Here is a 72,089-nt window from a genome sequence, read left to right as displayed (position 1 = left end):
TGAAAATAGAACTGTTCTATGACCCAGCAATTGCACTACTGGGTATTTACCCTAAAGATACAAACGTAGTGATCCGAAGGGGCATGTGCACCCGAATGTTTATAGCAGCAATGTCCACAATAGCCATACTATGGAAAGAACCTAGACGTCCATCAACAGATGAATGGATAAAGAAGATGTGGTATATATACACAATGGAATACTATGCAGCCATCAAAAGAAAGGAAATCTTGCCATTTGCGATGACGTGGATGGATCTAGAGGGTATCATGCTTAGCAATCGGAGAAAGTCAATCGGAGAAAGACAATCGGAGAAAGACAACTATCATGTGATGTCCCTGATATGAGGAAGTGGTGATGCAACATGTGGGCTTAAGGGGGTAGAAGAATAAATGAAACAAGATGGGATTGGGAGGGAGACAAAACATAAGTGACTCTTAGTCTCACAAAACAAACTGAGGGTTGCTGGGGGGAGGGGGGGTTGGGAGAAGGGGGTGGGTTTATGGACACTGGGGAGGGTATGTGCTTTGGTGAGTGCTGTGAAGTGTGTAAACCTGGCGATTCACAGACCTGTACCCCTGGGGATAAAAATATATGTTTATAAAAAATAAAAAATTAAAAAAAAAGAATTCTCACAAGTTAAGCTTACACAGATGAACCCAGTACACATTTACTACCTTATGCAAACATACTAACACATGCATATGCTTACAAATTTTATGTATGTGCTTGAATACACAAATATTTACTTCAACATTCACATATTTTCACATTGACACACTTTCACATGTATGGGTTCACATATTCATTTTCATGAAGGTTCATGTTCACAAACACACACATTTGCTCACATGAACTCTTTTAAAATTCATTCACTCAAAATACACAGTGACCAGATTACTCCCACACACAGACATACTCACATTTCCATTGCACACTCACACATTCAACATAAAACAAACAAGCAGTGAAACAAACTTCCTCTTCCCTTACTTTTATGAGCATTATCATACATACAGTCATGCATATGAACAGGATTACAAAATCATTGTCACAAACAGGAATATGCTTATGCATTCATTTGCATATGAAGATGATCATACTCTCCAAGAAGATCACAGGTTTACTCAAGACATAAAAGCACATTTGTTTATAGACATGCTTATAGATTACCTTACTCAAACATATTACCCTATTAGCAAGATCACACAAACATGCATACACATTACACATGAGCATGATAGCATGTATGCATATAGTTACAGAAGCTCTCATTGTCACACACAGATACTCACTTTAAACACATGTATTTATACAATAAAACTCAATCTGACCCTCACTGGCTGAGACATACATTGTGAAACACACAAATGCTCACATATTTACATACACTGCCATATTTAGTAAAAAAGAATACACATGTCCACTCTCAAATATGCTCCTAAATTCACTCTTATACACAGACATAGATATATGGACATGCACACATTGACTTAGTTATTCTTTCACCAAAATATGCTCAATAAATTCAGTCATATGAACACACAAATTCACTGACATGGGGACATGAATATGTACACTCAGATGTTCCTGTTCATCCATGAACTTTTACCACCACATCAACAAAATCTCAAACTGAAACATTCTCACATAGACACACACACACACACACACACACACATTCCCACACTTATCAAGAAGTTTAAGCATTCATTCATACTGAGATACACTCAAATATACATGAACATGGTCACCAATCACTCAAGTAATATACTCACACATCAATAAGCTCAAACAAATGAACATGTACATATTTACTCACATGAATATGCTATCATTCACGCACATGGTCACAGATTTATACCTACAAAATAACACACACATTTACTTCAACATTCAAATATTGTCACACTACCACACAGTCATGTCTTGTTCAATATTCACTCTCATGTATAAATATGTTCACATGTATGCACACATTCATATGTTCACTCATGGTAACACAGTTTAATCACTAAAAACACCCATATTGACAAATTTAATAATTCTCAGAGACATACATACATTCACAACCTCATGTATACACTTTCACCCACACAAGCATGCCTATACCTCATTCACTCACAGCATTATGACCCACTCACATATACAATCATGGTCACAAAGTAACTCCTACACAAAACAAGTTTGTTACTGATACACAAATACATTCACTTACCCATGAAAATTGTCACTAAAAGTAACATGTTTCACATATTCATTGGCATGTGAACATGCTCTCACTCACAAAAAGCTCACACCTTCACTTCCATATATAAAATGCATCCACCCACATACATACACACATGCTCATATATTACCTCACTCAAATCTACTCACAGGTTAAAAAGATCACATAAAAACACACACTCAAGTATATATGAGCCTGCTAACATAACACAAATGCTCACATACTCATACAGATGAGCACACAAAAATACCTACTTTAAACATATAAACTTACATACTATATAACATTCTTGCCATGAACCAATTCACACATAAATCTTCACACATATTCTCACATGCACATATGTGATGAAACATTCAAACACTCATTAAATAATGCATTCACCCACAAAAACACACTTACAAGTTTATGCATATGTAGATGCAGTCACTATGTGCACACTGACACATTCACTCAATCGCATCACACGCTCACGGATTCACTCACAGGGACTCAAATATGTCCATCCAGATGCCCCACTCAGTCCTTCACTTAAACATGCATATTAACATGCTCACAATCAGGAGGATAACCCCATATTCACTCACATATACACTAATCACAAAGCTCAAACTTCAATTCACAACACATATACATACTCACATATATTTATACTCAAATGTTCACATTTTACTCACATGATATACTCCCACATTTAACAAGGTGAAGCAAACATGGTACATATTTATGTACCCAACCCAAGATGGTAGCATGTAAACATGCTCAGAAATTCATGCACATGCATGAATGCACAAATATTTACTTTAATACTCGGCTATTATCACATTCACACTCATGTATAAGTTGACATGAACACTCAAATAGACATGGTAAAATATGTGTGTGTGTGTACATATGAATATATATATGCACATCCTCATACATCTACTCACATTAGCACACTAACAATTCACTCACTCAAATGACAGACAAGTTTCCTATCACACATACATTCATACACTCCAATGCTCCCAATTACCCAATCTCTTCACTTATATTAACATGCTCACAATCAGGAACATGTTCACATATACTCTTACAGATATGTTCATCACAGACCTAAAGCATTAATACATTTGTAAACTCACATGCACTCAGTCATATGCTCACATTGCATCCACACAGTATATACAAACATTAATATGCTCACAAAATGAACATAATACACATTCATATACTCATATGAACATGGTATCATCCATACACATGCTTACAAATTAATGCATACACATGAATACAAACATTTCCTTCACCACTCAAATGTTCTTCCACTAGCGCACTCTAAGACGTATACAAGTTCATATATTCATTTTCAAAAGTATATATGCTTACATATATACACAGCATCACACATTGACCTATATTAACATGATTATAATTTATTCACTCTAATGAACATATGAGAAATTACATATGTAGACATACATATATTTACACTCACACATCCCTTCACACAAACATGCCACAACTCATTGACTCATGGAATTATTATATATTCACACACATAAATATAATAAAAAATCAAGTTGGTACAGCCACTTTGGAAAACAGGGTGGAGATTCCTTCAGAAATTAATAATAGAGCTACTTTATGACCCTGCAATAACACTACTTGGGTATTTACCCCAAATATACAGATGTAATGAGAAGAAGGGCCATATGTACCCAATGTTCATAGCAGCAATGGCCACAATCACCAAACTGTGGAAAGAGCCAAGATGCCCTTCAACAGATGAATGACTAAAGAAGATATGGCCCATATATACAATGGAATATTATGCCTCCATCAGAAAGGATGAATACCCAACTTTTGTATCAACATGGACAGGACTGGAGGATATTATGCTGAGTGAAATAAGTCAAGCAGAGAGAGTCAATTATATGGTTTCACTTACTTGTGGAGCATAAGGAGTAACACAGAGGACAATAGGAGAAGGAGAGAAGTGAATTGGGGGACACTGAAGGGGGATATGAAGCATGAGAGACTGTGGACTCTGAGAAACAAAATGAGAGCTTTGGAGGGGAGGGGGCAGAGGGATAGGTGAGCCTGGTGGTGGGTATTAAGGAAGGCACATATTGCATGAAGTGTGGTCCATAAACAATGAATCTTGGAACACTGAAAAAATAAAATTAAAAAATAATTTGTATACCATCACCATACATATTGTTTATATATCCACAATCACACATTCACTTACACATACAAATTATCATTGTCTCAAGTGGAAACATGCTTACATATTCACTTGCACCCAAATATGCTCACAGTTACTGAGAAGTTTAAAAATTCACAAAACCATAAAATACTTAGATTCCTTTACACATACACTCTCGCACATTACCTTACTCAAATATATTCACATATAAACAATATAACAAGAATCCATTATACACTTGTTATACACAAACGTGCTGGCATGTTTCACATGCTCATAATTTATACATACAATGAATATACCAAAATACTCATTTACACACAAAATTTTGATCACAGTACATGAAAAGGCTCACACATTTTTACATAGACATACATACATACACTCACACATTAATCACTCACAAACAAGTTTAAGCATTCATGCTTTGAAATGTGTCCACAAAAATCACTCAAATTCAGACAGATACATGTTCAGACACACCCATGGACACATTCTTCCTTTCACACAAACATGGTGATATTCATTCCATCACATGATCATGTTCACAAATTCATTCACGCAGGGACTCAAATATATGAACTCAGATGTTCCCATTTACACATTCACTTATACGTGCATATTATTGTTGTGAAAATTAGGAACATGCTTACATGGACACTTGCACAAAAACATGCTCACATCCACTATGAAACATATACTTTAAACACAAATGCTTATGTTAACATTCAAATGTTGACATAACATTTTTTATGAATGTATAGTGTTCAAGTATATTCACACACTCATTCTCTTACTCATATTAGCATGCTTATAATTTACTTATTCAAATGCATATATTGACAAATTCTCATGAATTCATGTATCGACATATATTCACATTCAGATGCTCATTCACATGTACAAAATTGTTCATATCTCACTCTCATGAGCATAATCATGCATTTACTCATACACTTGAAAGTGATTACAAATTCACTAATACTTCAGACACATTCATTGCATTTATAACACACACTCTCCCACATTCACTTTCCCACATAAATCACCTTTGTCACAAACACAACATTCTTATACTCACTTGCACAAGAACACACTCACACTCAGTAAGAATCTTACCAATTCACTCAGTTACATAAAAACACTTATATTCACTCACACACATGCTCACAAATTACCTTATTCAAATATAATCACACATTATCAGGATTACACAAAAGACGTAATCATCTGCTCACTTCTCACTGATCTGCCAACAGGATTTCACATGCTAACACATGAATTTATAGAGATGAGAACACATAGTCACTTTATAAACATAAATTTACACTGAGTAACATACTTATGAATAGCCTCCCACTTAAACTGTCACAGAAAGCTTTGCTCATGTGTATACACATGCTCACACATTCACTTATAAAATGCTCAGCTATTCACTCATTCAAATATGCCTGGAAAGTCACATTTAAAGTTGTATATACATTCACACACACACACTGATACGTTCACTCCTTCACACAGATGTGCTCAAGTATTCACTCAATCACATGATCATGTCCACAAATTCATTCACACAGGTACTTCACTATAGAATAGACTCAGGTGCTCCCACTCACACATTTACTTACACATACTACATTAATGTGCTGAAAATCAGGAACTTGTTCACATGTACACTCAGATCTATCAAGCTCAAATCAGAAGAAAATACACTTAGATGCACTTATACTCATATGTTCATTCATATTTCACTCACGCAGATATACTCACCTGTTAACTAGCTCACAGAAGTGAAACTGATACATGTTCACTTATTCACATAAACATACTAACACCATGCACATGGCCACAAATTTAAGAATACACTGGAATGCAAATATTAGCAGCAATATTCAAATATTGAAATACTAACATTCTCAGAGGTGTAAGTTCACAAGTTTACTCTCACAAATGGACAAGCTCACCTATATGCATATGCTCATTCCCTCACATTAACATGCTTATAAATCACACATACTGACAGATTTACTCACACATATACACATACTAACATACATTCATATTTTGTGGCTTACAGTTCAGATACTCACACAAAATGGCCCCCATCTCACTCACTCACTTGATCATAATCACGGATTCACTTAAAAACATAAACTTAACTACAAAATCACTCACATCCAGATATACTCACTTCATTTATACATGCACACTCACATCCAGTTACACTTACAAAATATCATTGTCACAAACAGTAACATGCTTATGTGTTGAATTGCACACGAACATGGTCATACATCTCAAGAAGCTCATAATTTCATTTACTTACTTAAAAACTATCATATTCAGTTGCACACACATGGTCACAAATTACCTTATTCAAATATATTCACACATAAACAAGGTCACAGAAAAAACACATTTATTCCATCACTACTTGCAAATATGCTAACATGCTTACACATACTTATAAATTCATTCATAGAGATGATTGCAGTTATTCACTTCAATCACACAGATTTATACCTAAAACACCCACGAACATGCTCACACATACAGTGTTACACAGACATACCCATTCTCACATACTCACTCCCTAAACACACTCAAGTTTGCCCACAGACTCACTTATATTCAAATACATATATATTCACATGCATGTACTAGCACCTTCACTGCTTCATAGAAGCATGCTGAAATATTCCCTGAGTCTAACAAGCATATGCACAAGTTCACTGACACAGGGACTCAAATATATACACTCAGATGATTCTTGATGCTCTTACACTTTCACTTACACTTACACATGCATGTTCTTAGAATCAGGAACATGCTCGCATAGAAACTTCTATACAAACATATTGACATCCACCATGAAGTTCAAACATTGCTCACAGAAGAAAATATAAGCACTTAGACTCACATGCTTGCATTATCTCACAGAAATATGAACACATATTAACTAATTTACAGCAACGAACTTGATACACATTATGTCACTCACATGAACATGTTAATACCTTTATTGTCAATAGATAATTGTACCATGTGGAGTTTAAGAGGCAAGGAAGGCTTTATTCAAGACCATTGAAATAGGGAAGAGAGACTATTGCAATAGGGGAAAGAATTAAACCCAACTCTATATACAACAGAGAAAGATGAGGATTTATGGCCAATAGGGAGGGCGATGGAATTAGTGATTAGAAAATTACTAAGAGGAACTTGGTTATGTATTGTATTAGTTTATCTTATGTGTCCACTTGATTGGACTAAGGTATGCCAATATTGATGGTAAACAGTCTTGATGTATCTGTGAGGATAAGTCCAGACAAAATTAGCATTTTAATTGGTAGACTAAAGAAAATTGCCTTCACTGATGTAAGTGGGCATCATCCAATAATTCATTTAGGGTTTGAATAGGACAAAAATGTGGAGGAAGAACAAATTTGCTCTCTCCTTCAGGTGGGACATCCATTTTGTCCTGTTCTCAGTCACTGGTACTCCTAGTTCTTGGGCCAGACTTCAATGAGGAATTACACTGTAGTTCTCTGATTCTTAGGCCTCTGGACTCAAACTAGGACATACTCCCCTGGTTCTCAGGCCTTCATATTCAGGCTGAATTATACCACTGGCTTTCTTGGCTTTGAAGCTTGCGGACAGCAGATTACAGGACATTTCAACCTCTGTAATTGCGCTAGCTAACTCCTATAATAAAATTTACAGCTAAAGAAAAACAAACAATAAAATATCTATAAAGATAGATTATATAAAGATATATATAAAATATATAGATATCTAGATATCTATTTCTAGATTGTATATTAATATAGATATATAGATGTCTATCCTAATATAAGTACAAAGAATATCTATGTATAGATATGGATATATAAGATATCTATATATTTTTCCTTCTATATATTTATTGGTTCTTTTTTTTTTTTTTTTTTTTTATATTTTATTTATTTATTTATTTGACAGGTAGAGATCACAAGTAGGCAGAGAGGCAGGCAGAGAGAGAGAGAGAGGGAAGCAGGCTCCCCACTGAGCAGAGAGCCCGATGTGGGGCTCGATCCCAGGACCCCAAGATCATGACCTGAGCCGAAGGCAGCGGCCTAACCCACTGAGCCACCCAGGCGCCCCATATTTATTGGTTCTATTTCTCTGGATAATCCTAACAAAGGTATCCAGAGGGACTGGGTGGGGGGGTGGAGCTTGGTTAGATATCAAGGGGAAGGATGGAAAACTTGATTTCAATATGAAGAATCTGGCATTCTCACTCAGATGGCTTAGCAGGATTCACTTCCATACATAGACATACTCAGATACACTTATTCACACACAGAAACATTCTCCCCACATAGATATGCTCAAACATTCATTCAGTCACATGAGTATGCTCACAGATCATCTCACACAATGACACAAATAAATGAACCTAGTAAACATTCATGCACACAAACATGCTAACTTTCATGCATATGCTCACAAATTCACATGTACACATAAACACAGAGCAACATTTACCTGAACAAACAAGTATTGTCACACACACTCTGACAAGTTCACATACTCACTTTCACAAATGTGCATGCTTATATTCATATACATGATCACATTCACTGTCTCACCTTAACCTAGTAACAATTAACATAGTGACAAATTATATATATAGACATACATGCATTCACATCTACATACTCACACATTCACACAAATATGCTCACACCTTCATTCATTTAAGTGAATATGATCATACATACACTCAAATGAACATGCTCACAAATTCACATACATATACAAAGATATATACACACTGACACACTCTTTCACAGAGATATGCTCAAATGTTTACTGAATCACATGAACATACTCACTAATTCACTTACATATGGACACAAATATGTATACTTAGATACTCCCATTCACACATTCACTTGAGCATATTATAATGCTTAAGCATGAACATGCTCACATATATACTCACACAGAAAGATGCTCATATCATCAAGAAGTTTTAACATTTGTATGTAGATAGACTCAAATATACTTACACTCACTGAGCCCTCAATATACTCACTCATTAACAAGTTCACACAAATGAACATGATCCTCACATTCAGATACACTAACATCTGTGCATACGCTCACAAATTCGTACATACAAACAGATACATAAAACGTTTACTTGATACTCCAGTATTGTCACCCTAATATTCTCTCAACTATGTAAATTACCATATTTCTTTTCATGAATGTACATGCTCACAAATATCCAAATGCTCTCACATTCACTCATTCATGTTAATATGTTTAAAATTTACTCAAATATACTAACAAGTTTATCACACATAGATATACATACATTAATATTTGCATACTCACACATTTACTCTTTGAAAAAGTATGTTCACACATTAATGTATTTACATTGGCATGATCACACATTCCAGTCAGTCACTCACATGAACATGCTCACAGATTTATTCCAAAACATAGATACATTGGTTATACTCAGATGCTCACACTGATAAGTTCACTATATTACACAAACTGCTCAAATATTCACCCAGTCACATGAACATGCTCACTGTTTCACGTACACAGGGACACAGACATATACACTCTGTTTCAATCTTGTATTCACTTATGCACACACTTGGTTGACAAACAGGAACATGCTCATATATATATATTTTTTAAAGATTTTATTTATTTATTTGAAGGAGAGAGAGAGATCACAGGTAGGCAGGGCAGCAGGCAGACAGAAAAGGGGAAGCAGGCTCCCCGCTGAGCAGAGAGCCCCATGTGGAGCTGGATCCCAGGACCCTGAGATCACGACCTGAGCCGAAGGCAGAGGCTTAACCCACTGAGCCACCCAGGTGCCCCGCTCATATATTTACACACAAATCCTCTCAAGCTCACCAAGAAGACAACCATTGATTCACATAAGATACACTCATATGCCCACATTTCATTCACACAAATATAATTACATGTTAACCATCTCACTCACACAAATGTATTACACATCACCCACTCAAATGAACATGCTAACATCTGTGCACATGGTTACAAATTTAGGCATAGTCCCAAACATATACAAATACTTACTTCAATAGTCAAATATTGTCACTCTAGTATACTCAGACATATACAGGCTCTAATGATTCTTATGGATGTACATACTTGTGTATATACACACAGCCATTCAGTTCCTTTGAAACAGATGTATACCTTCATTCACTGACATGAGCTTTAACACATTCAGTTACATGCATGTAATCACAAATTTGTTCACACAACAGACATATTCATTGAATTTATATGCACACACCTACATTCAGTAAAGTGTGCAAATTATACTCACAATGTAAATATACTCATTCAAATATGTACAAACATCCTCACACTTGCCAAGAAGCTCACATCATAAATATACTCATATTCACTCATACACATACTTATGCCATCACACAAAATGAACACACACACACATAACACACACACACACACACACCCCTACATGCTGTTATACATCCACACATTCCAAAATTTACTCATACAGATGAACACATACAAAAATTCACTTCAGCACATAAATAAACTTGCAGTAAAACACTCTCAGCCTTGCATAGGGTGTAACATATTCTCTCCCACACATGTACATGCTCTCATACACAGGTTTACTCATTAACCCATCCTTATGAACTTGATAACTTATTTACTCACACTCATAGACATATTCACACAGGTACTCATACATTTTTAAAGTGACATATATTTATTTTAGAGAGAGAGTGTAGGTATGCACATGAATGGAGGGAGGGGCAGAAGGAGATAGAGAAGGAGAGAATCTCAAGCAGATGGCCCACTGAGTGTGGAGCCCGATATAGAGCTTGATCTCACAACCCTGAGATGATGACTTGAGCCAAAATTAAGAGTCAGATGCTTAACCTACTGAGCCATCTAAGCACCCCTGTACTCACATATTTAACAATCACACAATATAATCTAACATTCTCACACACATGAAAATACTCTCATTTATTCACCTCAATACACTCACCTACAAAGTCATCCACACATTTACTCACATGTATCTCTACTCTGACACATTCACTCATACATGTAAAAATGTTTTAATATCCTGCAGATGTATTGATATCCCCAGATATAATATTTACATGTGCTGATGCATCAAGTCACAGTCACATAGTTGTATGCTTTTATGTAAAATATGCTCATTGATCATCAGTGCATATACACGCTAAAAAATAATTCATGAAATTTTAGAAAAAAATTGTGTACATGCTCTCATTCACTGAATCCTTTATATAGCACACATTGAGTCATGCATACATGTTCACAGATTTTTCTCATGCACAAACACATTCATGGGTATGTGCTATCATTTTCATTCACACAAATATACCTACATATTAACAATCTTATAGAAAAATATGATGCATATTTACTAATACACATAAACCTAACATCCATGTATGTGTTCACAAATTCATGCATACATATATGCCCGTGTTTACATAAGCACTCAAAAACAATAAGACCTATCAAACATTAACAAGTACACATATATACTCATGACTATACTCATGCTCACATACATGTTCATGCTTACACTTTCACCATTATCATACACAGTTCACACAAACATACTTACAAATTTACTCATATATAGATATCTTTGCATACATTAGTACCCACATGCTCCCACATTCATTCATTCACATGCTTACACCTTTACTTACAGTACTATGATTATATATTCACTCGCTCACATGAACATAATCACAAAAGTTAATCACATTAGTGGAAATATACATTCACATGTACACACTGACACATTCATTCCTTCACACATACGTGCTTATTCACACATGTTCACAAATTCTCTCATGCAGGGTCATAAATCTATGGGTTCAGATGCTCCCATTTACCTTTTTATTTGCAAACACATTAATATACTCACGTAAGGAACATGCTTATATATGGACTTATGCATGTAAATGCTTATACAAAGAAGCTCACACACTCACCCATATGTGTAAATAAACTCACATTCACTCACACAAGCATGGTTACACATTTTCTCATATAAACATGTTCAAACATTGATAAGCTCACACAAAAGAACACACAGTTTCACCTATCTACACGCTAACATACGTGCAGATGCTCACAAACTCATGTACAGCTGAACATATACAAATATTCACCTAAATCCATAAATTTACACAGAAAACACCCATCAACAGGTTCAAACATACTCCACTACACACATGTGTGCCCACATGCATGTGCAGAATCACACATTCCCTCATTCATAAAACAGGATCACATAGTCACTCACACAAACATGCTCAAAGTTTATTCACGTACATGGATATAGGTACACACATATGCACACATTGACACATTGACTACTTGGCACAGAAATGCTCAAGCATTTCCTCAGTTACATGTGTATGCTCACAAATTGACACATAGGATACACAATTATACACACTTAGATGGTCACAACCATATTCCTTTACACATATACACCAGCATGCTCACAACAGCAACACACTTACATGTTCACTCACACACAAACGTGCTTACACTCACCATAAAGGTCAAACACTTCAACAAATAGGTATACTCACTTATGCTCACATGCTCACAATGCCCTCACAAAAATATACTGACACATGAACAATCTCACAGATTAACATGATACAAATTAACTCACAGAAACATGCTCATATCTATACACAATTACAATCATGTGTATATTTTTCACACACAAAAAGTTTTTTTCACACACAAAAAAAGTTACTTCCACATGCAAATATTATACATTAACCTACTATCAGATATGAACAAATTTAGGTATGTGATCTCAAAATGGGCTTTCCCACTAATACTTTATTCAGTGAAACTAACTGCCTCAAATTTTGTCTCCTTCCCATGAATATACTTACACTCACACATACATAAGACACATTTACATATGCTTTTCCACACCATATGTTGCTTCATGCACATACATTAACATACCTCCCAAATAAGGACAAGCTCAGACATTCAAAATAATATGTCCACACTATCCACGACCTCATAAAGTTGCTCAGATACATATATACAGTCACCTACCTATATATGTCCTACATAAATACACTCAAACATGAACAAGCTCATACTGATATGCATGTTTACAAATCCATTCTTATAAGGGACATGCTCACATGCATTCGCATACTCATGTAATCTCTCACTCACATGACCATGCTCAGAGATTACTCATATTTATAGACACACTTGTATATGCTCAATCACAGAAACACACACTCACTTAAATACATAAATGTACTCAAATAGTATGCTCTTTACATGAAAAAAAATACTCACACATTAACCCACATGTGTTAACATACCCACTGTTTGAGACATGAGCTTACTTAACATTAATATGTTCACATATTTGCATGCTTATCCATTCACCAACACACAGACATACCCACAAATTCATTCATCCAGAGATACCTTCCCACAAAATCATTTGCATACATTCATATCCACTCACACTCCCATTAACATGTATACATGTACAAACATGCTCACCATGTACTGACATACATGCTAACACATTTCTCTTACAATCAAATACAAAACATCCTCACATACATGAAAACACACACACATTCCATGACTCACATTAAACTGATCACACTATCAAAGTACAGCATCCATTCTTGCTAAAAAAAAAATCTCAACAAAGTAAGGATAGAGAGAACATACATCAACATCAGAAAGACCCTATGTGAAAAAGCCACAGGTAATATCATCCGCAATGGGGAAAAACTGAGAGCTTTTCCCCTAACATCAAGAACACTACAGGGATGCCCACTCTCACCAGTGTTATATAACATAGTACCACAAGTCCTAGCCTCACCAATCAGAAAACAAGAAGGAATAAAAGGCATTCAAATCATCAAGGAATAAGTCAAACTTTCACTATTTGCAGACTATATGATATTTCATGTAGAAAACCCCATAGACTCCACCAAAAAAATTGCAAAACTATACAGGAATTCAGTAAAGTCAAAGAACATGAAATAAGCATACATAAATCTATCACATTTCTATACACTAATAATGAAGCAGCTGAAAGAGAAATCAAGGAATCAATCCCATTTACAACTGCACCCAAAACTTTAAGATACCTAGGAATAAACATAATCTAAGAGGTAAAAGATCTGTACTCTGAAAACTTTATAACACTGATGGAAGAAATTGAGAATGACACAAAGAAGTGGAAAGACATCCATGCTTATAAATTGGAAGAACAGATATTGTTAAAATGTCTATACTACCCAAAGCAATCTACACATCTTTTAAAATTTATTTATTTATTTATTAAAATAAACGTATAATGTATTTTTATCCCCAGGGGTAGAGGTCTGTGAATCGCCAGGTTTACACACTTCACAGCACTCACCATAGCACATACCCTCCCCAATGTCCATAACCCCACCCACCTTCCCCAACCCCCCACCCCCAGCAACACTCAGTTTGTTTTGTGAGATTAAGAGTCACTTATGGTTTGTCTCTCTCCCAATCCCATCTTGTTTCATCTGTTCTTCTCCTATATACACAATGGAATACTATGCAGCCATCAAAAGATATGAAATCTTGCCATTTGTGATGACGTGGATGGAACTAGAGGGTATTAAGCTTAGTGAAATAAGTCAATCGGAGAAAGACAACTATCATATGATCTCCCTGATATGAGGAAGTGGAGATGCAGCAATCTACACATTTAATGCAACCCCTGTCAAAATGCCACCAATAGTTTCCACATAGCTCTAACAAACAAACCAAATTTTATATGGAAACCATATGATAATTGACTTTCTCTGCTTATTTCATTCAGCATAATTTCCTCCAGTCCCATCCATGTTGATACAAATGTTGGGTAACATGAATGGCATTAGAAAAAGTGAATTGAGGGAAATTGGAGGGGGAGATGAAACATGAGACACTGTGGACTCTGAAAAACAAACTGAGGGTTTTGGAAGGGAAGGGGGTGAGGGGATGGGTGAGCTTGGTGGTCGGTATTAAGGAGGGCACATATTGCATAGAGCACTGGGTGTGGTGCATAAACAATGAATCTTGGAACCCTGAAAAAATAAATTAAAAAAAAAGATGTGGATCATATACACAATGGAATATAACTCAGCTATCAAAATGGATGAACACCCATTATTTGCATCAACATGGGTAGAACTGGAAAGGATTATACTAAGTGAAATAAGTCAAGCAGAGAAAGATTATTATATGATTTCACCCATATGTGGACATGAGCAATTGCATGTAGGACATTATGGGAAGAAAGGGAAAACCGAAGTGGGGGGAGATTCAGAGGGAGAGATGTACCATGAAAGACTGTGGACTCTGGGAAACAATCTGAGGGTTTCAGAGGGGGGATGGGGTAACCAGAAGATGGGTATTAAGGAGGGCACATGTTGTAATAAGCACTGGATGCTTAGGCAAATAATGAATCTTTGAACACTACATCAAAAAGTAATGATGTACTATACAGTGGCTAAGTAAACATAATAACAAATACAAAATGAAATGAAATGAAATGAAATTTATATGGAACCACAAAGGATCCTGAATAGCCAAAGCAGTCTTGAAAAGCAAAGCTGGAGGCATCACAATGTCAGACTTCAAGTTCTATTACAAAGCTGTAGTGATCAAGACAGTATGGTACTGGCACAAAACCAGACACATAGGTCAGTGGAGCAGAACAGAAACCCAGAAATGGACCTATAACAGTATGGTCAACTGATCTTTGACAAAGCAGGAAAGAATATCCAAGGGGAAAAAGTCTATTCAACAAGTGGTGTTGGGAGAACTGGACAGCAACATGCAGAATGAAACTAGACCACTTTCTTACACCATACAAAAAATCAAAATAGAAAAAAGACCTAAATTGAGACAGGAAACTCAAAATCCTAGAGGAAAACACAGGCAAGAACTTCTTTGACATCGACTATAGCAAATTCTTACTAGACGTGTCTCCTGAGGCAAGGGAAACAAAAGCAAAAATGAACTATTGGACTTCATCAAGATAAAAGGCTTCTGTACTGCAAAAGAAACAATCAATGAAACTAAAAGGCAAATAACAAAATGAAAGAAGATATGCAAATGACATACCTGTAAAAAGTATCCAAAAGCAATAAAAACTCATCAAACTCAACTCCCCAAAACCAAATAATCCAGTTAAGAAATGGGCAGAAGACATGAATAGGCATTTTTCAAAAGAAGATATCCAGATCTGGCTAACAAACACATGAAAAGATGTTCAACATCACCCATGATCAGGGAAATACAAATCAAAACTACAATGAGCTATCACCTCACACTTGTCATAATGGGCAAAATTAACAACACAGGAAACAACAGGTGTTGGTGAGGAGGTAGAGAAAGGGAAACACCCTTACACTATGTGGGAATGTAGACTGGTACAGCCACTCTGGAAAACAGTATGGAGTTTCCTCAAAAAGATAAAAATAGAAATATCCTAAAACCCAGCAATTGCACTACTGTGTATTTACCCAAAGGATACAAAAATACAGATTTGAAGGGACACATACACCCTGATGTTTATAGCAGCATTATCTACAATTGCCAAATTATGGAAAGAACCCAAATGTCAATCAACTGATGAAGGGATAAAGAAGATGTGGTATGTATGTATGTATGCATGCATGCATGCATACACACATACATATACAATAGAATATTACTCAGCCATCAGAAAGAATGAAATTTTGCCATTTGTAAAGATATGGGTAGACCTAGAGTGTATTATGCTAAGGGAAATAAAGAAAATCAAGTACCATATGATATCACTCATGTGAAATTTAAGAAACCAAACATATGTACATAGAGGAAGAGGGGAAAAAGAGAGGCAGGCAAGCCATAAGAGCCTCTTAACTAGAGAGAACAAACAGACTTGATGGAGGAGAGGTGGACAGGAGATGGGCTAAATTGGTGATGAGTATTAAGGAGGGCACTTGTGATGAGCACTGGGTGTTATATGTAAGTGATGAATCATTAAATTCTACTCCCGAAACCAATATTACATTTTATGTTAACTGACTAGAATTTAAGTAAAAACTTGAAACATAAAAATCCCACCAAACTACAATGAGATATCACCTCACACCTATCAGAAGGGCCAAAATTAACAACACCGGAAACAACAGATGTTGGTGAGGATGTGGAGAAAGGGGAACCCTCTTATGACTGTTGGTGGGAATGCAAACTAAGGCAGCCATTCTGGAAAACAATATGGAAGTTCCTCAAAAGGTTAAAAATAGATCTACCCTATGACCCAGCAATTGCACTACTAGGTATTTACCTGAAGGTCACAAAAATACTGACTGGAAGGGATACATGCACCCTGGTATTTATAGCAGCATTATCAACAATAGCCAAACTATTGGAAGAGCCCAAATGCCCATTGACTGATGAATGGATAAGGAAGAGGTAAAACACACACACACACACACACACACACACACACACACACACACGCAATGGGATACTACTCAGCCACTAAAAAAATGAAATCTTGCCATTTGCAATGACATAAATGAAGCTAGAGTGTATTATGTTAAGTGCAGTAAGTCAGAGAAAAGTGTGATATAAGTGTGAGAAGTCAGTTAGAAAGACAAATACTGTATGATCTCACTTATATGTAGAATTTAAGAAATGAAGCATATGAACATACTCTTATTTCTAAATTATTTCTAAAAGTATTTCTAAAACTAATATTTTGCTATATGTTAACTAACTGGAAATTAAATAAAAACTTGAAGCTACAAAAAAAGAATAAAAAAGAAAAATTTATCACTCTTACACATATACACAAATTTGCTCACAAATTATTCATACACACAGATGTATATACACTCACACCTACATGTTTAGATATTCAGTCCCTTACAACAACATGCTCATGCATCATTCACTCATACAAACATGCTCTCATATTCACTTACTCATCCACGTGAAATGCTCACAAATTCATTCACATAAACTGTCACATCTACATACACTCACACTTTCACACATAATTACTTACATGGGCATGCACAAAAATTCACACACAGAGACATATATTCCTCCTATGCATGCATTCATACATTCCCTCACACACATTAACTCTCAGAGACTATTTGCTTAGATTTACTAACAAACATCTACATGCTCACACACATGAAAATGCCCACAATTTCACAAATTTTAGTATATGATTCTGTGGTATATGTAATAGGAATTGCATTAATCTATGGTCACTTTGGAGAGAACTGACCTCTTTAGTGTGTTGATTCCTCCATCTCACAAACCTGTTTGTATGTCTCTCCATTTATTTAGGTCTTCTTTGACTTCTTACATAAGAATTTTATAATTTTCAGCATGTAGAGTACTACATGTTTTCTTAAAATTTTACATAGGTGTTATATGTAAAAAAAAAAATTGCCTGGTGTCTGTCCCAGTTACTTGGCCTAGAGCTTATAAAACTCTTGGAATTTCCCAAGTGATAAGTATATTTTGTTATTCATGAGTGCCTTACATTACTCCTGAGTTTATTCAGTGAGGTGATTCAGTATGGTAGCTGGTCACCTTTTTGGATGTATGATTTGCAAATACTTTCTTCTTTTCTGTGGGTTTCATTTTCACTTTCTTAATAGTGACTTTTGATACACAAAAGTTTTAAATTTTGATGAAGACCATTTTTTAATTCCTTTATTTCTTGTGTTTTTAGTGTCTTATCTGAGAAACTGTTGCCAAATCTAAGGCCATGAAGATTTACTCCTATATTATCATGTAAGAGTTTATGGGTCTAACCGTCTGTCCTATTTTGAGTTAATTTTTGTATCTGGTATGGTCGAAGCTTATTCTTTTGCATGTTGATATGCTGTTGTCTCAGCACCATTTCCTAAAGAGACTCTTCTGATTAAATTGTCTTGGCACCCTTGTTGAAAATCAGTCGACCATAGGTGGATGGGTTTGTTTTTGAATTCCTGTTCTTTTCCATTGGTCTATATGTCTGTCTTTATGTCAGTACCATAGTGCTTTGATTACTATAGCCTTGTCATAAATTTTTAAATTGGGAAGTGTGAATCCTCCATGTTTGTTTACCTTTTTTAGCCCAGGGGAGCTTCTCTTTATTTCCAACTGTACATGAATGTGAAAGTATTTTTAACTCAGTAACTCAGTTCCTTTGGAAGATATCTTCTGCTCATGAAGGGAGCCAAACTGAAGCTTAGATCCAGAGCCCTGATCATACCATACCTGAAGCTTACAGTCTAGATTTTCTGTTGTATTAGATAGTACAGTTATTTTATTTAAGCCACATTAGGTCATGGTCCTGCTTCTTTATCTATTTAAGGTTACTTATAAATCCAAATGAATTTTAGTACCAGTTTGCACATTTATACAAAAATGGTCACAAGTGGGGCGTCTGGGTGGCTCAGGGGGTTGGGCCTCTGCCTTCGGCTCGGGTCGTGGTCTCGGGGTCCTGGGATTGAGCCCCGTGTCTGGCTCTCTGCTCAGCAGGGAGCCTGCTTCCTCCTCTCTCTCTGCCTGTCTCTCTGCCTGCTTGTGATCTCTGTTTGTCCAGTAAATAAATAATTATAAAAAAAAGGCCACAAGATTTTTATAAGCATTGCCTAGAATCTGTAGATTAATATAGGAAAGATTGCCATTTTAACAATATTATCTCTCAATCCATGAATTTAGATATCCTTTCTTTTATTTAGGCCTTATTTAGTTTAGCAATGTTGTGTAGTTTTCAGTGCACAAATCTTGACCTTCATTGGTTAAATTTAATCCTAAGAATTTTGTTCTTTCTGGGGCACCTGCATCGTGCAGTCTGTTAAGCCCCCAACTCTAGGTGTCAGCTCAGGTCATGATCTCAGGATGGTGAAATCAAACCCCACATTGGGCTCTATGCTTACCCATCTGTCCATTGAAGAGCATCTTGGTTCTTTCCACAGTTTGGCGACTGTGGCCATTGCTGTTATGAACATTGGGGTACAGATAGCCCTTCTCTTCACTACATCTGTATCTTTGGGGTAAATACCCAGTAGTGCAATTGCATGGTCATCAGGAAACTCTATTTTTAATTTCTTAATGGATCAGAAGAATAAACATTGCTAAAATATCTATACTGCCTGGAGCAATCTATACTTTTAGTACCATTCTGATCAAAATTCTACCAGCATTTTTAAAAGAGCTGGGGCAAACAATCCTAAAATTTGTATGGAATCAGAAGAGACCCCAAATTGCTAAGGAAACATTGAAAAAGAAAAACAAAACTGGGGGCATCATGTTGCCTGATTTTAAGCTTTACTACAAAGCTGTGATCACCAAGACAGCATGGTACTGGCATAAAAACAGACACGTAGATGAGTGGAACAGAGTAGAGAGCCCAGATGCGGACCCTCAACTCTATGGTCAAATAATCTTCAACAAAGCAGGACAACATATGCAGTGACTTTTTTAGAGAGTCTCTTCAATAAATGGTGCTGGGAAAATTGGATAGCTATGTGTAGAAGTGTGAAACTTGACCATTCTCTTACACCATACACAAAGATAAACTCAAAATAGATAGAAGACTTCAACATGAGGCAGGAATCCATCAGAATCATTAATGTTTTGAATCATTGTTCTAATTACTCTTGAAAGTGGGTTTGAAGTCTACAAATATTATAGAACAGTTTATTTCACTCTTCATTTCTGTCAAATTTTGTCTCTTGCATTTTGAGTTTCTGTTGTTAGGTGCATATATGTTTATAATTGTCATATGTTTCTGGATAGTCAGTTTCATCAATACTTAATGTTCATTTTGCATATTGCAAAACTCTTTGGGTTAAAATCTTTTGTGCCTGGTATTAGTATAGGTACCCCATCACTTTTTTGTTACTATTTGCAGAGGAAATATTTTCTGTCATTTCAATTTCAACCTACCTGTGTCTTTGTATTTCAAATGAATCTCATATAAACAACATACAGTTGGATCATGATCTTTAAAATTTTTGTTGAAGTATAGTTGATATACAATGTTATATTAGTTTCAGGCATAGAACATAGTGAATCGACAACTCCATAAATTAGTCAGTTTGTTTTATAGATTCCAAGTGAAATCATACAGTATGTCTTTCTATTATTCCACTGAGCAAATACCCTCAATGTCTACCTATGTTGTCCCAAACGGCAAGGTTTTGTGCTCGCTTCGGCAGCACATATACCAAACGGCAAGGTTTCATTCTTATTTATGGCTGAGTAATATTCCATTATATATATTATATCTATCTATTTCTATCTATACATAGCACATCTTTTAAAAGATTTTATTTATTTATTTATTTGACAGAGATCACAAGTAGGCAGAGAGGTAGGCAGAGAGAGGGAGAGAGAGGGAAGCAGGCTCCCTGCTGAGCAGAGAGCCTGATGTGGGCCTCAATCCCAGGACTCTGGGATCATGACCTGAGCTGAAGGCAGAGGCTTTAACCCACTGAGCCATCCAGGCACCCTATATCACATCTTTTTTATCCATTCATCCAGCAATGGACAATTTGCTTGCATTTATATCTTGGCTACAATGCTGCAACAACATAGAAGTGTATATATCTCTTAGAATTAGTGTTTTCATTTTTCTTTTTTTAAAAAAATATTTATTTATTTTAGAGACACACAGTGAGAGAAAGCATTAGCAGGGGGAGTGGCAGAGGGAGAGAAATCTTCCAGCAAACTCCATGCTGAGCATGGAGACTGACGTGGGGCTCAATCTCAGGACCTGAGTTCATGACCTGAACTGAAATCAAGAGTCAGTAACTTAACTGACTGAGGCACCCAGGTGCCCCCACTTTACCATTTTAATTATACTATGTATTGGTGTGGATTTGCCTTTATTGAGTTTTTAGGGGTTCTGTGTGCCTACTGGATCTTGATACCTGTCTCCTTCCCCAGATTAGGGAAGTTTTCAACCATTATTTCTTGAAATAAATTTTCTGCCCCCTTTTCTCTGTCTTCTTCTGTGATTCCTATAGTATGAATGTTATTATACCTGGTAGAGTAACTAAGTTCTCTAAGTCTACTATCATTTCTCATGTCTTTCTCTTTTTCATTCAGCTTGATTACTTTCCATTACTCTGTCTTCTAGGTCACTAATTTGTTTCTCTGCTTCTCCAGCTTGCTGTTCATTCCATTGAACATGTTTATTATTTATTGAGCCTTTCATCTCTCTTAATCTTTACCTCTGTGTTACAGGTCTCACTGATGTCTTCCGCTCTTTTCTCAAGTCCATCGATTTTCTTTATGATCATTAATTTAAATTTTCTGTAAGGCATGCTACTTATATCCATTTTGCATAGATCTCTGGCCATGGCCTCTTCCCATTATTTCAAATTCCTCTGTCTTCTCATTTTGTCTAAGTCTCTGTGTCTGTTTTCTGTGTGTTAGGAAAGTTAGTTATAACTCCTATTCTTGAAGGTAATGGTCTTATGAAGACAAGGTCCTGTAGTATCCTGCAGTGTTATGTGCCCTGTTCCCTGGGACCTGGTGCTTCAAGGAGTATCTCCAAAGTGTGTTGTGTGTACCATGCTTTTGTGTCCTGGCCATTTTATCCTTCAGTGCAGTCATCTGTAGAGGTTCTCTGTGTCTCTTGTGGGCAGTGTTTGGTCCCTGGCCTGGATTTGCTGAGTTTTAAGTTGGTGTGCTATTGTCTGCTTATGAAATGTGACCTGTCGTCACTACACTAGAACTGAGGCCCTGCAAAAATCCTGATTCGAGGAGACATGATGTTGGCAAGGGTCTGAGCCAGTGTTCTGGGTGAGAGGGCCCACATGCTGGGATTGATGCAAGCATGATTGGGAAGTTTGCTTCCACTAGAGTGTGGTGGGGGACTATGGCTTTATTTAAGCAATTAGATAGCAGAGTCATCACTATGCTGGTTCTCACATGTGGCCCTATGCTTTGGCTGTGGGGGCAGGGAGGGAAATGTTGCCCGATATTTTTTTCCTGTAGAATTCTCTCTGTGAATGCTGCCTCTGTGGGATGCACTCTGAGATTAGTAAATAACCTCTGCATTGTGAGCTTCTAGTGCTCTCACATTGCTGTTTCCATGCTGTGTGTCTGCCAGCTGCCCTGCCTTTTCTCCAAGAGTAGCCCCAAAGTCCTCTGGGATCTCCCTGAGCCAAGCCCACTGACCTTTAAAACTCCAGGCTTTAAGCCCTGCTGGTCGCCAAAACTCACAAAATTCAATCCCTCTTGCTTTCCAAGCCAATTGCTATGGGGATTCATCTTCCCAGTGTGGGCATCCCTATGTGCCAGACTGTCTCTCACCCTTCTCTGCAACTGTGGCTCCCTCCCTACTGCAGCACTCACAATCCATTTCTTTCCCAAACCATGTCTCGACACCTACCTGTGGCCTCTTCTCTGCCTTTTATTATGCAGTTTGTTCTTCCAGTCTTCAGGTTGATTTCTGAGGCATTTAAGTTGATTTGATAATTATCTAGATATATTCATGTGATAAGGCAAGCCTGGGATCTTCCTGTGCTGCTGCCATCTTCTTTCATAATCTGTACTGTGTAAAAAGACATTTTAAGAACTTGATTACACTAAGATATGTGTGTGTATATGTGTGTATGCGTGTGCACACACACACACATGTCTGGGCTATGGGTTCTTGCATTTGTAATTTCAGAAATTAAGTGGGAGCACTGGTAAAGCAACAATTAATGCACCATCATTGGGCTCTGGATGGATGACTGGGAGTGCAACTGTGAATGATATAGGAAATCTGGGAAGCAGGAAGGGAAATGAGGTTTGATGTGGTTGAGCAGAGTAGGAGGTGAGTACATCTGATTATTCTCTTCAGTGGATGATTGAGGAAAAATGTACCTGGTGAGTAATCATGATTTAATGTAGTGGCTACTGAGAAGATGATATAAGGGAAGGGCTACTGCTTCACTAACAAATTACAAGAAACAAAATGCGAAAGTAGTATTAATACCACAAGTATACCCAAGTCAAATTTGTTTCAACACTACTCATATTGTGTAATTCATTGAAAAACATAAGTAAGGACTCTAAATTAGTACAGAATTACCTAAATACAAAACTTCACAAAAAACCTATTTAGGCTCCCTTATAAACTGAAGTTACTGCTCTTACTCAGACTTCTCTGAGTCTGTTTCTTTCAAGCTAAATTTTTTTATTTTGAAAAACTCAAAAATTTCATAACTTGCATACATCTTTTCATAACTTGCAATATCTCATCAAAGGGATGGTGGGAGCGTCTGGTCAGTGTAGCTCAAGCATCACACTTATCTGAGTCAGCCAGTGAAGGACCTACAGCCTCTGAGCCACAGCTATTGGTCAGATGTGTGAGGAGATATCCCGAGGTGAGCCAATAAGAGACTTCCTTTTTGCCCCTTGTTGGAGATTGAGGAGGAAGCAGCTGTATTTTTAACCTGTTGTTTTTCCTTTGCTTGATTATTTATATGTTTTGAGTCTGGTGATTTCAGGATATTGTATTAGTTTTCTAGGAATGCAAAACCAAATATCAGGAACTGATCAAACTGAATAACATTTAATTTATTGCCTTATAATCCTAAACGCTTCATGTTTATCATTGTGTGTTACATGTTAGAGTGAGTCTCGGGGTTGTGAGGCATATATCTTTTGAAGGCCATTCTTTTTGGCTTAAAATAGCCATGTTATCACAATATATACTCATATGATCTTCCCTGTGTGTCTGTGACTCTAAATTTCCCCTTTTTATAAGGACAACAGTCCTACTGGATGAGGCCTACCCTAATGATATCACTTAAACATAATTACTTCCATAAAACCTCTATTACCAAATAAGGTCATATTTGAAGGGGATAAGGAATACAGCATATCAATATTAGGGCACAAAATCCAATCCATGACTGTCCTCTGAAAATTCATGTCCCGATGTGCACAATACATTCTTTCTGTGTGAATGTCAACAGAAGCCTTCACTGATTCTAGCACCAATGCTAAGGAGAAATCTAATTGAAATACCCTGTATCAGATATGGGTTCATTTCCAGCTATGATTAATGCTGAGACAATATTCCTGTCCAAGTGAGAATGTGTGAACACAGTTAACAAGTTATTTGCTCCCAAATACAATGACCAGACAGGCAGAAGGTAGACATCACTATTTCAAAATTGAGAAGTTGAAAAGGGAGACAAGGTTTCATGTGTCAAGAGCAAACTTGGGTCCTAGGAAGGACCTTTTTTGTTTGTTTCAAGTTTTTATTTAAATTCTAGTTAGTTAACATACAGTATAATATTAGATTGAGGAATAGAATTTAGTGATTCATCATATATATAACATCCAGTGTTCATCACAGTAAGTGATTAGACCTCTTTTTTTCCTTGTGTTCATCTGTTTCATTTCTTAAATTCCATATATGAATGAAAATTATATCATAGTGTTTGAAAAAGTATCCTTTTTGGTTTTAGGCTATGACCTCTGCTCTCATTGGGTGGCAGTTTTACATTCTTAGCCATGGTAACTGGTGGCATCCTACCCAGGGTTTCTGTAGTACATTCTTCTGAACAACTTAGGTATTTAGGAGATGACCTTAGCCTCAGGAATGTGAGAGGAGATAGCTCTATTCCTGGCATTGCATCTCTGGATTCATAGTGGCAGTGGCAGCTCTGCCAACCTCTGAACATACAGTGGGGTCATTTGCCCCTTTTCTAAGGGATAATGTATGTTCCCAGCTAGATACATCTGCAGGCCCTCTTTGGCTACTGAATCCCAGTAGTACAACAGTCTTCCTTCATTTTGTCCTATCTGTTTCTCCATCAATACTAATTGTGCACATCTCTACTGATATTAAGAGAATAAAACACTGTTGGCTTTTCATGCAATTCAAGGTGTTAAAGCCATCACACAGGAGTGCCCTCCACTTACCTTTCCAACAACCATCTTTCTGACTACTGATGAGATGTTTGATTTTACCCATATTTCACATGCCTAACCTCCCAACTGATAGTTTTCTAGCCACACCCTTGTTCTTTTTTTTAAGAAACAAGCTATCTGGATAGAGTGAGACAATTGCAAATCATCACATGCTAGTTTCTTCTGTTTTTTTGGCACTTTTTTTTGTGTGTTCCGTATTTTTTTTATTTCTTTTTTTTAATATAAATTTTTTAAAATTTATTTATTTTCAGCATAACAGTATCATTATTTTTTCACCACACCCAGTGCTCCATGCAATCTGTGCCCTCTATAATACCCACCACCTGGTACCCCGACCTCCCACCCTCCCCCACCACTTCAAACCCATCTGATTGTTTTTCAGAGTCCATAGTCTCTCATGATTCACCTCCCCTTCCAATTTACCCCAACCCCCTTCTCTCTAACTCCCCGCACTTTCTTTAATTTATATATCTCCTCTGGCATTTACTATGAATAGCAAGGAGAAACCAGGCCATGCCTACGACACTGTGCTTAGAAATCTCCTCAGTTTACTGTCCCATTTTATCATGTAAATGTTGTATTCCTCATAAAATACTAGAGCACAGTTCAACTAAATGCTATGCCACTTTTTAATAAGGATGGCGATTTTGCAAATTCCCAATACCGTGTTCCTAATTTCCATCTGTTAACTCACCAGAAGCACCCTGATACTCATTTCTAGCAACATATTTTTCATGATGCTGTTTGTATTCTCTGAGATGATAGTCCTTCACAGCTCTCCTCTTTTCTGTATGATCCCTCTCCTGAAGTACATTTAATGTCCATATTTCACCCAGCAGTCCCTTAAGAAATCTTGACTTGTTCTGTCATATACCTCAAAATTCTGCCACCTTTACTCATTACCAACTTCAAACCCACTTCCACATTGTTAATTCTTTGTTACAATTTCACTCTACTGCCAGAACCCAAATCTGTGTTAGTGTGTTCTCTTATCATACAAAGTGCCACACACTGGGGAATTTAAAGAACAAAAATGTATTGTCATACATTTCTGAGGCTAGAAGTCCAAATCAGTAGTTGTGGGTCATGTTGATTTCTGCTGAGATGTGTAAGGGAAGGATGTATTCCTGGCCTATCCCCTAAACTCTTACACAGTTGACCTCTCCCATTATTTTTTCAAATTATGTTCTTTATATGCATGTCTCAGTTTTCATATTTTCCCTGTTTATACAGAAAAAAGTCATTTGGATTAGGGTCAATGTTAAAGAATATATTTTAATTTGATTGTCTCATTAGGGACTCTGTCTCCAATTATGATCCTATCTGAGGTACTGGGAGTCAGGATTACATGATACAAAGTTGGGGCTGCATGATTCAACCCACCTGAGATATGAAACCAGAGCTATACATGGGCAATTATGCTACCTCTTCCATGATACCAATTATATGTTCTCCCATTAGAAAACTAAGGTGACTTCATTCACCGTTCTCTTACTCAAGGCTCTTTGAATGCTGCCTAATTTTATTGTATTTTAATTTTTCTATCTTCTTATCACTGTGAAAACTGAGATACTTAATTTCAATCCTTAGAAATGAATTAGCAGTTCCTTTAGACACCAATATTTGGCCAATATTTTAAGAATGGCATTTGTACTTTTAAAATAATTAGTAAATGCTGCTGTGAAGGATATTATTTTCAACCAAAGAGACAAATCCAGAAAATCTACAAAAATCGAAAAATTTTTAAATCCATGATTTCAGAAATCAGATAGGAACATGAGTAAAACAATGTTGTATATACACCATATAGACTTATTAAGACTGAGACTGCAAGGGTGAGTGACAGATATGAAATTCAAGGTATAACAAAGAAAAATGGGTGTTGATGTTGAAGACAAGAAGAAGAAGTGAGTACATCTGATTGTTCACTTCAGAAGGTGATTAATGACAAAGGATATCTGGTGAGCATCCATTCTCTAATGGTGTGGTTAAGAGTAAAGATTAATTTAGAGAAATAGATTTATTGCTTAAATAATGAATTATAAGCAACAATTCTGGGGAAATAGTATTAAGTCAAACATACGCTACTTAAACTTACTCAATATTACAACTCGTTACAGAATTCATTAAAAAACTGAAGGAGAGTCCAAACTCAGTACAGAAATTGCTAAATCTAAAAGTGCATCCCATTACAGGCTCCTTAGTAACTGAACTTCCTATTATAAGTTGCCCAGATTTATCTGATTCTATTCCTTCCAAGTCTGTAATCTTTCCTGTGGATAATGCAAACTTCAATGACTAGCACATTGCATCATGAGGATAATTGAGGCAACCTGTCAAAGCAACTCAAGCCACACTCAGCTCTGACTTAGCCAATCAGGGACGTGTAACTACTGACTTACAGCCCTGGGCCCGGTGCACACTCAGGTGTGTCAGGTTGAACTAGTAAGAGTCTTACTAGGTACTCAGTCTCAAAAATGGAGGAGGAAATCTGGTATTACATATTACTTGCTGTTTGCTTCTTTGTTTGATTAGTTGTTTGCTTTTAATCATGATGAAAAGATCCTATGAGTCCAGATCTGCAAGTGGAAATCTGTCACTTCAATTAAGTCAGAGAAGAGTTACATAAATTAATAGTATTAAAATGACTTTCCTTGATGCTGGCCATGTATTTTAACTTAGGCTATTTGAATGTTCAGGGTGTTTTTGTTTTGTTTTTGATTTTGATTTTGGGTTTTTTGTTTGTTCGTTTTCTGTTTTTTTTTTTTTTTTTTACCTCTAGCCACACTGCCCTGACAAAAGAAGACCTATCACATTAAATACTTAGCTTTGCATGATTTGGTGCTTGAATGACTACATTCTATGTGAAAACTTTACTTTTTTCCAATGGGAATAGGAGATGCCAAAGAAAATTCTATTCCCAGTTCTTAGCTCCAAGTGAAGGGAAAAAAGTCTGAGAATTTTCCATCACAGGAGTGTTCTAGTGTAGCCCTGGGGTTCAAATTAACACTATCAGCATGACCCAAATAATTCCTGGAGGCAACCTAATCAAATGGCAAATGTACAATAATCTTTTCTGGAGGAGCTTAATATTAATTAAAGCTTTTGAAAGATTCCTGGAGATAAACTCCCTCAATATAAGAACATAATCTACAAACAAGCCCCCATCAGCAAAATCAAACAAGAAATCAGAATGGAAACCGCCACAGAATTATTACCAAATGCCAACATAAAAAATAAATGTGTGTGTGTATGTGTGTGTGTGTGTGTGTGTACACATGACAGAACATATAAGAAGAAGCTCAGTATCAAACATGTGCTAAATGAGTTTTCTAGACTAAAATCATTGTAACCACTAGAACAAAAGATTAAAGAAATTTTATACAATGAAGGAGACATACCTGGATAGAGAATTGGTGAACTAGAAGACAAGTGGAAGAAATAATACAGAACACCTCACAGAAAGATAAAAAGAAAAAGAAGATGAGAGGCAAAGAAACTTAAGGAATGGAATAAGTAATTATTAAGTACATCTCATAGGCATTCCAAAAGCACAAACATGGGTGAATTTTGGAAAAATAATAGTCAAATGAAAATTTCTGGTAATAGCCCCGAATTTAGGGAAGCCAGGACATCTTGGATTCAGGAAGCACATGTAAACACATTGTAGTGGAGCTATGATGTAAGAATAGAGAGCATAATAGCAAACAAAGGGCATGATGCCTAAAAAGGGAAAACCAAATAGTGTGACCACATCCCTCTTTTCATCAAGAAATGGAAGCCAGAAACAAGTGCTGAGAGAAAACAACTGTCAACTTACTGTTGTCTACCTGGCCAGAGTATCATTTGATAGTGAACCTATGATAGACATGAATATGGATCACCCAGAATCCCCTCCCAAAGACAGACTCTCTTCTTCATCTGCTTAGTGTGCAGTCAGCTGGCAAATGTCACCCATTAACCTTTTCAGTCATTACCTCAGCTACAGAAAGCCTATACGCCCAAGCTCAGGGACTTCCTTTGATAGCAACATCCAATGTTGATCAAGAAAGGTTGATTAATATATGTCTGATCCCTTCTTCAGCTATTAATCCTGATTAACCCTGTACACTGAATACTATTTCAGTTCTGCCTCCTTTAAGATCTTAACTCTGAAATATAAACACATGAGAAAAGTCATAACTTGTAGTGTTTCTTCTGACACCATATTAAAGGCACATCTTGGAAATTTTATTTAGGAAGATAAAAGATGATTTGAGATGCAAATAGAAATGATAATAGGACAAAGGGGAGTTTTGGGCTCAGGTGGGGCTATGGGCTGTGCCTCTACTTGCTGCCTATCTGCATATCCAACCCCACCCCCTTTTCTCCTGTTCTTCAGTCATGGAAGTTGTCAGGCAAGTTTTTTACCTACAAGGGACTATTAGTCTTCTTCCAGGACTACAGGTGTGGTTGGAAGTCCTGAGATAGTTGTGCTATGACATGGCTTTCCAATATCCAGCTATGATTGGCACAAGATTTGGGAAGGTCTGACCCTGTGGTTTCATTAAATGATTGCCTTTGATTTCTTGGGCATTGGCTTCAGTGACAAACCAAGACCATATCAGTATTCCATATTTGAGGAGGCACTTTTGGGGTATCTGGGGCTCCAGAACCACAAGACCAACTTTTTGTCTCATGATTATGGAGCTTTGCTGCTCAGGAGCTGCTCTTACATGTTCCAGAAGAATGGATCTTTTTAGCTTACCATAAAGAGTCTCTGTCAGATGGAAGTTATTTTCTGAGACTCACTATCTTCTCCTCCAAAACTTCTCAAAGAAGGAGTCATCCTGTCACCCATCCTCACACAATTGAACTTTTCTGTCTTCTCCCAAGGTCTCATCCCAGTCTTTAGGCTATACACCCAACCCTCTGAGAATGAGCTATGGGATATGTGGGCAGGGATACAATGATGGGAAAACTTCGTTATCAACAGTCTCTAACAGTACATCAACCAGAAGAAGATGCTCAGAAGATACTGGATGAGAGCTCTTGCTTCTGTAACTGGTCCCTTTCATTTTATTTATGGGTCATTGGATCCTGTCAATCTATATCCAGAGTTTTTGAAGCTGTACAATAAAATAATGCCATAATCCATGATGTCAATTCTGGATGACCACATTAGCCACTACCCACAGCTAGAGAATCCCATGGGCTTCTTGAATGCATATATGGTCTTCAACAGCTCCTTTCAAGCTGAGATGAGTAGCTCCCCTGTATTACCTCCCCTACTCCCTTATCTGTTGTAGATTCCACTTAGGAAGCAATGCCCAAAAAAGGTCCTGGCCACCAAACAGGATTCTTTTACAAAAGTCCACCTGACTCACATTGATGATCAGCATATGGTAAAAAGCCTGCAGAAGCTCTGGCTAAGGGTGACCTAATAGTCCACCTCCCATTCTTCTGACATCTGAATGAGTGTATGGACTTGCCTTTGTTTTTGTGCTACTAGGAAAGTCTGTTGAGGGGGAGGAGGGGCAAGATGGCAGAGAAGTAGGAGACCCTGTTTCAATGGATCCCCTAAAGTGAACTAAATATCTACCAGAACACTCTTAACACCCATGCAATCAGCCTGAGATGTAAGATTATATTCTGGATCTCTTTGGGGGCAGAAGACATCTGTGGAGAGGTAAACTGGAGTGGGAACACTCGGACTGTATCTATCAGGAATTCTGTTGAACACTACAACTCACTGACGCAGAAAGAGAGAGAGACATTCTTAAAAATCCTTTTAGAACTTCTATGGACTTTTCCTGAAATATTTAGAAACACTAATTTCAGACCCATCCTCAATTAGAATCATGGTAAAGAATGAAGAGAGGATACCTCCTAACTTTTCCTTAAATGTCTTTAAGGTCACATGCTTTTTTAAGTTCTCTAAGCAACACAGCTTCAAGTCACAGTGAGTCTCCCTTGTCATAACTTTGGATTTCATTTCATCAGCTACTTTTATTTTATTTTTTTAAACTTATTTTATTTATTTGACAGAGATTACAAGTAGGCAGAGAGGCAGGCAGAGAGAGGGAAAAGCAGGCTCCCCGCCAAGCAGAGAGCCCCATGCAGGGCTTGATCCCAGGATCCTGGGACCACAACCCGAGCTGAAGGCAGAGGCTTAACCCACTGAGCCACCCAGGCACCCCTCATCAGCTACTTTTAATTATAGACATTTTGTTAAAGTAGGTTTTGGTTTGAATAATGCAGTATTCTAAGTATACTTTAAGACTATGATTTTCTACACATATATATTTTATAAGGATACTAAACCAGCATATACTCTGGCAGAGTAGTGAACTTCCCTTTGTTTTCCTCTTCCAATAGATATGTGCTGAATTTCTAGCTTTCAATAACCATGGAGGGGAAATACATTGTAGGACTTCAGTCCTTTGAAATTTATTATAATTTGCATTAAACCCCCTTATTTCATCATGTATGCTAAGTATTCCACTTGAACTTTTAGGAAATAAGTTCTAAATAACCCTTGATATGAATGTAGAAACTTGTAAAGGATGTCCCTCTGAGCCAAGCAATGGGATGAAAGCTAAGTAAACTAAAGAAATCCAACTTTTTCTTTAGCTCATTACGAGATAGATTAAGTCAAAGGGATTTGGGAAAAAAAAAAAGAGCTTGCTGCATAAACTCCCAAGAAAACTATCATAATATCAAGGGCAAGTAAATCCTTGTATGTGGTGCCCAGAAGTTGCCAAATATTCTGGAAGAAAATTTTGGAAGGCAAAGGCTCGCATAGAGCCACTTGATTCTTCAGAGAAAGAGCTGTGAACCATTTAGAAATATAAAACTCCATTCTACCAAGTCACTTAATTTGTATCATATTAATTATTGCTACTTAAAAATACCCATATTTGTCAACTAATTTAGAGATGTTTTTTAAGAATCATGTATATTGTTCTAATACATATCATATTTTATGAAAAGTTACTTTTTATTAATGTATTTCATTCTTTTTTAAATTTTAATTTCAGTAAAGTTAATATACAGTGTTATTTTGATTTCAGGAATACAGTATAGTTATTCAACAAATCTAAACATTATTCAGTGCATAATCATAAGTGCACTAGTTAATCCCAATCACCTATTTCACACACCTCCCCACCCACCTCCCCTCTGGTACCTACCAGTTTGTTTTCAATAGTTAAGAGTCCATTTCTTGTTTTTGTTTCTCTCTTTTTTTCCCCCTTTGCTCCTTTGCTTTATTTCTTAAATTTCACATATGAGTGGAATCATAAGGTATTTGTCTGTCTTTGACCGACTTACGAACTTAACATTATACATTCTAGTTCCATCTATTTCACTGCAAATGGCAAGATTTCATTATTTTATGGCTGAATAATATTCTGGGGTGTGTGTGTGTGTGTGTGTGTGTGTGTGTGTAGGTACCATGTCTTTATTCACCAATCAATGGGCACTTGGGCTGCTTCCAAATCTTGGCTATTGTAAATAATGCTACTGTAAACATAGGGGTACATGTATCCCTTTGAATTAGTGTTTTCATATTCTTTGGAAAATACCCAGTAGTGTGATTACTGAAACAAAATGTAGTTCTATTTTCTACCTTTTAAGGAGCCTCCATATTGTCATTCACAGTGACTACACCAGTTTACATTCCCAACAGTGCAAGAGCGTTCTTTTTTCTCTACATCCTTGCCAACATCTGTCATTTCTTTTGTTTCTGATTTTAACCATTCTGACAGGTATAAGTTGATACCTCATTGTATATTTCATTTGCAATTCCCTGATGATGAATGATGTTGAGCATCTTTTCATGTGTCTGCTGGACATCTGTAGGTCTTTTGAGAACCGTCCGTTCATGTCATTTGCCTATTTTTAAGTGGGAGTATTTGCGGCTTGTTTATATTAAGTTGTATAAGGTTTTTATATATTTTGGGTACAAATATTGGTTTAAAATTTAAAAAATTAAAAAGTAAATAAATAAAATCAATAACACATGGAGGAAAAGGAAATGCAACTACTTTACACAGAGTCTGTTCAAATATTCAGCTTCCATCCAAACATTGACCTTACTCCTAAAAACCATGGTATTCTCATATTCTCCCATTATCACAGTGATAATCAAACCTACTTTATTCATCCCTATCCTTAATAACTATTTAAAGAGTTCCAGTGTGCTGGCATGAGTCCCTTGACTACCAACTTTTTCTTTCCCTATTCTCTTGTGAATCACTCTAATTTTCTTAGCATCTGTGAGACCCATAAAGGTAATCCAAGATAACAAATCTGATACAACTTCTTGGAACATGCTTGGTTTTGCAACAACAAAATTACATGGGGTGACAATGCAAAAGAGTATCCACAAATCACAGCATTTATCATGGTCTAGGTAAGAGGTACATTAAGTCGATGAACAACCCAATCATTGTAAAGCCAATCAAGCATATCACATATGCAACATATCAGTTGCTTCATCTTGAGAATTCCAGTTGGCTTTTCAGGTAGGAGAAAGGGCATTCACCTTCTCAGGGAAAACAAACTGCAGTGGCTTTTATCCAGCCCACAAGGCTAGGTCTCCTCTCAGGAAGAAACTGCCACATGTTTAGATCATATACACCAACTGTTCAATAGTAAGCTGTAGGTCCTACCTCAACCCAAACATACTCTCATTTTGTAGCATTCAACACTGAGGAGACTCCTAGTTTAGTAATGAATACAATCCTCTTTTATTTAAGGATCTTCAGGAAGTTGCTCATATCGATCCACAGAAGGAGACAATTCTGTAACAATATACCCACTGGTTTTAGTAGTTTTGAGAGTTTGCCCTCCCATCACACATGGAAGACCTTCTTGGTGACCATACATCTTCGAGATGTTATCTTTTGTTTCAGAACAATTTTTTCCCTTATGTATTCAAGGACTGAGTAAAGCACAGCTGCTATTCCATGCAATGGGTAATTCAACAGGTCTTCAGTCATCAAAGAACTGTCATCCACCACCCCCTTATCCTTCCTTTTTCCCAAAAAATAACACTACCATGTTTCAGAGAATCAGGCTCATTCTAGTTAATCCCACTTCTGATGCCAACTCTGCTAGACATCATCAAGACCACCCTCAAGCTTCACGATTTGTTAGAAGGAGTCAAAGAACTCAAAAAAGTGTAGACTTGTTGAATAATGATATCATACACTTGAAACATAGTTAACCCGGTAGGTTAATTATACTTTAATTTTAAAAGAACTCAGAAAAGTCCTTGTACTTGTGGTTATAGTTTCCTACAGTGAAAGAAATAGGTTACAATCAGCAAAGGGAAAGACACATGGGGGAAAGTACAGGAGAAATCAGGTACAAGCTTCCAAGGGTCCCTTCTCAGGGAAATCACACAGAGACACACCTAGCTCTACCAGAAATAATGTGTGCCAACCCAGGAAACTCACTCTAGCCTTGGAGGCTTTTATTGGAGGTCAGTCACACAGGTATGCAATGTCTGTGTGACTAACCACGGGTACTCAGATTTCAGTCCATCCCCCAGAACAGAAACAGGCATTCAGAATAAATCACCTTGTTAGAATAAATTTAACTATTCAAATAAGTACAGCATAGCCCAAGGACTCAGACATACAAAAGTAAACTCGTCAGGTAGAATATTCCAAGAACTCAGAGGTTATCCCCCAGGATCCTGTTAAGGGCCAGTCCACAAGACAGGTACTTCTTTGAAATGTGCATCATCTGAACAACCCAGGCTTGCCAAGGTAATCTTTTCCTGTCCACAATAAAATTGACATAAAGAATAATTGTTAATCTTTATAAATCTATGTCCAGCAAGTTAAAGTTTTCTAAAGATCATTAAGAAATAAATGTCAAAATAAAGAGTTTTTAATTCCCAACAATTTAATGTTAACAAAAATAATGATTTGTTTCCCACCATTTCTTTTAGGGTAAAATCACTGAAGAAAAAATAGTTTTCCATTATCCAGTAAATGGGCATGCCTTACAAAAGTATTAATTTGGAAGGTATACTCTAATAATCCCTCCTAAGGTGGTTAGTTAACATATACCCAAAGGAAAGGAAATCTTAGCTATGGAGGTCTCTCTAAATAAGGGTTTATTTCTTAAAATGATCCCCATGAACACCAAGACCCTTGGGGAAATAATTTTTTCTTCACTTTTTTTTTTATACTAACTAGTTTCTTTATTTTTTTTTCAGCATAACAGTATTCATTATTTTTGCACCACACCCAGTGCTCCATGCAATCCATGCCCTCTATAATACCCACCACCTGGTACCCCAACCTCCCACCCCCCACCCCTTCAAAACCCTCAAATTGTTTTTCAGAGTCCATAGTCTCTCATGGTTCACCTCCCCTTCCAATTTCCCCCAACTCCCTTCTCCTCTCTAACTCCCCATGTCCTCCATGCTATTTGTTATGCTCCACAAATAAGTGAAACCATAGGATAATTGACTCTCTCTTTTATTTCAAATTCCCCCACTGAAGTTTCAAGCTGTTACCTTGGAGCTTCTATGATGTAGCCTGGGAAAATTTCAAGGCATTTGAATTTTTGTGTTTTTTTTTTATTAAAGCTTTTTATTCATTTATTTGACAGAGAGAGGGCACGAGCAAGAGAGGGAACACAAGCAGGGGGAGTAGGAGTGGGAGAAGAGGTCTCCTCACTGAGCAGGGAGCCCGATGCGGGATTTGAACCTAGGACCCCAGGATCATGACCTGAACTGAAGGCAGACACTTAATGACTGAGCCACCCAGGCGCCCAAGACATTTGAAATTTCTGAGAAACAAAAATAAAGGATACTTCTTTATTGGAATAAAAGGAAAGTTTATAATGTTCCTCTGTAATAAATGTATTTGGGCTAATCTGGCACCTTACTGGTATGACGTAAGTATTATAATTGCCTTCTATAACTAAAAGGAAATTTTGATAATTAACTGTTTGGGTAGTCAATATATGAAAAATTTAGAGAGATTTTAGGACTTCACTAAAGTTTCAACTTTTTTTCCAATAAGTAATATCCATTTTGGCAGGGGAATTTTTAATACATAATGCTGAAATTTTAAAAATATTATAAAAATTTATAAATTCATGAAATTAATCTCAGGTTTCTTAAAAACTGAAAAACCCAATTCTTCTTTTTTTTTTTTGATCTTCCAAATTTTATTCTATGTCCATCCACAGAAGCCATTTGAAAGTATCAAAGATTAGCTAGGGTTTTCCTATACAGATGTCAGGCTAGTTTAGGACACAGAAACAAGGGACGTGAATGGATAGCTGGTGATTCAGCTACTTCTAGCTCCACTCACAGGGAGATAAAAATTTATCCCACATAACAGAATTCTCAAACATAGCTTCTTTAATAAAATATATCACCTTCCAAACATACAGAGATATACTACATACATACACACAGTCACAGTGATGGTAGACTCCCCAGTAGGTTTGGTATGGATGTAGGTATGCCACCTCTCCTGTCTGTAAATATTTCTAAAAACTATTTGTACCTTCAGCTATTAAATAACCTTACCCAGTTGTTATTTAGCAAGAATATTAGTATAACAATCAGCTTGACATTAGCTTTTTATGGAAAATGAGACATACAACTTTATCCTCAGAATCAAATAAATAAATGAATAAATAATAACATTTATAAAGCAATTTTCAAACAATAACCATTGGAGTAAAAAAAATAACAAATGGGTTGAAGAGGACAAAAAAGATAATCATTCTAGCTTTCCCAGCAGACAAACCAAACCTGTTTCAATACCTTTTCAGGACTACCTTAGAACATGAAATAACAGGTGCTTGTGCTGAAAGGAATCTCAAATAGTCCCCAAATCCAGTGCAAATTATCAAGAGCTGCAGATGGTATGGTACACAAGATTAAGATATTATTTCTGTAGTACCTTAAATATATCATCAAAATCATAGTTTTGTATCACAGCTAAGTGGCTCACACTTGACTCACAATTCTAAAACTAAATGAGCTATCACCTTACACCAGTTAGAATGGCCAAAATTAACAAAACAGGAAACAACATGTGTTGGAGAGGATGTGGAGAAAGGGGAACCCTCTTCCACTGTTGGTGGGAATGCAAGTTGGTGCAGCCTCTTTGGAGAACAGTGTGGAGATTCCTCAAGAAATTAAAAATAGAACTTCCCTATGACCCTGCAATTGCACTCCTGGGTATTTACCCCAAAGATACAGATGTTGTGAAAAGAAGAGCCATCTGTACCCCAATGTTTATAGCAGCAATGGCCACGGTCGCCAAACTGTGGAAAGAACCAAGATGCCCTTCAACGGACGAATGGATAAGGAAGATGTGGTCCATATACACTATGGAGTATTATGCCTCCATCAGAAAGGATGACTACCCAACTTTTGTAGCAACATGGACGGGACTGGAAGAGATTATGCTGAGTGAAATAAGTCAAGCAGGGAGAGTCAATTATCATATGGTTTCACTTATTTGTGGAGCATAACAAATATCATGGAGGACAAGGGGTGTTAGAGAGGAGAAGGGAGTTGGGGTAAATTGGAAGGGGAGGTGAATCATGAGAGACTATGGACTCTGAAAAACGATCTGAGGGGTTTGAAGTGGCGGGGGTGTGGGAGGTTGGGGAACCAGGTGGTGGGTATTATAGAGGGCACGGATTGCATGGAGCACTGGGTGTGGTGAAAAAATAATGAATACTGTTTTTCTGAAAATAAATAAATTAAAAAAAAATAAATGAAAGAGATAAAACAGAATACGTTAGAGTCTGAACTTTGAGATGACTAATGAGGAAGCAGAGTCTGAGTAATACAGGAAAGTGAAATTTTCCTTACACCAAATCTCCAATTGACTCCTATAGACCACTTCGTACAACAACAGCATAAAAAACACTATTAGTAGAGATCATTTAACATATTTATTGAGGTATAATTAATCTAACATTAACCTGTTTTAAATGTGCAATCCAATAACTATATTAAAGTTACACAATAACTATATAAAGTTACACAGTTATGAAACCATTATCACAATCTATATAAGCTATTCAAGCTTAGAACATTTCCAATAACTCAATACTAATACTCTAATACAATACTAATACTCAAAACTAATACTCTGTTCCCATTTACAGGCAATTCCCATTCCCAACCCCAGACTCAAACCCAGGCAACCACTAGTATGTTTTCTGTCTCCATTAATTTATTTTTCAGGTTATTTCATATAAATTGAAGCATACAATACATGACATTTCATGGCTAGTTTCTTTCACTTGGCCAAATATTTCCATAGCCCATACACATTGTAGTATTTATCACTACTTCTTTTTGTGGTTGAATAATATCCCACCATATAAATACACCACATTTTCCTTATCTCTTCATCAGCTGATGGACATTGTGTTGTTAAATTCATTCCTAAGTATTTTGTTCTTTTATATTACTGTACATTTAATTTATGTGCAACCTGGATGAATTGATTTATTAGCTCTAATAAATTTTTGTATAGATTCTTTAGGGAATGCCACATATAAAATTATGCCTTCTGCAAAAGAGAAATAATTTTACTTCTTCTTTTCCAGTCTGCAAAGCTTTCTTTCTTATTCTTGTCTAATTGGCCTGGCTAGAACCTTCAGCATAATGTTGAATAGAAGTAGTAAAAGCAGACATCATTGTCTGTTCCTGAATTTAGAGGAAAAGTTTTAGTCTTTCACCATTAAATATAATAATAGCTTTGGGGATTTCACAGAAACACTTTAACAGTTAAGGGATTTCCCTTCTATTCCGTTGATGAGTGTGTTTATTATAAAAAAAACTGGAGGATTTTTGGGAAATATTTTTTCTGTATTTGTTGAGATAATTACACGGCTTTTATTATTTACTCTATGAATATGCTATATTACTTGTTTACTGTTAACTGAGTGCTTAGGCTATACTGCAAGATAGAATATAACATGAGTGTGGCCAAGGTTAAAAATCAGGTAAGTGCCATGTGGGGAAGAAACCACTGTGTGATTCAAGGTAACTGGGGACAGATAATACACATACCCCAGGCTTACATCCACAACACTTACTTAGAGCAAGAGGGGAGATAGTGTGCATAAGATACAACCCCTTGTAATACATAGTGAATTAATTCCACAGCCCAATCGGGCACTGTGACTGCATGCATATTACTTTGTGCTGTAGGGGAAGGAACCCCTCCATCACGGAGTCTGAAATACAGATAGCTGGGGGTGTGGCTGAGGGCCACTGATGCAGCATATTAGCAGAGCCATAGAGTATACATTAAGTCCAGAGCAAGAAAAGATATTCCCTCACAAATTGATAAACCCAGCACAGTCTGTGAGAGTCATTTATCTCCCATCAAGGCACTATTCCAGGGCCAAAGCCTATTCTTTTTTTTTTTAACTGAAATATAATTAACATACAGTGTTATATTACATTCAGGTAGATATATATTATATATATTCTATACCTTATTCAATGTTCACCACAATAAGTGTAGTCACCATCTGTCAGCATACACCATCACAATATTATTGACTGTATTCCCTATGCTGTACTTTATATCTCCATGAATTACTTATTTAATAACTGAAAGTTTATAATTCTTAATCCTTTTCATTTACTTTACCCATCCCCCCAGGCACCTCTTCTCTGACAACCGTCAATTCATTCCCTGTATTTAGAGTGGTTTTTGTTTGTTTGTTTAGGTTTCACATATAAGTGAAATCATATGGTGTATGTCCATCACTCTCTGACTTATTTCACTTAACCAAACACAGTACATCCACCCGTGTTATGCCAAAAGGCAAGATCTCATTCTTATTTGTGGCTGGGTAATATTCTATTATCTACATTATATGTGTATGTGTGTGTGTGTGTGGTGTGTGTAAAATCTCTCTTTATATATATCACATATATAAGAGTGTATGTATGTATATATATATATATACACACACACATATATATTATTTATTACATATATATTTATATATATATTACTTATATTATTTTTTTAATTTTTTAAAATTTATTTATTTTCACCATAACAGTATCATTATTTTTTCACCACACCCAGTGCTCCATGCAATCTGTGCCCTCTATAATACCCACCACCTGGTACCCCGACCTTCCACCCCCCCCACCACTTCAAACCCCTCAGATTGTTTTTCAGAGTCCATAGTCTCTCATGATTCACCTCCCCTTCCAATTTACCCCAACCCCCTTCTCTCTAACTCCCCATGTCCTCCATGCTTTTTGTTATGCTCCACAAATAAGTGAAATTATATGATAACTGACTCTCCCTGCTTGACTTATTTCACTCAGCAAAGTCTCTTCCAGTCCCGTCCATGTTGCTATTATTGTGTGGGGGGTGTGTGTGTGTGTGATGTGTGTAAAATATCCCTTTATATGTATCACATATATAGTATAACAGTGTATGTATATAGATATACATACACACACATATATATTATTTATAATTCACATCTTCTTTATCCATTCATCAGTGGACATTTATACCACTTCCATATCTTCACTATTGTAAATAATGCTGCAATAAAGACACGGGTACATATATTTTTTCAAATTAGTGTTTTTGTTTTAAGTCAACACGGAGTAGTGGAATTCTCAGATTATAAGATATTTACATTTTTTTTTAATTCTTAGAAGAAACTCCATACCATTTTCTGCCACCAATAGGTTGCACCAATTTACATTCCATTAACAACACACTAATGTTCCCTTTTCCTTCATCCTCACCAACACTTGCAATTTCTTGTCTTTTTTTTTTTCTACTAGCCATTCTGACAGGTGTGAGGTGATATATCATTGCAGGTTTGATTTGCATTTCCCTGATGATGAATGATGTCAAGCATCTTTTTACGTTTCTGCTAGCCATATGTATGTCTCCTTTGGAACAATAACTATCCAGGTACTCTGCCCATTTTTTTTTTTTCTAAGTCGGATTGTTTGTTTTTTTGGTGTTCAGTCATATACTTTTTTATATATATTTTGGATATTAACAGCTTATTGGATAAATCATTTGCAAATATCTTCTCCCATTTACAATACTGCTTTTTGTTGAAAAGCTTTTTATTTAGCTGTAGTCCCATTAGTTTACTTTTGCTTTTGTTTCCCTTGTTTGAGGAGAGAGATCCATAAATACATTACTGAAACTAATGTCCAAGGGATTACTGCCTGTGTTTTCTCGTAAGAGTTTATGTCTTCAGGTCTCACATTTCTGTCTTTAATCCGTTTTCAGTTTTTTTATGTATATGGTGTGAGAAAATGGCTCAGTTTCATTCTTTTTCCATGTAGCACATTAGTTTTCACAACACCATTTGTTGAAGAGACTGTCTTTTTCCCATCAGGCATTCTTTCCTCCTTTGTAGATTCCTTGACCGTATAACTGTAGGATTATTTCTGGGTATTCCATCCTGTTCCATTGATCTATATATCTTATCTTGTGCCAGTACCACACCGCTTTGCTTACTACAGTCTTATAACTTGGAGTCTGGAATTGTGATATCCTTAGCTTTGCTTTTCTATTTGAGAATAGCTTTGGCTACTCAAGGTCTTTTGCAGATCTATATAAACTTTAGGATTTTCTGTCCTAATTCTATGAAAAATGCAGTTGATATTTTGATAGGGATTGCATTAAGTGTGTAGATTGCTTTGGGTAGTACAGACGTTTTAGCAATATTTCTTATTCCAACCCATAACATGGAATGTCTTTCCATTTGTTTGTGTCCTTTTCAATTTCTTTCATCATTGATTTATAGCTTTCAGAGTACAGGTCTTTCACCTCATTTGGTTAGTTGTATTCCTAGGTATCATCATTTTTGGTAAATCGTAAGTAGGATTTTTTCCTTAATTTCACTTTCTGCTGCTTCATTATCAGTGTATAGAAATGCAACAGATTTTTGCACATTGGTTTTGTATCCTGAAATTTAACTGAATTCACTGATCATTTCTAGTAGGGTTTTTTGTTTGTTTGTTTGCTTGCTTGCTTGTTTTAGTGGAGTCATTAGGGTTTTCTATATAGGGTAACACATCATCTGCCTATAGTGAAAGTTTTACTTCTACCTCACCGCCTTGGCTGCCTTTTATTTCTTTCTGTTGTCTGATTACTGCAGCTAGGACTTCCAGTACTCTGTTGAATAAAAGTGGTGAGGATGGACATCCTTGTCTTCATCCTTGTCCTAAAGGAAAAGCTCTCAGTTGTTCACCCTTGAGAATGATTTTAGCTGTGGGTTTTTCCATATATGGCCTTTATTATGCTGAGTTATGTACCCCGTAGACCTGCTTTGTGGGAAGAAAATTTGTTTTGTCAAACGGTCGAGATGATTATATGACTTTTATCCTTCCTCTTATTAATGTGGCATATCACATTGATTGATTTGCAAATATTGTACCCCCTTTGCTTCAACCCATGTTATCATGGAATATATCCCACTTTATCATGGTGAATGATTCTTTTAATGTACTGTTGAATTGGTTTGCTAACATTTTGTTGTGGATTATTGCATCTATGTTCATCAGAGATATTGGCCTACAGTTTTGGGTTTTTCTGTTTGTTTATTTGTAGTGTTTTTGTCTGGTTTTGGTTATCAGAGTAATGTTGGCCTCATAAAATGAATTTGGAAGTTTGCCTTTCTCTTCTAGTTTTGCTGGAATAGCTTGAGAAGAATAAGTATTAAGACTTTTTTTTTTTTTTTAATGTTTGGTAGAATTTTCCTGTGAAGCCATCTGGTCCTGGACTTTCATGTTGAGAATGTTGTCATTACTGATTCAATATTGTAACTAGTAATCAGTCTGTTTAAATACCCTAATTCTTTCTTATTCGGTATTGGGGGATCGCGTGTTTCGAGGAATTCATCCATTTCCTCTAAGTTGTCCACTTTGTTGCCGTATAAGCTTTCATACTATTCTCTTACAATTCTTTGCATCTCTGTGGAGGTGGTTGTTATTTTTCATCTTTCATTTTTTATTTTATTTATTTGACTCTTCTCTCTTCTTTTTGGGATGCATCAGGCTAAAGGTTTACCAATTTCGATTATCTTTTTGAAGAACCAGGTCTTGGTTTCATTGATCTTTTCTATTGATTTTTTAGTCTCCATTTCAGTTAGGTCTATTCTAATCTGTATTATTGTCTCACTTCTACTAGCCTGGGCCTTTGCTCGTTCTTCTTTTTCTAGTTCCTTTAGGTATAAGGTTAGGTTGTTTATTTGAGATTTTTCTTGCTTCTTGAAGTAGGGAAGTAGGCCCATATTGCTAAAAACTTCCTTCTTAGAACTGCTCTTGCTGTGTCGTCCAAATTTCAGATCATCGTGCTTTCATTTTCAGTTGTCCTCATGTATTTTTAAATTTTCGCTTTGACTTCTTTGATGACACATGTGTTGTTTAGTACCATATTGTTTAGCCTCCAAGGGTTTGTGCTTTTTCCAGTTTTTTTTTCTTATAATTGATTTCTAGTTTCATAGTGAAAAGATGCATGATATGATTTCAGCTTTCTTAAATTTATTGAAACTTGTCTTGTGACCTAACATGCGATTTATCCTAGTGAATGATTTATGTCCACTTGAAAATAATGTGTATTCTGCTGTTTTGTGATGGGATGCTACGTATAGATCATCTGATCTAACGTGCCATTCAAAGCCCCTGTTTCCTTGTTGAGTTTTTTGTCTGATGATCTATCCGTGGATGAAGTGCCGTGTTCAAGTCCTTTACTGCTATTTTATCGCTGTAAATTTCTCCCTATATGTCCCTTTATTGCTTTTTGCCTTTCTAATTATCATGTGTCTTGGTGACACATTGTTAGGGCTCTCTGTGATTCCCGGACCTAAATGTATTTTTCCTTTAGCAGATTAGGGATATTTTTGGCTATTATTTCTTCAAACAACATTTGCCCTCTCCTTTCTCTCTTCCCCTTCTGGGATCTGTAAAATACAAATGTTATTGTGCTTAGTTAAGTTTGTAGAGCTCCCTTGAGTTATTCTCATTCTTACTATTCTTTATTCTTTTTGCCGTTTGGCTTGGTTGTTTTTCATTACCCTGTCTTCCAGATTGTTGATCCAGTCTTCTGCATCCTCTAATCAGCTGTTGATTTCCCCTAGTGTATTTTTCATTTCAGTTGTTAAATTCTTCAGTTCTGACTGGTTCTTTCTTGATGTTTTCCCTCTCTTTTCTGAAGTTCTCACTGAGTTCATCCACTCTTTTCTCAAGTACACTGAGTGTCTTTTATCACCACTACTTTGAAGATTATCAGGCATATAGCTTATCTCTGTTTTATTTAACTCTTTTACTGTCACTTTGTCTTGTTCTTTCACTTCAGACATATTCCTCTGTTTCTTTATGTTGCCTAACTCGCTGTGATTCTTTCTGTGTATTAAGTAGATCAGCTACGTCTCCTCGTCTCAAAAGTAGTGACCTCATGTGGAAGAGGTCCTGTTTTGCCCTTATAGCGCACCCTCCCCAATCATCAGAACTAGCAACTCCAGGGTTGTCGTCTGTGTGGTCTGCATGCCCCCTTTTATTGTGCTTGAGCTGTGATTGCCTTCAGTCCTACTTGCTGCAATGAGTCACTTTGACTGCTGTGGGTACACTGCTGAGGGTTTGCTCCCTGTGCTGTTGAGAGGTCCGGCTGTAAAACTATGAGTGCACTGGAGTGCGGGGGTTTGCTCACCCCCTCCCCCAGGCAGGAGTCACCTTAGTGTGGCACTGGTCCTGGCTGGCGCTGCCTGCCAGGTATGGTAGGGGCGGGATCAACTTTGGAGGGATGCCCGATGAGGAGGTTGGGTTGGGTGGGACACGTCCACAGGGGAATGTTAGGGCAGGGCACGCCATGTTAGCCAGGAAGATGGAGAGTGTTAGAACTGGCTCCTGCAAGTGTCTGGCTATCTAGGCTGAGGGAAGGGAAGAAAAATGGCACCCACCAGCACTTTCATTCCTAGGGAAATCGTTTGCCAATCCCTAACCCTCAGGCACACATTCTAAGATTTGTCAGTAAATCTTCACCATATATTCTGGGCATTTTCCAAACTACTGCTTCTGTGCTGTGTCTTGAGCTATATAGTATGCTAGCTCTTTAAGGGTCGGGGTTCAGTTGCCTGTCACCCTTGGACTCTCTCTGAGTTAAGCCCCACTGAGTTTTAAAGCCTTTGGAGTTAACCCCCAGTGACTTTCAAAGCCAGACATAATGGGGACTTGTCTTCTTAGTGAGGGTCCCCAGTGCCAGAAGTGCTTGACGTGGGGTCTTGTCCTCTCACTTTTCTGCACTTGTAATGTCCTTCCCATTGGTGGTTAGTCACACCAAGGGTTTGGTTTCCAACCGCATCTCCACCTGTCCTACCCATTATAATGTGGTCTTTTCTCTATGACTAACTGTGGAAGATCTTTCCTACCAGCCTTCCAGTCATTTAACAGAATTAGTTACCTACAGGTACTTGTTTTCTCAGTGTTGTCGATGGGATGGGATGAGCTCAAGATCCTCCTGATCCACCATTTTAGACTACAATCCCTAGGCCCATTTTTATGCAGTGGATCATGGATTGACAGACTGTGCATAACTGATTATCCCAACAATTATAATGACTAATTTTTATATTTTAAGTGATGCTTTATCCTTGGGATAAAGTCCACATAGTCATGGTAAAGAATTATTATTTTTTTATGTTGCTGGATTAGTAATGCTAATATTTTGTTGAAAATTTTTGTATCTATATTTGTAAGGAATTTTGATATGTGAGGTTTTTTCCCCCATCATTTTAAAGATTTTATTTATTTAGTTGAGAGGGAGGGAGAGAGAGAGAGAGGGAGAGTAAGCATGAGCAAGGGGGAGGGCCAAAGGGAGAAGGAGCAGCAGACTCCCCACTAGCCAGAGAGCCCGATGCCGGGCTCCACCCCAGGACCCTGAGATCATGAACTGAACCAAAGTCAGGTGCCCCTTGTTTTCTTCTTTTTGTTATCACTTTGTCTCTATGAGTGCCAGGGTATTACTGGACTGATTATATGAGTTGGGAAGTGTTTCTTCCTCATCTATATTTTGGGAGAGTTTTTAAAAGATTGAGTACTGGGTGTTATACACACCTAATGAATCATTGAACACTACATCAAAAACTAATGATGTACTATAGAGTGACTAACTGAACATAATAAAAAAATGAAAAAAACAATAAAAATAAGCAACCTCAGAAAAAATAAAGTTGAATGTAAGATTAAAAATACAATTAAAAAAAAAAAAGGTTGGGAGCGCCTGGGTGAATCAGTGGGTTGAAGCCTCTGCCTTCGGCTCAGGTCATGATCCCAGGGTCCTGGGATCGAGCCCCGCATCGGCTCTCTGCTCAGCAGGGAGTCTGCCTCCTCCTCTCTCTCTCTGCCTGCCTCTCTGCCTACTTGTAATCTCTGTCTGTCAAATAAAGTAAATAAAATCTTAAAAAAAATAAAACATTGATGTTAAATCTCCTTTAAATGTAGAGAAGACCTCTTAACCATAGGAAATAAACTGAGGGTTGCGGGACGGGAGGGGATTGAGGTGATGGGGCTACATGGTGACTGACATTAAGGAGGACATGTGTTGTAATGAGCACTGGATGTTACATAGAACTGATGAGTCACTGAACTCCACCTCTGAACCTAATAATACACTCTATGTTAATTATTTGAATTCATATTTTAAAAATATAGAATAGACCAGTGAAGCCATCCGGTCCTGGGCTTCTGTGTGTGAGAGTGTGTGTGTGTGTGTGTGTGTGTGTGTGTGTGTGTTGTGGGGAAGGGGGAGGTGTGTTTCATTAGAATGTCAATCTCTTGTTCTAAGTCAGTTCATACTCCTATTTCTTTTTGAGTCAATCTCATTGCTTTGTGTCTTTCCAGTAATATGTACATTTCATATAGGTTATCTAATTTGTTGGCATATGCTTTTTTGTAAGATTATCTTATAACCTCTCTTAAAATTGTAGCATGGGTAGTATTCAAAAATAAAATTCAGCTGAGTAATTTTAAAGACCTTATTGCCATTATTCAATGACTCATGAATCAGGCAGCATTCAAACTAGCAGAGAGAAAGGAGCTCCAAGCAACTGTACAAAGAGAAAGAGTTTTACAGGCAGAAGGGAGCAGAAACAAGGAAGTTAGACTAAGAAAAAGTGAATTGTCTGTGGCAAGGTCACTTACTTTCAGGGGATGGTAGGCAGATTACCTAACTAGTGTTGATTAGGTCATTCCTAATTCACTGGTTTGAGTTTCCATTTCTGAGAGAGCTGAAACTCTAAGTCTTGGTTTGATGATGTGCTGCTTAGCATAAATGACTTGCTTTGGGTCTGTTGTTGTCTTTAACAATTATGATATCCCTTCTTCCTCCAATTTTTCCTTGGTCAATCTAGCTAAAGGTCTGTAACATTGTTTAATTTGTTTATAGAAAAAAAAAAAAAACTTCCGGTCACTAATTCCTGCTATTCTTTTTCTATGCTCTATTTTACTTAATACTACTCTTACCTTTATTTGTACCCCATAAATTTTGATAGCTCGTATTTTCCTTTGCATTCTTATCAGAATATTCTCTAATCACTGATGTGATTTCCCCTCACTTCAGTTCCTAAGTTATTTAGGAGTCTATTGTTAATTTTTGTGAATTTCCCATGACTTATTATTACTGATTCCTACTGTCACCCAGTCATGGGCAAGAATTTCCAAGTCTCTTTTACTGTAGTAAATTACTGAATGAAGTTTCATATTAAAAAGCCAAGAATCATTTCATTCTTTGCCATGTTAAGACCTCTATTATGACTTCCAGGAGAGTAAAGTAGGTGATTTTCTCATCTCCTATTAAGAACCCTCACTGGTGCTAAATATACACAGTGTCTCATTCTCATAAGGAGATGTTTTCAAGGTTATTCACTGCATTATCTTCTGTAATAACAAGAAAATATCCCTTCATGACATGAAAGTGTCTATCAAAGCATGGAAGAGTAAATAATCTGTGGTCTACCCAGAAAGTGGAATATCATGGATCAATTAGAATGAATGGGGTTGTACAATTATAACAAATGGAAAGGCAAATCAAGTGGGAAAAAAGGCGGCAAACAAATAAGTACTCAATTATATCTTTTGTTTTAAATGCACAAACATGTATAAAGAAAAATATTTTTCTTAGAATACACAAGTACATGTAAATGCACATAATAAAGGTCTATACCATTGCCTGATGATGGAGTAACATATGAAGTCAGAAAGGATGAAGATGGTGACAGGTGGTAAAACAGGACTTTCGTATTCTCATAATGTTTGAAATTTTCGCAGGTAGAATGACTTTACGATTCAGACATGTAACTCAGTGTTACTTTTTAAAAGTCTATACAGTGAAGAAAAACATGTACAGAAAGCACACGTGAACAACAAAGCAAATAGAGCAAAGTCTAAACAAGAAATAGAATTTGTGGCAACTAACTTTCAAAGTAACATAGAGAGATACTCAAATGAAGGAAAGGAGTCGTCATAAAATGCAAGTACATGACAGCATAATTTTGGAATCTAGAAAACAGAGGAGGGTGGAACTACATGGAAAACAAACAAATACAAGTGGAAATTCTACAACTAGAAGGAACCCTTACTGAGATGAAGAAATGAGTTAGAGTAGCACTTCTGGAATGGTGAAATAAGGACCTCTGAAAATCTGTTCCTCCACAATATGCAATGAGAACACTGGAAAAAAAAAAACTGTCAAAATCAACTTTTCAGAACTCTGGGAATCATAGAAAGGCTTTCAGTCATCCCAAGAATATTTATTCAGGAAAAATGGTCAGATCTTATCATGAACAATAAACTTTGTGGTATTTTAAATTCTGAACCCCTTGGCCCCAGATCTGTGGTAGCATGGAAAACCAACAGATCTGCAATTATGTTACCCGTGAAACAGCAGCCTGGCACCTAGTGGGGAGGCAGAAAGATTTGGAGCTCCCCAACATTCCCATCCTCAAAGAATTATCAATATTTGACCCATCCAGCAGCTCTCTAAAATGTTCCATGCTCAGAAATGACTTCATTTATTCTCACTAGAATCCATTTTCTATAAACTGGCCTGGCCACAGGCATCAGAAAAAAACAAGCAAACAAACAAAAAACACTCAGCAGCAGTTGTTTACCACTGCAGCTTCCAAATGCAAGGTGACTAGTTGGGGCTAATAAGAAGGGAGAGAAACCATATGAGACTCTTGACTCCAGGAAACAAACTGGGGGTTGCGGAAAGGGAAGTGAGTGGCGGGATGAAGTAACTGGGTGATGGGCATTAAGGAGGGCATGTGATGCGATGAGCACTGGGTCTTATATGTAACTAAAGAACACTGAACATTATATGAAAAACTATCTGGGGGTTTTAGGGGGGTTGGGAGGATGGGTGATCCTGGTGGTGGGTATTAAGGAGGGCACGTATTGCATGGAGCACTGGGTGTTGTACATAAACAATGAATCTTGGAACACTGCATCAAAAATGAATGATGTATTTTATGGTGACTAACATAACACAATAAAAAAAAACTAATGATGTACTACTATACGTTGGCTAATTGGATTTAAATTTTAAAAAGCAGAAGCTATCCAAAATATTAAAAAAGCAAAACTGGGAGAGGAAATGTCCGTAGGATGCCTTGAAAAGTTCCAACATATAACTAAGTTCTAGAAGGCCATGAAGTGAACTGCGTGCATACTCAAAAGATACCTGAGAAGACCTAGCCCTCACTTCTAGCTGACATGGGGAATATGAAGGGTTAGACAGAGTTATAAACTGCCTACCTGAGCATTGAATTCATCTAAAAACCATGCTCAAAGCATCCTGATAAAGGTTGGATGATTTATTGGTTCAAGGAATTTAATTCAGTCTCTGTATAGCCATTAGCTCATTAGTAAGCTATCAGAGAAGAGAATCCAGTGGCCACAGATGAAAAAGTATCCAGGTTTTAATGCATTACTTAGGTAAAGTCACTATGCAAACAATAACAATGGCAACAAATAATAACAATGAATCTGGAGAGGGAGGTATCATCTGATTTATGGAGTTTCCACAATGTATTATTTTAAAGGTCCTATATATATATGACAACCTACAAAATGTGCAAAAAGCCAAGAAGGTATGGCTCATGGAAAAAGAAACAGTCAATGTAAACTGTTCCTGATGAAGCCTAGACATGGGCTTTCTCAAAGACTTTAAATCAACTTTTCTTTTAAATTTTATTTTATTTTCTTAGTTAAATTGTTTAAGTTCAGTTGACATACAGTGTTACATTAGGTTCAGGTGTAAAACATAGTGATTCAAGTTCTTTTTCTTTATGTTATGCTCACCACAAGTGTAACTACTCTCTGTCACCATACAATGCTATTACAACACCTTTCACTATATTCCCTATTCTGTGCCTCTGATTCCCATGACTTATTGACTCCATAACTGGAAGTCTGTATCTCTCCCTCCCCTTCACCCATTTCATCCATCTCCTCATCGCCATTCCCTCTGGCAACCATCAATTTGTTCTCTTTACTTATATGTCTGATTCTGCTTTTTGTTTGTTTGTCTTGATTTTAGATTCCTCGTATAAGTGAAACCATATGGTGTTTGTCTTTTTCAGTCTGAATTATTTCACTTAGCATAATACACTCTTGGTCCATCCATACTGTTACAAATGGCACAATCTCATTCTTTTATTATGGTTGCCTATTCGTGTGTGTGTGAGAGAGAGTGAGAGAGATTCCTTACCCATTCATTTGTCAATGGATCATTGGGTTCCTTCCATATCTTGGCACTTGCAAATAATGTTACAAGAAACATAAGTGTGCATATAGCTTTCCACATTCGTGTTTTCATTTTGGGGGGTAAATACCCATTAGTGGAATCACTGAGTAATATGACATTTCTATTTTTAATCCTTGGGGGATCGTCCATCCTGTTTTCCATAGTAGCCGCACCAGTTTGCGTTCCCACCAACAGTGCAAGAGGGTGCTCTTTTCCTCCACATCCTCAGAAACACTTGTTACTTCTTGTCTTTTTAATTTTTGCCATTCTGACAGGTATAAGGTGATATCTCATTATGGTTTTGTAAATCAACTACTTATAAACATGTTTAAATGATTAAAGGAAAGCACACTAGATAATTAAAGTTAAATGAAAAGAATATCTCACCAAATACAATAATTTAATAAGGAGACATTACTTTAAAAAATCAAAGTTCTGTGAATCACCAGGTTTACACACTTCACAGCACTCACCAAAGCACATACCCTCCCCAATGTCCATACCTGTACCCCTGGGGATAAAAATATATGTTTATAAAAAATAAAAAATTAATTTATAAAAAAGAAATAAAATAAAATAAAATAAAATAAAATAAATTTACATTTAAAAAAAATCAAAGTTCTTGGGTTTCAAGGACAGTAATGAAATGAAAAATTCCCCCACTGGATCTCAATAGCAGATCTGAACTAATAAAGAAAGAATCAGTGAATCTGAAGGTAGGTCACTGAGATTATCCAGAGTGAGGAATAGAAAGCCAAAATAAAAAAAAAAAATTAAGAAGACTGAACAGAGAGTCAGAGGCCTAGCCTTCACTGGGTGTTGTACATGAACAATGAATCTTGGAACACTGCATCAAAAACAAATGATGTATTTTATGGTGACTAACATAACACAATAAAAAAAATACACATAATGGGAGTCTCCGAAAAAGAGGAGATAGAGGAAGGGGCAGGGAGATTATATGAAGAAAGAAAAACCGAAACTTCCCCAAATAGTTGAAAAACATTAATCTACACATTCAAGAACTTCAGTAGATCCAAGTAGGATAAAGTCAAAGAGAGATACACCTAGGCACAACGTAATAACACTTTTAAAGCCCAACACAAAAAGATGAGTTTGAAAATGATAAGAGAAAAGCAACTCATTACATTTAAGAGATTTTCATTTCTCAACAACAGCCATGGAGACTCAAAGCCAGTAAGATGACCTTTTTCAGGTGTTGAAAGGAAAAGACTGTCAATGAGGAATTCTATATCTAAAAGAACTATCTTTCGAAATTGAAGAAAAAGTAAGACCTTTACATAGTAACAAAACCCTAGAGATTCTGTTTTTCCCACAAGCAAGATTAAACTGAACTTTCAGGCTGAAATTAGAGAACACTAAACAAAAACTCTAATTTTTTTTTTAAATTTTTTATTTTTTATAAACATATGTTTTTATCCCCAGGGGTACAGGTCTGTGAATCACCAGGTTTACACACTTCACAGCACTCACCAAAGCACATACCCTCCCCAATGTCCATAATCCCACCCCCTTCTCCCAAACCCCCTCCCCCCAGCAACCCTCAGTTTGTTTTGTGAGATTAAGAGTCACTTATGGTTTGTCTCCCTCCCAATCCCATCTTGTTTCATTGATTCTTCTCCTACCCACTTAAGCCCCCATGTTGCATCACCACTTCCTCATATCAGGGAGATCATATGATAGTTGTCTTTCTCTGCTTGACTTATTTCGCTAAGCATGATATGCTCTAGTTCCATCCATGTTGTCACAAATGGCAAGATTTCATTTCTTTTGATGGCTGCATAGTATTCCATTGTGCCACTCTGGAAAACAGCATGGAGGTTCCTCAAAATGTTGAAAATAGAACTGTCCTATGACCCAGAAATTGCACTATTGGGTATTTACCCTAAAGATACAAACGTAGTGATCCAAAGGGGCACGTGCACCCGAATGTTTATAGCAGCAATGTCCACAATAGCCAAACTATGGAAAGAACCTAGATGTCCATCAACAGATGAATGGATCAAGAAGATGTGGTATATATACACAATGGAATACTATGCAGGCATCAAAAACTCTAATTTACATGAAGCGTTAAAAAAGCACCAGGAAGTGTACCCAGATAGGTAATTATAAAGACAGAGCATATGGGTTTTTGTCCATTTCTTTTTTCTTATCTGATTCATGATGTACAAAAAAATTATTAAACTTCATTGATGGGCTTATAATATATACACACATAATTTGTATAACAATAATAAGCTTTAAGAAAGAAGGAGAAAATTGGATAAGTTAACAAAGCTTTTTTTTTTACTATTGGAATTAAACCGGTATTAGTCTATAGATTAAGAGAAATTGCCAATTGTAATCTCTAGGGCAAACCATTAAGAAAATAAAGAATTTAGTAAAATTGAACTTCAAAACGGGCAATATTAAATGAATAAAGGAACAGACGACATAAAATATACAGAAAAGAAATAGCCAAGTGGCAAACATGGATCCTATCTCCTCTTTAATTACCTTTAATGTAAATGTACTAAATCTTCCAATCAAAAATCATATATCTGTGCAATGGATTTAAAAAGCCATTGTCTAATCATAGGCTGTCTACAAGGGACACACATTCGATTCAAAGTAGATTGAAAGTAAAAAGATGGAAAAAATATATATACTATGGAAAGAATAACCAAAAATAACCCCCTCTTTTTTTTGGCTATCCTAATATCTGGTAAAATAGAGTTTAAGACAAAAGAGACCAAAGAAAGACAGCTGAGAATGATTAAAGCAACAATTCATAGGAAGGATATAATGATTAAAAATATGAATGCACCTAAGAACAGAGTGCCTAAATATATGAAACAAAAGCTGACACAACTGAAGAGAGAAATGCACAGTTCATCAGTAGCTGAAGACTTCAACAACCCACTCTTGCAACTGAATAAATACAACAATTAGGCAGGAGATCAGCCAGAAATTAGGAGATTGAAACAACACTCTAAGCGAGTTATATCTAACAGATACTCTAACAGATACCTGTAGAATACTCAAGAGAGGAATACACATTCTTCTCAATAGGACATGGAATATTCTGCAGGGTAGGCCTTATATGGGCCATAAATAAGCCTCAATAAACTTAAAAGGTTTTAATTTATATAAATGATGTTCTCTGAACAATATGCTAATACAGATGTTAAGAAAATGAGGTTGAAGGTGAATGTGAAATATTCATATCCCTTTGTAGGGAAGGGGTGTGAAATGAGGCCAAGTTGTATGATAAAGGCAAATTGCAGGAGAGTCTATACTGAAAATCTCATTTGAGGGGCAGGATGAAAACACAACAAAAGTGATAGAAACAGGACATCATTTGTACACATGGTCGTCCTCCATACTTGGCTCTACTAAGTTTGGTGGAACTTTCTGGGCACTCAGAAAGGCTGCATATATATAGTCGGTCTCAAGTTGACTTATGGTGGAAATGCATGGTGCAGCTTTGCCTTGGACAGTTATCCTGTGTGTGTGTGTGTGTGTGTGTGTGTGAGCGTGTGTATGTGAGAGAGAGTGTGATTGTGTGTGTGTGTGTTGTGTACATGTGTAGGCATATCTATATATACTTGTGTGTATATAAACATCTATATGTGTTTGCAGGTATACATATATTTGTATATATAAATTTGTACTTATATATGTGTGTATATCCTTATATTTTTATATATGTATGTTTACAGACATATATAAAAATTAGAGAACAGTATTTGTTTTTGTTTCAGTTTGTTACCTACAGCTATCACTTCATGTAGTGTGATTATAATAGCTGCTTTAATATCTTTTTTCTTTCACTTCCAATACTTGTGTCATCTTTGTGCTTGCCTCTCTTGCTTGCATTTTCCCATGGAATTTATTAATGTTTCCCTGGTTTTTCATATACTAATTGATTTTAAGTATATTTGGACATTTTAGTGTTCTGGTTTTAGAGAAAGTATCATGATATCCTATAGAAAATCTCAGAAAATCTCTTTTATCCTACAGAAAATCTCTTTCGTTAGATAGATGGATAGAGAGAGAGAGAGAGATAGTAATGTTTTCCTTATTTTACCTTCGTTTTAGGTTCAGGCCACAAATTTGTAAATTTTGTTGGCTGTTGTTCCAGTCTCGGTTCACATTTCAAAGCCTTCGTGATGCTATTCATATCTGGCCATATATGTACCAACCGGTGAGGAATGTGGGATAATGACAGTGGTCTACTTATTTGATCAGTACTCAAATCATTTAATATTATTTTTGGGTTCAGGTACATGCATGCACCGTTTGTCCAGAGCCCAGATCTTTATGCACAATTTTATGTGGTCATTTTCATGAGCTCCATTATCTCAGCAAACTCATTGGTGAATTCTAGGGCTTCAGGGTACCTATACTGATTTTCGCTAAAGTATTGCAGTTTAATTTCTCTCCTCTGCCTTGAAAGTTCTCTGATGGATTTCACCTCAAAGCTAAATAGCGTAAGTACAGAACTAGAATAAATAGGAGAAACAACAACAGCATTGATGGAAAAGGAGTGTTTCTGTGGGAGTTTTGCCTGTCCACACTTGGTGTTTTCGTTTTCTAGGGCTGCCATCACAAAATGCCCCAGAGTGGGTGGTGTAAAGAACAGAAACTTATTTTCCCACAGTTCTGGAGGATAAATGTCCGAGATCAAGTCGTCAGCAGGTTTGGTTTCTTCCAAGGGCTCGCTCCTTGGCTTGCAGATGGCCGCCTCCTCACTGTGTCCTTACAGGACCTTTCTTCTGTGTGTACACATTTCTGGTGTGTCTTTGTATGTCCCACTCATCTCGTCTTTTCTAGGACACTGGTCAGATTGGGCTAGGACCTACCCGTATGATCTCACTGAACTTTAATTACCCTTTAAAAGGTCCTGTCACCAAATACAGTCAAGTTTGGGGATAGTGAGTCCTAGGGGTTCCACATATGAATTTGGGGGACTATAATTCAGTCCATTAGGGGTAAATCTCCATGACCTTTGATTTGGCAATGGATTCTTAGATAGGACAATAAAAGCGTGAGGAAAGAAGACAGAACAGATACATTTTACTTTGCCAAGCTAAAAACCTTTTTATGTCAAAGGATGTTACCAAGAAAGCAAAAACAAACTACGGGATGGGATAAAAATTTTGTGGCAAACACGTATCTAAGAAGGGTCTAGTATCCAGAATGCATAAAAAACACAACCCAACAACATGTAGACAGTCCAGTTTAAAAGAGGACTTGGGGGGGGGGGGCGCCTGGGTGGCTCAGTGGGTTAAAGCCTCTGCCTTTGGCTCAGGTCATGATCTCAGGGTCCTGAGATCGAGCCCCACATCGGGCTCTCTCTGCTCAGCAGGGAGCCTGCTTCCCACCTCTCTCTCGGCCTGCTGCTCTGCCTACTTGTGATCTCTCCCTCTCTCTGTCAAATAAATAAATAAAATCTTTAAAAGAAAAAGTGGATTTAGGATGCGAATTCCTCATCTTCAGAAAAGATATACAAATATGCAATAAGGACAGGAAAATCAGCTCAACATTATTAGTCATTAGGGAAATGCAAACAAAACACCCATGCAATGCCACAGCATACTCACAAGGGTGGGTGTAATAGAATTATTTTTAAATGAAAAATAAAACATATTGAGCAGAATTTGGAGAAATTGGGATCCTTGTGCATTACTGATAGGTATGTAAAATGAATGTCGTCCCTGTGGGAAAGAGTTTGAGGGTTCCCCAAAGACTTAAATGCAGAATTACCATATGACTGACTCATGAATTCCACCCCCCAAATTGCCACATGTTCATGGCAGCCCCATTCACCCTAACCAAAAGGTGGAAACGCCTCAAGTGCCCATCAACTGATGGACGGACAAACAAAAGTGGTATGTCCATACAGTGGAATATCGTGCAACCATAAAGAGGAATCAAGTACTGATACATGCAGCATGATGGATGAACCTCAAAACCATTACGCTAAGTGAGAGAGGCCAGACACAGAAGGTCACATGTTGTATGATTTCATTTGTACCCAATTTTAGGCAATATAGAATAAATGTAAACTAGGTAAATTCACAAAGAGAGCAGATAAGTGGTTTCTAGAACGTAGAGTCACAGATGGCAAAACAGGGGAGAACTAATTAAAGGGTATGAGGTTTCCTTTTGGAGTGATGGTGTATTTTGGGACTTGACAGAGGGGATACCTGGAGAGCACTGTGAATGTACTAAACGCCACTGACATGTACCCTCTAAAATGGTGAGTTTTTATCACAACAACAATAATGATAAACAGAATAAAGTGCTGATTGGCTTTACACTTTTACAAATAGTGAATTAACTTCAACATCTGCTAAGTGCATCATTTAGGAAACCTTTACGTTCTTAATAGTGGGGCTCAAATGATAGTAGCAGTTGGGAATCCCACTAAATTTTAAAAGGGAGCCCCTGAAATCTTAGGAGAGCTAATGAATATAAAATAGAGGTCAGAGAGGTTTCCCTTGCCTTACACATTGAAAGTATTGCCTTACCTCAATTCCCCATGGTCATGGCACCCATTGTCCTAAAGTGTCTATCCTACAGTGGGCATCAGCACTCTGACACAACGGTTAATAAAGTTAAACTCAATCTTTGTCACTTATGAATGGGCTTGACAAAATGGGACCCAATGGACTGCCCCCACTGAAAACACTGAATACGGGCTAAGGAAAAATAAAACAGGGCCTATAAAGATTGAAATCCATTATCTAAGTTCTATGTAAAGAAGGAATGACTTCCCCCACTGCTTCTCCATTTGACCTTCTCCAGTTTGGCCTGTTCTTAGACGCGGAAAGAATGAAGGATGCCTCAGGGTGGATTCCCACAGCCTTGGTACCCCAGGGTCTGGTCTCACACATTAAGGCCCCCATACCCAATGTTCTTGAAATTATGGACTCCATCCTGTCAGCAACTGCTGAAGGCTTTGTTATTATAAACTTGGCTAATGTGTTCTGTTCACTGTCTGCATATCAATAGCTCCTCAGTTGCAGTGTGCCTTCACTTCTGAAAGGACACAATACACATTTACCTGGCTACACACGGTGTACCTCAATGGCCCTGCCGTCGTCCACAATCTTTGCAGGCAAGATTGTAAGCACATCCACACTGGTCTAGGATCACAGGTATGACATTACATGGATGACCTCTTCCTCCAAGGATAGGCATTTGGAACTGTCAGGACACGCAAATATTCAGAGGGGCTTACAAAAGGCAGGCAAGCCATTGTCCCACACATAGGCCCCCTACAACAAAAAGGTCTAGAATCTGTCCAAATTACAAAACAGCAGGCACTCCTGTTGGGGTCTGCCAGAGAGTCCTGCAGTGTAGATGCTTTAGCGACCTCCTCTCATGCCTTCTGGACTCTCAGGACCTCCTGTGATGACCATAAGTTGCTAATGGAACTCTGATAAAAGAAACACTTCTCCTCGGCCCTATGGCATGGGAGCAGCAACTGCTGGCTGCCTAATGAACTCTCTTGGATTTAGAAATTCTCATGGGCCCCAGGCCTGTGACACTCAGCCAGTTGCCCATCAGGCCTTGGCTTACGTCGCAGCACCCCCACAAGTTTAGCAAAGCCAGCTTGTTACAGATGGAGGTAAACCTGGGCCCCCTGGTATATCCCACTTGCAGGAGGGCTTGGCCTTTGCCGTTGTCACTCCTTTGCCAGATGCCATGGTACTGAAGGATGTCATCCCTCTCTCAGACCCCTTGGCTACCACGGGAGCCCCTTGGGATCACCTGAGGTGAAGAGTAATGGGTGTTTCTCTGGTTTATGACTGGAATTGTCACCATCACTCTGGTCATCTGTGATGGAGCTCTCAGCCCTTGACCAGGACATCTCTAAAGCACCACTGACTGAACGTTGGGTGGTTACCTTAGCACTGGATGTGTCGGCCAACAGGCAGTCCAATCTGCACATTTTTTAAAAGACTATCCAGGTCACCGGCATTGTTCTGGCTGTCTGACAGGGGCAGTGGCAGCAACGACAATTCCTTGTCCAAGACTGTCTCCTTTGGGGTAAAGAACTCCAGGAATATCTTACCCCACAGGTTCCCAAAATATAAATCAAGGAGACATGTAGTTTTACATATATGAAAGCCACAATACAAGGCCTCACCGAAGATGCTCCTTATCTGCTTTGGAGTTCCAGACGTTATTGGTAGTGACCGAGGCATCCATTTCACTTTTCAGGATACACAATGCTGAGCTCATGAACAAGCATCCAAGAGATCGTTCCCTTCCCTATCTGGCCTCAGGCTGCAGAACTCATAGAGGGCCACAATGGCTTACCTCCCAGACTTCAAATTCAATGAAATAGAAGTGACCCATTTTGGTCATCTGTCACACGTCAGGGATGAATTGTAACAAAGTGTCAACTCCGTTCCTTGGTGTTTGACTGCTGAGAGCTTTTAAACCTCGGCCCACCCTCGACCCCAGTACCCCACAACTGGGCGAGCTCATAAAAACACCCACATGTTCTCTCCCTTGGTGCCGTTTGGATGGGTGGGGTTCAAACTACACAAGCCACTGCCAGCACATGGAAACTCCCATGTTGCCCCCATCCACTAACCACAATAAAACTCCCAAACCAGTCTCCTTTCCCATCTTTCTCAAGCCTGTTTTTTGGAGCTGCCTGGGAAGCCTGTCCTGCTGTCCCCCCTCCTGCCCCACCCGACAAAAGCCTCATTATGTAAGTAAGTAAGTAATTACACTTTTCACATTCTCTTGGTGGTGTGTGGGTGGTTCTACCAGTCCTGACATTTGAACCAAATTTTGGGTAGGGGTCCTGACATTTGAACCAAATTTTGGGTAGGGGTCCATACTGTCTCAGAGTGTCTGCAACAGCTCTTCTCGTGATTCTTCTAGTAGCACACTTGTGGCAGGTGTGCTCCCCATCCCTGAAACTTTAGTGTTTGTCAGATCCAAAGAGAGTGTGTGTCCAGTAAGGGACATAGCTCATGTTCTGTTGAACTTGAAGTCACAGCTAGTTACGCAGTCTTTCTTCTGTGTCCAATGACAACAGCAAATGGAATTAGTAAAACAAAACAAAACAACAGCTGTTGATTGTTTCTTAGTTTTAAGAACCTTTACACATGAGGTCTTGGCCAAGTGGGGCAGAATACAACAAAAAGTCTTGGACTGTTGACTGAGAAATTGTTCTAGGAAGCCTGTTCTTTCAATGTCTGCCATGCTGTATTAATCCGCTCGGGCTGCCATTACAAAATGCCATAGACTGGGTGACTTACAAAACAGACATTTATCTTGCGTGGTTCTGGAGGCTGCAAAGTCCAAGGTCAAGGAGGGTGCTAGTTGATCAGTTTCTTAGTGCGAGCCCTCATCCTGGCCTGCAGACAGCTGCCTTCTTTCTGTGTCTTCACAAAAGGTGATTTGGGGTGGGGGGAGTAAACTCTCTATAATGTCTTCTGATACAGGCGTTAATCCCAATTTGCAGAACTCACTTTCATGGCCTCATCAAAGCCTAATTACCTACCAAAGACCCCCATCTCCAAATACCATCACACTGTAGGTAAGGGCTTCTACGTATGGATTTGGGCGGGGCACACAATTCAGTCCATAGCATGTGCTTAGCCCAGTCCTCTCTTTAAAAGAAGTAGCTCTCTTTCTTGGTTCATTCTTTGGAGGCTTGAAGTGAATGGGGGCACATTCATGAATCACCTTCCACCTCCTATTTTAAAACTTCTTCCGTTCTCTGTTCTCCCTGCATCCATTTCAACTTTGTATGTTCTTTGCTAAGGAGCTTGAGTACATCAAAACATCCCGATTCTCTTTCTCTCTTACGGGAGGTCTTTCACCATCGCTGATATTTCATCCGCACACCTTGTTTTTATCTTAAGTAGCTGTATCTCTACTGGCATGAAGGTAGAAATTGGGGAAGAAGATACCTTTTGCATACCCCAGGGTGCCACCATACAGGGGCACTATAGTCTTGCTTGCGATCATAGAATTCAAAGGAAGGAGACTTGCGTGGGATCAAAGGGTAACCCAGGGTACTAAAGCCTTGAGGGAGGCCGAAGGCTTTGATCACTCATTGGGCGACAAGCATGTCAATCATTGCTTCTCAGCAAATGAGCTTCGAGCTCATGGTGGAGGAAGTGGCTCTTTGTTGACCCTTCCAATTTCCACCTCCCGTCACCAGCCCAACGGAATCTTTCCCGCCTTGTCCCACTGCCACCTCAGGCGCAGTCTTGGTTGGCCGATTCTTGGGCTGCCCCTCTGCGCTTCCTGTTGCGGGACTTCCACGAGCACCTTCACAGACTGTTGTACCCTCTGAAGTCATCTTCTCTGCCACCCCCACCGCCTCCTGGCAGGTCCTGCTGCCAATAGCCTCCCCTCAGGGGCAGTCACTTCAGTGGCCGCCATCTTCACCGCGGTTGTCGCGGCCCCACAATCAAAACTCCAGCTGAGGCACTGACTGGCGAGTCCCTCCGGCCATGTCTGCCACAGAGGAACAAAGTCTGATTCCAGGTGGCCAGGACCCCAGACCCGTTGGGGTCCCGGTGTCCCCTTCAGAAGGGGTGGACGGGGTCGAGGCAGCCGCAGCCTTCCTGGCTTCTGAAGGGGTTGCCCGAGCCCTTCCTGAGGAGGAGGGTGGGCAAGATGCTGCCCAGGCCGCAGAACAGAGCCAGGAGGTAAAGCTGGTAGAAGAGGAGAAGGCGGGGGAAGAGGACGAGGAAGAGGAGGAAGAAGAGGAGGAGGAAGAGGAGATCGAGTTCGAGTTTGAGTTTGGAGATCAGGAAGACTATGAGTACCAGTCGCCAGAGTTTGAGTTTGAGTTTGGGAACCAGGAGGAGTCTGACTATGAGTCAGAAGAGGAGGGGGAAAACGAGGAAGAGAATGAGGAGGAAGAGGAAGAGACTGAACAGGAGGAAGACAATGGCCAAGTGCCCGCAGGCGTCCCAGAAGTCGCCACGGCCGCTCCTGAGACCCTCATGGCACGGTTTCGGTCCCTCTTCAGGGCTCTGCTCCATTCCCTTCTACACCGTATCCATGATAATGACCATGTCCTGGTCCAGCCCCATGCAGGCCGCATGGGAATCAGGCGCCACTCCCGGGAGCCTGAGGACCCTGGAGAGAGACCAGCGCCTCCAGAGGTGGAAGAGCCAGGAGAAGGACCAGCTCCCCAGGACCAGGGGCACCCGAGAGAGGAAGCGGAGGTCCGGGTGGGCGAGTACCAGGCAGAGGGCACCTCGCCCTGGGGGCCGCAGGAACCAACAGAGGAGGCTGTATCCCAAAAGGCAGAGGAACCCACAGCAGAGGCTCACGGAAAAGAGGACGAGGCCCTGGGCGATGCCTCCAAGTCCTCGGAAGCTGGGGCCTGTGCCCCCGACAACGTGCAGGTTGGCGAGTGGCCGTCAAGTCCTCGGGCCCTTGCAGCCCCTCTTGGGGCACCCAGCTCAAAGGCAGGCGGTGCTCAGCACTTGCCTTTAGCGGTGAAGCAGCGGGTCAAAGCTCTCAAAAATCTTCAGGCCCAATATGCACAAGTGGAAGCTCAATTCTACCGAGATTTTCACGATCTAGAGAAAAAGTATGCGGTCTTCTACCAGCCTCTGTTTGATAAGAGATCTGAGATCGTCAATGCAATCTATGAGCCCACAGAAGGTGAGTGTCAGTGGCAAGTAGCTGTCCAGGAAGGCGCGTGGGGGGGAATGGAAAGAGAGCCTGCGGGAAAAGGGCCAACAAGCGGCATACCTCACTTTTGGTTGACAGCTTTTAAAAATGTGAAGATCCTTGGGAGGATGATCCGAAAAAATGATGAACCTGTACTCGAGCACTTGAAAGATGTAAAAATTAAATTTTCAGGGTTCAAGGAACCAATGAGCTTCACCATAGAATTTATCTTCAAGTCCAACGAATACTTTCTCAATGAAATCCTGAGTAAAACATACCAAATGCGATCAGACCCCGATGATTCCGATCCCTTCCTCTCCAAAGGCCCAGAAATTATCAGCAGCACAGGATGCGAGATCTACTGGAAAGAGGGGAGAAATGTCACCATGAAAACGAGCAAGCTGCAGAAATGTGAGGACCGCAGAAGCATTGTATCCACCACCAAGAAGACGCCCCGCTATTCTTTCTTCACCTACTTCTATCCTCCTGATTCTCCTGAGGGCAGAGTAGTCGATGTCGCCACCGATTTTAGATTGGGCTATTTTTTCCGTGAAGTTCTGGTCCCAAAGTCCGTATTATTCTTCACCAATGAAGCCAGCGAATATAAGTGTGGAAGCTCTGATGATGAGGCCCGAGAAGCTGGAGGTGAGGAAAAGAAAGCAGAAGAGATCAGAAATGAAGAACCTGAAAAGGGGCCTGAAAAGCATCTGGGCCCGGGAGAGAGCAGTTCCTGAGAACCCAGGTATCTCTGCGTCGCTTTGTGTATCATCCAGCCATGCCTGACCTACATCACTTATGCTTCTAACTTTTCTCAGTACAGTAAATAACAAAATGTCAAAAATTTAGTTCTGTGAGCCAGTTCGGTGTTAATTTTGGATGTCGGTGTAGAAGGCAGCATATTCTGAAATGTACTTCATTCACAGCTTCAGGTCCTTTCAGGTGTAGCTGTGAGTCTTCAACGGGTGGGAGATGTGTCAGCCTGGTAGCAGAGACCAATGTTTGTTTAGAACACGGTTGCCAGAACAAGCGGCTAAAGGAACATAAATCAATACCAGCTGGGCTTTCAACATGTAGCCACAGAAATATGGTCTTTTATGCTAAGTAGGAGACGATTCCTTTGAGAATGTGACTATCACAGGAATCGTTAAGAATTTTATTTAGAATTTTATTTATTTTTCAGCCATTTAAACCATTTATTCAGTTGTAAATGTCTATATTTCAGGGGACAGTGAAAAGAAAACAACAATAGTCATGGTAAGATTATTGTTAATCACTGGATTGATAATTAACTCAATCTATATCCAACATATTTTGTCCTTTCCTTTTTCTTTCTTCTTTTACAGATATTGGAACTTGGGCCCTGGGGGGTAAATGAGTGTAGTTTATGGATAGAGCATAGGCCTTTAAAATCAAAAGAAATGTGTACATACCAGAATGTTGTCTCACAACAAACAAACAAGCCTTTTTGGTTTGGCAAATAACAGTTGATTTTGTTGTGTCACAGAATGGAGGACCTCAGAGTATGCAAAAGCATGCTTATACCCAGGTGTCTGGGTTGTAAGAGAGATACATGATTTCTCATTTTAGCTCAGACATAAATAGGATTGGCTATTCTTAGACTTAGAAAGTCACTGTTGCATTTCAATCAAGTTCAATTGTTAATTGTCTCTTGTTTCATCTACAGTTTGGAGGCATAGTAAGACATGAACGAAGAAAGCCACAATGAATTTGTTCTTCAAGGAATGGAGATTTTCTGATATTTATTTGTCTTTTGAAACTTTAGCACCACTGGTCTTGTTCTAATGTCATCATATATTTGAGAGATATGACAGCATTTCAAAGTTGAAAATAAAAGTTCATTTAAAATGAATAAGCTGCACACTCTTTAGATATATTACAATGACTTAAATCTATCTTTGTATATTTTTGTTTTGGCCACCTATTATTGAAAGGAATCACTTTCAATCATTTGATAAGCCTGTTTTAGGTTCCTTTATTCATCCTCCAATTAATTAAAAAACTTATAAACAATTTACATAAAGAAGGGTGTGGTTGCCCCTACTGTATTCTTTTTTTTTTTTAAAGATGTTATTTATTTATTTGACAGACAGAGATCACAAGTAGGCAGAGAGGCAGGCAGAGAGAGTGGAAGGGAAGCAGGCTCCCTGCTGAGCAGAGAGCCCAATGCGGGGCTCGATCCCAGGACCTTGAGACCATGACCCGAGCCGAAGGCAGAGGCTTTAACCCACTGAGCCACCCAGGTGCCCCCCTACTGTATTCTTTTGAAGTACATGAGGGATGACCTTGCTTACCTGGAGATCAGATGGTGCTGGTTTTTACTGGGCTGATATGGACCAGCATTATCATCATCACCTGAGAACTTCTTAGGAATGCAAATGCTCAGGCCTCACTCCATAACTTCTGAATTGGTAATTCTGTCACAGTTTAGAAGTCCTCCCAGATGATTCTGAAACTCAATAAAGTTTGGGAAACATTTCAAGCAATGAATTAGGGAAAATCAGCTTCATTTTTGGTAGGAGCAGCATTAACACAGTGATGTGAAGCTGTTTCGGATAGAGAGTAAGGTCAGAGCTGGGGATGAGAGTGGAATTCTCCAAGACTTGGGACACAGATAAAGACCCCCTAGAAGGACAAACTTTGGATGGTTGCAGTGAAAAATAATGCATAAGAGAACCATCTCATTCCAGAAGAATACAAATACTATGACACAATGTATATGAATTTTCAAAATATGCAAAATAAATGTATACATTATGGATACATATATATGTAGTAAAAAGTAAGCATTGGAAATGCCAGCATATATAGCATGCAGAAAGGCCTATAATGTAATGATAAGGAGCCTTTTTAGGACACTGGTTATGTCTTGTGTAGAGGGATAGTGAAGAATTCAATTAGGGACGGGCTGTCTTAGTTTTCTACTTCTGTTATAAAAAATTACACAAAGTGGGTGGCCTAAAAGAGAACTTCATACCCTCATACTCTGGGGTCTGATTCTGGCAGTTCCAGAATTCTGGAGTTCTGATTTCAGGTGAAATCAGGTTGAGGACACAGACACATTTCCTTCTACGATCCAGGAGAGAATATTCCTGTCTCTTCTAGATTCTGGTGCTTTCTGAAATTGCTCTGTTTGTGGCAGCATAACTCCAATATCTGCCTCCAGTATTTTATGTCCTTCCCTGCGAGTCTGTGATTCAATTCTGCCTCTCCTTTCTCTTATGTTCACATTAGTCATGGGGGTTAGGCTCACCATAATTCCAGGTTGAGTTTGTCTTGTGTCTCTTAGCCTCGTTATATTTGCAAAGACCCTGTTTCTAAGTAAAGTCACATTTATAGGGGCCAGATATTAGGATGTGAAAAATTTCTTTTTGGAAAATGCAGTTTAGCCCAGTACAGGTATGAAGTGGGCTTAAACTGTATCTGTAATGTTCTATTTCTTGAGTAAGGTGGTGGGTAAATGGATGTAGTATTGTCTATACCATAGACTCTGTAGGTCTGAAATATTTCCTAATAAAAACGACAACGTATTAAAGAGGGAAAGGAGAAAACGGGCCTAAAATCTGGAAGCTGTTTAAGGAAAATGAAGTCTTAATTTACCAGAGGATCAGAAGAAGGCCAGGAAGTCTGATAGGAGAAGATCCTGTTTCTACATTTATATAAGACTGCCTAGGTTCTTGTATTTGGCATCGATACCTTTTTCTTTCATATTCTGTGGTAGCACTCTCATGTTCTAATATTAAAATGATCTAGATGTGTGTGTGTGTGTGTGTGTGTGTGTGTGTGTGTGTGTGTCTATCCTCTGCTCCACCCCTTCAGACACTGTACAGATTGTGAAATTCTGAATAATTGCAAGCAAAAGGTTTAAATTATCCTTCCTTCCCCAAATATCAAGCACTCTGTTCTCCCCCTTCCCAGGTGCTCAATTAATACACCCTCAACCTTTCCTTTTCACCAGTGTTGGCATTTTAAAATGTATTATTACAGAAGTGCCTGGGCTGTTCAGTCCGCTAAGCATCTGACTCAATTTTGGCTCAGGTCGTGATCTCAGGGTTGTGAGATCAAGCCCTGCATCGGGCTTTGCACTTGGCAGGGATTCTGCTTGGGGTTCTCTCTCTCCCTCCCCCTCTGCCCCTTCCCACTTCTCTCTAAAATAAATAAATAAGTCTTTAAAAATAAATAAAATGTGTTATCACATAGTACTTCTTATGACTAGAACTGCATGGTGAGAGAATGTATAGGACCCTTCGTCAACATTATTTAAATGGAAAAGGCAGAGCAAATAGACAACCATCCACAAGTGTGATTTGAAGGCCCTCAGTTTGTGTCTGATTGGTTAATTCATGCTGTACCAGTTATTAAATACTGCATTTTTCTTAGGCCCTATCAACAGAAGCCCATCTCCTAAACGTTATGCTTTGAAAGCTCTCTTTGGTTCTCTTGGTGATAGGTTCTTCCCACAGCACCAAAAGCCCAGTCTAGGGGACAAAGGAATACATGCATTCTCTGTACCTTAGCCCCCTCCATATCATCCTCAAGATACCTGGGACACCTAAACTCTTCATTTGAATGGACCCAAGCCTGCTTCCAGTACCAGCATGCTTTTCACTGGGGCTTAGTTTTCTAATGTTTGAAGACTAACTGCACTGTTGGTGTATGTACTTCCAGGTGGCTATGGGGAGGGGTCTTGCCTATACATGAGGAAAAGTTAATGAGTTGCCCTGGTTCTCCACATCCACACAGATGAGTCCTCAAAGGTGGGGGATAAAACTCAGGGTAGGAAGAAAAGGCAGACTGACTAATGTCTGGGCCTAGTCTAGGGCATTGGACATAGAGGGTTGGTGGTAGTTCCTCCCACACTGAAGGCTCAAAAGTTAGAGCAGTCTATGAATTCAAAACCCAAACTGGACCTTTTAGGCCATTATGAAGTATATTTGCCAAAGCATATTTTTATAGTTTATTGGTTGACTTATACATTTCACATAATTAGAAATATGGCATGTAAGCCCCCACTTGAAGTTTTGCCCCCAACTTTGCACATTTTATAAATGTTATACCTGGTTCATGCTAAACACTTGGTGTATACTTTTTTCCCTCATGAGCTATCATGCTCTCTCTCTGGTGTTTTATGCTGCTTTAAGGTAACCACATGACTAGGTCAGACGAAACAGATAGAGTCCTTGTTGTGCACTTGTCCCACTACTCCTGTCCTAATTGTGTCTTTCATTTGGGTTCCCTTAAAATACAGTTAAGTATGACAAATACTTAAAACTTACAGCTCAAGGAAAGGGCCCTACCCATTCTTGACAAATGGACTGTGTGGTTCTCTGCTGCCATTTGGTGGCTATCACTGGTATCTAATAGGTATTGAAATGCATTCTACTGATGGGGTGTCATCCCTTTGTGAGTGGGAGATTCTAGCTACATCATAATAGTTCTTGAGTCCACGATCCTCTACATTTTTAATAATTGGGATGCTTAGACCTAGACAGTACATTGTTATTCATGGTGAAGGAGATCTAATAGTGCACTAATGGACATGACATTCAGTGACCACTTCATGACCATTTTTGTGCTCATGGTCTTGGCATTTTGATGTGGAATGGGCTTTTAAAGAGGTGACTAATAAAGATTACTTGAAGTTCTACTTCTGGCCTGATAGCTTAAGGAGCTCTATGGTTTTTTTTTTTTCATTTATTTATTTTCAGCATAACAGTATCATTATTTTTTCACCACACACAGTGCTCCATGCAATCCGTGCCCTCTATAATACCCACCACCTGGTACCCCGACCTCCCACCCCCCCGCCACTTCAAACCCCTCAGATTGTTTTTCAGAGTCCATAGTCTCTCATGGTTCACTTCCCCTTCCAATTTCCTCCAACTCCCTTCTCCTCTCTAACTCCCCATGTCCTCCATGCTTTTTTTTATGCTCCACAAATAAGTGAAACCATATGATAATTGACTCTCTCTGCTTGATTATTTCACTCAGCATAATCTCTTCCAGTCCCATCCATGTTGCTACAAAAGTTGGGTATTCGTCCTTTCTGATGGAGGCATAATACTCCATAGTGTATACAGACCACGTCTTCCTTATCCATTCATCCATTGAAGGGCATCTTGGTTCTTTCCACAGTTTGGCGACCGTGGTCATTGCTGCTATAAACATTGGGGTACAGATGGCCCTTCTTTTCACTACATCTGTATCTTTGGGGTAAATACCCAGGAGTGCAATGGAAGGGTCATAGGGAAGTTCTATTTTTAATTTCTTGAGGAATCTCCACACTGTTCTCCAAAGAGGCTGCACCAGCTTGCATTCCCACCAACAGTGTAAGAGGGTTCCCCTTTCTCTACATCCTCTCCAACACATGTTGTTTCCTGTCTTGCTAATTTTGGCCATTCTAACTGGTATAAGGTGATATCTCAATGTGGTTTTAATTTGAATCTCCCTGATGGCTAGTGATGATGAACATTTTTTCATGTGTCTGATAGCCATTTGTATGTCTTTATTGGAGAAGTGTCTGTTCATATCTTCCGCCCATTTTTTGATTTGATTGTCTGTTTTGTGTGTGTTGAGTTTGAGGAGTTCATTATAGATCCTGGATATCAACCTTTTGTCTGTACTGCCATTTGCAAATATCTTCTCCCATTTCATGGGTTGCCTCTTTGTTTTCTTGACTGTTTTCTTTGCTGTGCAGAACGGGGGGCATCACGTTACCTGATTTCAAGCTTTACTACAAAGCTGTGATCACCAAGACAGCACGGTACTGGCATAAAAACAGACACATAGACCAGTGGAACAGAGTAGAGAGCCCAGATATGGACCCTCAACTCTATGGGCAAATAATCTTCGACAAAACAGGAAAAAATATACAGTGGAAAAAAGACAGTCTCTTCAATAAATGGTGCTGGGAAAACTGGGCAGGTATATGTAGAAGAATGAAACTCGACCATTCTCTTACACCGTACACAAAGATAAACTCAAAATGGATAAAAGACCTCAGTGTGAGACAGGAATCCATCAGAATCCTAGAGGAGAACATAGGCAGTAATCTCTTCGATATCAGCCACAGCAACTTCTTTCAAGATATGTCTCCAAAGGCAAAGGAAACAAAAGCAAAGATGAACTTTTGGGACTTCATTAAGGAGCTCTATGAATCTGCTCCCCAATGAAACTGAAAACAAATTAGTTAAAAAAAATCAAACTATCTAAATTATCTAGAAATGGTCCTGAGGACATATAGCAAGTACAGAGACATTTATTCAAGAATGTCTAGTAATATTTGGTAAGGACAGTGATAGTCTGGTATTTGAGCAATGACCCAAAACCTCCTTTCCCCTGCTAAATCAGCAAGATAGAAACTCCATCCAAATTGGTACAACCAAGAAACAGGAACTTCTCTTCCCACAAAGAAGCCAGAGTGATCTTTCCAGGGAAGACAGAGCATCAGAGTTTCTCATATTGCCCCAAGCTACCTGTTGCTGAGTCTGAGTCTAGACGAATACAGTCCAGAGTTGGGGGCTCCCATCTTCCATGCAGTCTTCATTCATAGGATTACCTCGGATGAAGCACTGCTCAGAATATCGGGACCCCAATTTGGTAAGAGACTCTATATCAGGTAAAGCAAGCCAAGAAGACCTGAAACTACTGTCCCTTTCCACTGAAGGCCCAGATCCTAAAGCACAAGTGTCACTCATTGAAAAGTTCACCATTCCCAGTTCTACATCTATAGCTCAGAGAGATGTTTTTTTCCCCAACAGAAGAAGCAGGCCATTAAACAGAGGTCTCTGCATCTCTTCCCAAGGGAAATAAATCATTTTTGCAACAGACTATGAAGAAGTTGAAGCCTATGGCCCTCTCAAAAAATAATGGAGTTTGTGGTTAAGAGCAATTAAGATGAAATTGATAGAATTATTCAAATTAAAAGCTAAACTGTAGTAAAGCTAGTTTACTAGAAAGAACTAGGGAGACAGCCAAGAAGGGCCCTTCTGGAGTGAAAACAAATCTCAAACACTGGCTTCAAAACTATTTCACCAAAGGAACCCAAATTTAATCGGATTAGTCTATTGAGCAATTTATGCCTTATCAAGCAACTGGTGACGATTACCAGCTGAATATGGACAGGGAAAGA

The 72,089-nt window shown here is 38.2% G+C and overlaps 1 protein-coding gene and 1 pseudogene across 1 annotated transcript; both read left to right on the top strand.

Moving 5' to 3' along the window:
- The first annotated feature begins 30,190 nt into the window (after positions 1-30,190).
- On the top strand, positions 30,191-31,759 carry LOC116582321 (annotated as a pseudogene).
- Positions 31,760-58,311: 26,552 nt separating this feature from the next.
- Positions 58,312-65,755, top strand: LOC116582660 (nucleosome assembly protein 1-like 1). Its single transcript, XM_032330313.1, has 3 exons — positions 58,312-58,532; positions 60,927-64,682; positions 65,625-65,755. Exon 2 carries the CDS (start codon positions 62,764-62,766, stop codon positions 64,672-64,674), a length of 1,911 nt encoding a protein of 636 aa, XP_032186204.1. The 5' UTR covers positions 58,312-58,532; positions 60,927-62,763; the 3' UTR covers positions 64,675-64,682; positions 65,625-65,755.
- Positions 65,756-72,089: the final 6,334 nt, after the last annotated feature.

This window comes from Mustela erminea, chromosome X (genome assembly GCF_009829155.1).
Source record: "Mustela erminea isolate mMusErm1 chromosome X, mMusErm1.Pri, whole genome shotgun sequence".
Classification (NCBI taxonomy): domain Eukaryota; kingdom Metazoa; phylum Chordata; class Mammalia; order Carnivora; family Mustelidae; genus Mustela; species Mustela erminea.
Note: the sequence above shows the minus strand (reverse complement) of the source record. Positions and strands in the feature narration are given on the sequence as shown.

Bases quoted from the DNA above. Each gene is read 5' to 3' on its own strand.
- LOC116582660 (XM_032330313.1), top strand. From the start codon at position 62,764: ATGTCTGCCACAGAGGAACAAAGTCTGATTCCAGGTGGCCAGGACCCC.